This window comes from Tympanuchus pallidicinctus, unplaced genomic scaffold (assembly GCF_026119805.1).
Source record: "Tympanuchus pallidicinctus isolate F22 unplaced genomic scaffold, pur_lepc_1.0 scaffold4, whole genome shotgun sequence".
Lineage (NCBI taxonomy): Eukaryota > Metazoa > Chordata > Aves > Galliformes > Phasianidae > Tympanuchus > Tympanuchus pallidicinctus.
The window spans coordinates 21,429,246-21,489,466 of NW_026294758.1; the positions used below are offsets into that span (position 1 = coordinate 21,429,246).

Below are 60,221 nucleotides of genomic sequence, written 5' to 3' on the forward strand. Positions count from 1 at the left end.
CCAAAGAAAAACTGAAGGAGCCTGATGTTCAAATAAGATATTTAATGACAGTGGGACAGTGCAGAAGCTGTGGGAGAGACCAGATGTTAGTACATTTCACCTGTTTAATTTTCTGTGCAAGTGAAAAACAGTAATTGACTCATTTCCATTTGAATCTTTTGGGAGAAGAAAAGATGGACCTACTTAATGTTCCTTGACATACTGTGCTCCTAACCAAGTGTGAACAAGCAAATGGTGAAGGTCTGCTAGCCACTGGTAGCAGATAAGGTGAAAATGTCCTTGTATGGCCTGGTTTTAACAGGCTAAAGACATCAATTCCTGTGGCAAAACCCATACAGTAATCATTCAGGTTTGTAATTTTTCATTACTCCACGTTGATTTAGTTTGGAGAAGCTTTCAAATCAAACCAATTGGATCGAAACTCTTGAGTGTATGAACAAGTGGGTGAATGAGAGCAAGCAAGCAAGAATAGCACACTTGTGTGCAAAATATCTCAAAGGGCTGTGAGAGCTGCGTGTTGATTTCTATACCTCAGTGGTATTGATAGTATAGTGGTTATAATAGTAATGTCAAATGAAGTACTTCTGTTTCTTCTCCCCTGATGCACTTCTTGTGGTTCATGTAATATGTGGGCTGTTTGCATGGGCAGCACTGGAGCCCTAGGTTGGCACATAACAGGCATTACCTCTGTGTTGTAGGCCATGGCTGAAATCCCACGCTAGCCTCACAGTCAACAACTACTTCCAGTCAAAAATGTGCCCTTAAAAGTAGGATTATCGTACCTCTGCCACAAAACCCTATTCCTGTACAATGAAGTCACTTACAACTTCTAAGTTAGCTCGAAGGGCTTTATTAAGGATCAGTTCCTGCTGTGTTATTGAAGACACTTTGATCTCTTGGATTTTAGCACAGCCTAAATTTAAAATAAGCTGCTATAAGAGAAGCGATCCTTTCATGCTGCAATTGAACTGCATGGATTGAGAAGTTACAGACACAAGGAGGAAAGTAGGAATGGAAGATTAGCTATTGCATTCATCTTCCTGTCTGCCTTGGCAGAGGCCCATGCAATCAGTCAGAGAAACTACAGCTTCAGCAGTATTGAAACAGTGACTTCGCACTTTGCTGGAAGGGGAGAAGAAAGAGATAGGATTCAATTTCCAACATCTTAAAATTTGATCATCTTCAGGGGCCAGTCTTAGGAGACAAAATCTATACTGTCTTATTAATGCTCCCATTCACACTGAGTAATTCTTCTTCCCCTGCTGCAACAGTTTCCCTCACATGTGATTTAAGCTGTATTGCTAGAAATGGTTATTTCTTCTGTGTGTTGTAGAAAGGGAACATTATCAACAACATTCTGGGCAATGGCCACCAATCTGTCCCAGGGAAAACTTTCCAGCCACACCAGCCCTGTCCTGATTCCTTAGCACCAGCCTGCATAGAAGCCTGGACTCATATCAGCATGACTTCTTGTGAAGGATCCAGGGATATAACCTCCCCGGAAAGCTTCACAGACCAAGTGCCCACGGTCATGTTCAGCAACTACTCCCTCCTGAATTTCCACAGCCTCCATAACCTCGGCAAGGACCCAATTCAGGATGGCTCCATCAGCTGAGTGCTGGCACCAGCATTTGCTTCAGCCCCCACCTGGCCCGTTTGGTTCAGCCTGAGAAATCAATCTGAGTATTTCTGTACTGATTTACAAGGTTTCCAACAGCAGAAGTTATTTCCTTTAGTTCCATGGAGACCTGGGCTCAAGAAGAATCAGAGCTTAAAGATTTATTTAATGGTTCAAACAGCCCAAAGGATGAGGCAGTAACACTGTCCTTGCATGATGTTGTTGCTGCATGTAATGATATGGCTGTGTTGATAAGGAGAAGGTTGAACACACTCTGTATATTTACTAAGTCCAGGTACAAACATGAGCTGCTACAGACTTTTATTTCCAAACGCTTTATAGATAAATGCATTTAATGCTTCTCCTGATCAGCTTAGAACGGATAAGCAAACAACTAACACTGACTTTCTGTCAGAGTTATGATTTCTTTTTTAACCCTCAAAAAACTGATTACCTAAAGCCTAAGATACTTAGTACAAGACAAATCTGCCAGTTTTCAACCCAGTGAGGCTTGCAGAGCATTGGGCTGGTGGGGAAATAGGACTGCCTTGCAGTATGTTGATATGACAGCCACAGACCAAGCTGCTTCTGATACTGTCGCTCCACCCCTGGCAAAACTTAACTGCTTAAACCCACCAACCAAATCTTCACCCGTCAGCAAGAGATGCTGCTGGAGTATTATGGAAGAGCAGGAACACACAGTAGTTGCGCTATAGTTTGCATTTTCCAAGAATTTTGCAGATGCTAGTGAATGATGGATCAGACCACTGATTTATGCAATCAAGATAACTTGCCTTCAGCCGAGGGCCATTCTATCAGAATAAGATAAGGAAGGAAAAAAAACTTCATAAAGGCCTCAAAATGACTCAGAGGTGATAAAGGCATTCTTCTGCTGCTCATGCACTGTTCAATACGCAGAACTATGTGGAGACTGCAGGCTAGTGCAGCTTTCACCTTGCCTCCCACTGCTGTCCTTCCTGAGAGAAAGCTTTGGTCAACTACACTGATAACTAGGATACCGCACTCAGTTTTGATAACAAAAGGAGAGGAAGATCTCTTGCATTTCAACTGCAGTCCAAGCATCTTGGACTACCTCCTCTTTCTTCACCAGGTGGAAGAATTAAGCACGTCTGCAGCATCCTCAGTGAGGAACACCAAGTCACAGGTAGGCACCACATAATGACCATCCCAAAGTAACCACTATTGAAGCGCACAGTTTAAGCGCACCCTTTTACTTCATGCTAACTCTCTCAATCACACACTGCCTGTAAGAATGCCATTGCAAGACAGTGATTGTCTAATTTAAAAAAAATATATCAAAAGGAGAACTGTCTCTGTCTCTGCAGTTGCATCATGATCTTCTGTGTCCTCAGATTTTATCTTCCGGAAGTTTCTACCCTGGTGTCCATGGAGATGTCACTATGTGGTATATCCTGATTGTAAGATAGGTGTTAAAGTACATGATAAAATCCCACTAAAGGGCTGTAATAAGGTATGCTTTTTTGTACTAATTTTAATAGGGGAACAAAATTAAAATACTTCAGAATTCCTAGGCTGTAACAGCTTCATATCAGTGTTTATTTGTGTTTACTGTCCTATCCTAGTAAATATTACAGCCAATAAAGGTATGGTGCCAGTTGCCTGTATTCTTTGTCTCACTTTCTGCAAAGCCTGCATATTCTTGACAATCACAGTTAGGCCAGAAAGCAGGAGCTCTTACTTACTTTTTCACTATGGGTACTTCTATGCAGAAAATTTTAAAACGTTAATGTATTAACATGTGCCCGGTGGTTTTACCATCAGCTGTTGCAACACTTGGGCAGACTGATAGCAATATGACAGAATACTGAAAAAAAGCAATGAGCAGCAGAATCTAATGGAGCTCTTCCCTCTATTCTTAAAAGGGAATCTGTTTATGGACTTTTCTCTGACCATAAAATTGAAAGCTGGACACCAGCTGTCCTCACTGTGACCACCTTTCACCACAAAGGGAAGCTGTTCTTCCTAAAAAATACACAACATTTGAGTAGCAGCTCATTAATTCTCTGTCAACCTACGTGACACACGTTTATTTCATGACTTTGACTATTTGACATTCTGGCAATCTTTGATCTTACAGGGCATGATATATCTCTATGTCTTCTGCAGAAGAGCCAACATAAAAATATTCAGTAAAATTGATCAGAAGTGCCCCTGAGTGCTTCCAAGCCATTGTGCTTCCCTCCATTGGCTATGATGGGTGAGGATATCTGCTTCATGAAATGCAGCAATTCAAATCAAATGTATGCAATCTTAATAAGAGGTTTTTTTCTTTTTTTTTTTTTTTAAAAAGTAAAAAAAAAAAGATGTTCACTTAGCTTCCACAGCTTAGTCAAACTAAGTGAACTCAGACAAAATACAATAGTCTTCACATGATTATTCTGAAAGTGGTTTGTAGGTTGTAAGAGTCATTCAGACTGCAGCAGACATAAAGCAGTGTTAAGTAGCTGGCAATTCTAGAGCAGAAGCAGGGAGCATTTGTTGCAGGAGCTGTGGGAAATAGCGTGTCAGAAACATCATTATATAAATCATTCACCTCAATATTTGGAAAAGCAAATATGATAAGGAAAAGTTATGCATGAGGGTAATATGTAATGACAGGATACTATCGATCGCTGCTGATTTCTCTTCTGCACAGGTCGCTGACCTTCTAAACTTCCCCAGCAATGTTGACAGGTAAGATAAAATTTAGTAAAAAGCATCCAAGATCTGACTGAAGCATTGTAAGATTTTTATATGGATTGAATATTTTGTCTCCCTTCCGTGGCAGCAATGCCAGCATTTATTAATTACCACTAAATACTGTTCAGTAATTAAAACAAGGTGATATTTCTGTTCTCTTTTAATAAAATTATTTTCTCTTGATAAGTTTTTTATTTAAAACAAATGTCCCCAGTCAGTTAATTAATGTTAATTTTTCTAGGTTCTGCTCAAAATAGGAATATGCTAACTTTTCAAGTGAAAGTAATTTATAGACTAGGTTATCCTAAGTAAACTTATTTTGTCCTTGGCACAGCAGTGTTGCAATGACAGCCAACACATTAGAGCAAGTCATGTTGACAAGATTGTTCATTTCTTGAGTTCTGTTCACAAAACACCCTTACAACTCTATTACATAAAACAGAAAGGCAATTATCACCAACTTTATTACAGTTCCACAGAGAACAGATGCTACTGGTAGCTGAACTCTCAGTTCAGTAAGCACCTAGTTATTCTAAGGAACAAATCCTGGATCCATCAAGCTTCTTTATAGAATCACAGAATCACTAAGTTTGGAAAAGACCACTAAGATCACCAAGTCCAACTGAGCCTACTCTTCTCCAGACTGAACAATACCAGTTCCTCAGCTGCTCCTCATAAGACTTATGCTCCAGATCCCTCAGCTTCCTTGCCCTAACACTGTATTTCTTTAATGGTGCCGTGAAAGAACTTGCTTCTGAATAAGCCTGGGAGAGCATTTTAGACACTTGTAAAGCTGCTTCTGTGCCTTGGATAAGCATTTACGAAGAAAGTTTGGCTTCTTCCCATAAAATGTCACGTTCGTGTCTAAACTGTTAGAGTTTTTTACCCACTTAATAAGTGAGTTTGGGGATCAGTAAACTTTGTCCAAGTTGTTTGTGTACATTATCTCGCAGCTTACATTGCTGTTCTACATAGTAGCCTTCAGATGGGTCTTTGATGTAGCCAACGGGCTTTTGATATAATCCAAATTTGTTTCTAAAACACAGAAATATTTGTTTCTATAACATACTAATCAGTGGACATTAAAATTAAAAGAGTAATAATGGAACAGTAAAGATAGTTTTCTTGTGTCAAACTGTATTTTAATTTCATTTCCAGTAATTTTAGAAGCTAAAATTGTGCCTGTATTCAAACTATTCTTTTAAGACAGGCTCCCGTGGAGAAGTCGAGATAATCTGGAGAACTGGAGACATTGATGTTGTATCAAGTTACTAATTCACTCTGATTTTAGAAGACCTTACTAGGACGTCTGTATTTGAGGTTTTGTGAAAGCACAAACCATTTAATGTTAAGATATGTTTGTGCACACTTAAAAAGCAGACAAATGGCTAACTTGGACTGTAGTTTATCTCATATCGTTTTTCCTTTAATATTTGATAAGGAGGTGCTAACTTTATTTCATCACTGCTAAGTGTTGTAGCTTGGTGCCTAACTTATTAACAAATATTATATATTTTCTAAGATATTACATATTTTCAGTGATGTACTTCCCCTGGGCATTTTGGACATCTTTTAATATTCTTCGTGAGTGATGGAAATAACTTGAGCTTTGGCTGTGTGAAGAGGCTCAATTTCATTCAGAGTTAATCAGTATCTTTCACCCTAAATGCTTGGTGTAGTTTTGTGGTGGAGTACTGTTAATATTGTATCTATCAAATTTTTATTGTTAGAACTCTGTAGAACTGTGGCATAATCCATTTGCTTTTGTCCTTTTTCCAAGCACAAGGTTTAAGTTTACTTAATTTTATTCTCTTCTTTAAAAAGCAGGTGTGTTTTTAAAGAAAAATCTCAAACCTGATTGCATAAGGAAGTATTTACTTATTTTCTATTAGGACAGAAATTAACAAAAAGAATACTATTTTTAATTTCAGACTTAAAATTATTAATGACTGCATCCTTAGGCACCATACAACAAAATGTGATGTAGAATAACAAATATGTTTCTCTTAAAGTTTACTGCAGTTGTATGGAGACCAGCAGCTTGATCCTGTGACATACTGCTGGGCTGGCCTGAAAACAGGATGAGGCAAATAACACCTGAAAACAATGACAGTTTTACCCATTTCAATGTTAGGCACTTAAACCTAAGATAGAAACAAATGCAGGTGAACCAATTGCTCCTCAGAGTATCTGCCAGTACTCTGTGCAATTGCCTTTTGAAAGATCTTAAGAGCCTAAAATAATATGTGAGATTATAATGATAACATCTTCTTAGTGTGTGCAACTTGTCTTTATCCTCTCAGGTGATACTGTTGTTTGGGAGAGAGGAAGCAGATTCAGTCCTTGCTTCCCAGAGGCACAATGGCCCGAAGGCAGATGGCAAAGATGTGGATACTCTCCGAAGAATCTCTCAGTAGGTTTGGTTAGATGTTGTCAATAAATCGAAAACTGCCAAGGAAAAGGTGGGCTGTGTTATTAGAGCACTAGGTGACAAACTTCTGTGCAGTGAGACTTGTTTCTGATCCAAAGTCTTACTTGAGTTGGGTTAAATTCTTTGCAGGAAAGGAAAGGAAATCTTGCAGATGAAAAGGATAAGGTGCTGAGGGAAAAGCAATGTTTACCTACAGTTTATCTGCCGTTAGGGCACTTAGGGGTTCTTCAGCAGTTGACAGAAGCATACAGCAAGATGTATTGGCAATTTGTTGAAAAAGGTCTTTTAAAGAGAAAGGACTACAAGTTGGTTATTATCAGGCTTGATTTTAGTTTTTTGCATCCATCTCTTGAAAATTTGAATGAGAACTGGTTCTCTGGGAACCAAAAGATCATTAGTTGAATGTCTTGACATTCACTTACATAGCAGGGAGAAACAATTTTCTTCCTGTGGGCAGAGTCTATAGAACAACCTTCTGTGTGCACTTAGACCTCCATTCTGAAAGTACCAATTTCACACTCCTTGCTTTACAGTGCTGAAAGGATGAAAAAGAAAGCAAAAAAAATGAAAAACAGAAACTGAAAGGGACAAAGTCTGAAACTTGAAATGTCAGTGTTGCTGTGATTTTACAAAATTGCAGAGCACTCTAACTGGATGCATGAAGGAAATGGATTATAATGTCAGTAATATAGAGCACAAGATTCCAAGGCACTGGGAGCCAGTGTTTTGTTATAGGTTAATGTATCATTAGACTAACAGATGAAAGGACAGATTTATGTGTGATGCATTACCCTAGCACTCTTCAAGCAAGCAGCTAAACTTTTTTTATCTTGGGTGAGATCACATGGCATATATGTGGTATCCAGGGGGTCAGGCCCAGCCAGCCTGGGCCTGACCAGCTTGACCAACCTCATCTCCTTTTACAACTAGGTGACCAGCCTGGAAGATGAGGGAAAGGAAGTTGATGTAGTCCTCCTAGACTTCAGCAAAGCCTTTGACATGGTCTCTCGCAGTATTCTTCTGTGGAAACTGGCTGCCAATGGCCTGCACAGGTATACCCTTCTTTGAGTAAGGAACTGGCTAGAGGACCATGCCCAGCAGGTATGGAATCAAGTGCACCCTCAGCAAGTTTGCTGGTGACAGCAAGCTGAGCAGGAGGAAGGGATGCCATTCAGAGGGACCTCAACAGGCTTGAAAGGATGGCCTGTGTGAACCTGATGAGGTTCAACACAGCAAAGTGCAAGGTTTTGCACTTGGGCCGGAGGAATCCTAGGCATCCATACAGACTGGAAGGAGTGGTCCTTAGAAGCAGCCCTGTGGAAAAGGACCTAACATGAGCCAGCAGTGTGGTCTTGCAGTTCTAAAAGCAAATGGTATCCTGGGCTCCATCAGAAGAGGGGAGGCCAACAGGGAGGGAGGTGATTGTCCCCCTCTACTCTGCTCTTGTACTCATCTGGAATACTGTGTCCAGGTCTGGAGCTCCCTGTAGAAGAAGGACAGAGAGCTGTTGGAGAGGGTCCAGAGGGGAGCCACGAAGGTGATCAGGGGACTGGAGCACCTCCCCTACAAAGACAGGCTGAGGGAGCTGGGCTTGTTCAGCCTGGAGAAGAGAAGGCTGAGGGATGACCTTGCAGCCTTCCAGGAGGGGAATCAATTCTTTGAAAGGGTAGAAAGGGAGGACAAGGGAAATGGCTTTAAGTTGAGGGAGGGAAGATTGAGGTTGGATGTCAGGGAAAAGTTCTTTACCCAGAGAGTGGTGAGGTGCTGGAAAAGGCCGCCCAGAGAGGTTGTGGAAACGTCATCCCTAAAGGTGTTCAAGGCCAGATTGGATGGGGCTCCGGGCAACCTGGTCTAGTATTAAATGTGGTCGTTGGTGGCCCTGCATGTGGCAGGGGGGGTTGGAGATTCTTGATCCTTGAGGTCCCTTCCAACCCTGGCCATTCTGTGATTGTGTGATTCTGGATAGTGGTTAATGGAGTTAAGTCCAGCTGCTGACCTGTTACAAGTGGTGTCCCCCAGAGGTCAATAATGGGGCCCATCTTGTTTAATATTTTTATTGATGACCTAGATGAGGGGATTGAGTGTACCCTCAGTAAGTTTGCAGATGACACCAAGTTGGGAGGTGGTGTCGATTTTCCTGAGAGTAAGGAGGCCCTTCAGGGTGATCCAGATAAGCTGGATCTCTGGGCCGAGGTGAATGGGATGAGTTTCAACAAGGCCAAGTGCCAGGTCCTGCATTTTGGCCACAACAACCCCATGCAGCGCTACAGGCTTGGGGATGAGTGACTGGATGAGTGTGAAGAGGAAAGGGACCTGGGGATGTTGGTTGGTGATCGGCTGAACATGAGCCAACAGTGTGCCCAGGTGGCCAAGAGGGCCAACGGCATCCTGGCCTGCATTAGAAATGGTGTGGCCAGCAGGAGCTGGGAGGTGATCATCCCTTGTACTCAGCACTGGTGAGGCTGCACCTCGAGTACTGTGTTCAGTTTTGGGCCCTTTACTACAAAAAAGACTTTGAGGCCCTGGAACGTGTCCAGAGAAGGGCAACGAAACTGGTGAGGGGTCTGGAGCACAAACGAGGAGCGGCTGAGGGAGCTGGGATTGTTCAGTCTGGAGAAGAGGAGGCTCAGGGGAGACCTCACTGCACTCTACAACTTCCTGAAGGGAGGTTGTGGTGAGGAGGGGTTTGGCCTCTTCTCCCAGGTGAAAAACAGGATCCGAGGAAATGGCCACAAGTTGTACCAGAGGAGATTTAGGTTGGACATAAAGAAGAACTTTTCTCTCAGAGAGTGGTCAGGCACTGGAATGGCTGCCCAGGGAGGTGGTGGAGTGGCTGTCCCTGGCAGTGTTCAAGAGGCGCCTGGATGAGGAGCTGCGAGATACGGCTTAGTGCCTTGTGGCACCAATGGCAATGGGAGGACAAGGACAGTTGGACTAGATGACTTCATATGTCCTTTCCAACCATGTGATTCTATGACTCTATGATTCTATGATTCTATGGCTCAGCTCTGGCAGCTGCAGGTTCCTGTTGGAGCAGCTGGAGCTGCTCTGCTCTGACACGGGATTCTGCTGGGCTCAGTTCACAGAGGACACCCTTGCAACCCTCATGGTACCAAAATCTTGCTACATAAGCTCAATGCACCATGGAGTGCCTTCTTCCAACTGGGAACATTTTCATGCACTCTTTAGATACCTAGCTTGTGTTAGATTAACTGAAGATTATATCTGCTAAAGGGGAAAGATGTTAGCTATAATCTTGTGTTATTTCACTGAAAACTAAAATTTTTAATTTTTTTTTCCTCATCTTTACAGGCTTTTCACCCTTTTTGTAGAGCAAAAATCATCTGAGCATTTACAGCTGCTTACCACTATATTCTGAAGGACTTTTTTGCATATACCAAGTCTCATCTCCTTGTTAGTCATCAGTGTCTCAATTTTTCTTTTATCTGAATGGGTTTATGTGTGACATCCATTAAGAAAACTACAGGATATAAGGTGCTCAGAAAAAAATAGAAAAGAATATTGTGGGCAACGAGTTTCTAACTTCAGCAAGTCTTTATTTATGCTTCATCAGTAACATACAGAGACTTAAAAGAAGGTGTGAGCTGGGCTTGGCAACATGTAACTGACCGTCTTTATCATATACGAAAAGCAGTCTGAGCATCATGTTAAATCTATGTTAAAAATTATTCCTCTCATTCCACACCCCTCCCCTAACACCAACATTTCTTCTTCAAAAGCTAAATGTGAAGGTCAGGAGTAAAACTGAAACATTCAGCCCATTTCTACTGTGGTAAAAAAGACAAACAAACATAATGCTTCCAGGGGAAACAGAGTGAAGACAAGGTTGAAATTTCCAGTCTGAGGGCTGATGTGCAAGGCTGCCAGCATGGATTATAGTCATGAAAAAGAATGATGCATTTAGTGTCTCGTGATGTAGAACAACCCATCAGTATCATTGTAATAGTATTTATCACTGCTTTTAGGATTATTGGACATCTGAGTTATCTGCTTCTGATTCAGGAATCCTGAAAGAAGAACAAGATTACCTTTAAAAGAAAGAATGCAGACAAATAATAGGGGAAACGATGTCAAACACGGAGTTTGGTTCTTAAATCCAAATTGCTTTTAATAAAAAATAAAGTGCATAGAGAGTTGTGTGAAAGGCACTATTCCTTGTCCTGCTATAATTTTTACTCACATTTATATCTATTCCAATGAGCCCTCAGAGAAAATTAAGAGAATAAGAGACTGAAAATAATTACCACGTTCACATCCCTGATATTTCATAAAAATCTTTTCAGACTTTTAATGGAAAGTGCAGTGTCTTAAAGTATACCCTTTTTCCTCTTTTGAGCACTGTATCTTTGTGTATACAGAACTCTACATCTTTTGATAACATGCATTAACTATCTGGCTGCTGTCTGAACCCTGATCCCCTCTCTCCCAAAGCTGAGTGAGAACCAGGACTTTCCTGGGGAACATTCTCATTACTGTAGTATAGTTCTGCTTTCCCAGTTCACTGAGACATCCTATAAATCAGCTGCAAGTAATTTAGCATATGATTTAAAGACAAATACATTGGCAGATACATCCAGACAAAATGAATTCAGCATCTCCTGAGGCAGCAAGACGACGGAAATTTGGTCTGAGCCTTTGCATACATCCATAGTTTGGTATAAAAGATACGGTACACTTAATCTGAATTTCACTCACCTCTTTTTCTTCTTTCTTCTTTCCATTATGTTCTTTTTACACTCCTGAGGACTCCAGTGGACACCATCAGTAGCCATAAGACACAGCCAAGCAAATTCCCTTGCAACTCTAGTTCATGACTACTCTGTGAAATGAAATGAATGTGGCTGTACAGGAGCAGAAGGAGCTCAGAACCAGGCTATAGACAACTGCATTCTGTTACAATGACAGGTTCTGGTTTTCTGTGTATTGCCTTGGACAAATCACCCCGATTGCCATTTTCACATGCAGCTTCAGGGACAGAGGAACACTGATTCAACTCTGCTTTTGTACACTTAGTAGTTGTGGATAAAGGAGTTGGCAATTGAAATTAAGCCTGCAAAAAAGATGGTGCCCAAAGTTCTACATTCTGATCTGAACTGGCTCATTCACACTGCTTCCTTGGGCTGATCATAACCCACGATAACTCTGGAAAAGTTGGGAAAACTGGCCTTCCTCAACAGCAGAAACCTCCAAGAGATTAAGTTGCTGACCCTCCCTTCAGTGGAAGAAAACAGAGAAAATTCCCACACCAAAATGCATGTTAAATCATCCATTCCTCTGAAAGTAGCAGTTCTCCAGTCCTACCTTCCCTTCACCTACCATCTGCCTTCAGACGTAAGACAAACTATTTTACACAGAGCATAAAACAATGAAACACTGGCCACTGTTGGCTTTGATTAGTTATTTCATTCTTTACTGAAGTTTACATGCTCACAATTAAAACTGGAAAGCACAAGGGGAAAAATAACAGAGTTACTAATACGTCTTTAATCTGAAAACTTGAAAGAAATATTTATTTACAATTTCAATCTTGAGTAGTGTTTAAAAAGAAAAAATAATTCACCTTGCTTGAAGGTGTTCTGTTGATTTATTCATATTCCTATTGCTGCTCTCTTTATAAAAACGGTACTGGAGCCATCACTGGTACTTCTCTGTGTAATTATTTCTGTGAGCAGTAGGAGTAGCACACTTCCATTTAGCACCTGTCAGAATGATTACAAAGAGGCAGGCAGTTCTGTGAATTAAGTCTCATATCTCTATTTGTTGGTTTTGTTTTTTTCAATTCCACACATATCTTTTTAGCCTATTTCTTTCCTTTCTTGAACTACGTCCAAGCACTTCACATAAATGGAATAATCCACAGATGCTGAATATTGAAATGTAAACATACAAATATAATGATTAGTTTCTCAAACTCTGACAAAATCTGTTGTTTTTGTTTATTAAAACAAAAGAGTTTGTTTTGTTTATTAAAACTACCTTACAAAAGGCATTTACAATTTGTCACCTTTGATTCCCATTCCTATCTCACTGATTTTTTTTTTGGCAGCAGCCAGTGCAATGAGGACATGGAAGGCCAGATATTTGCTTAAGGGAATTACTTCTTTCCCCTAGTTTACAAGTGACACTATGTTGCAAAACACAACTAAAATAAGATTTCTTAATGAGACAGGTCTAGCAGAAGTTCTAGAGTCTGTTTTCTTTCCTTACCAAAGCAGAAATGGGTTCAGCTCATATCTAAGACCGTATTAAGGCCCAGGACATGCTTGAGCCCTTCCTGTTGTTTTTTTTTTAATTATTATTTTATTTTTGCTTTAGCATATATAATGAGAAACTCAGCTACTGCTGTGAATATCAGTAAATGACAACCTGCTAAATACTGTGAATCACACAATTTAAAAAACAAACCAATACTGCATTAGTTTTGGTTTGGCATAGCTCTATTTTGGCCGCTGCTTTTGGGTGGAAAGCAGTTTGGAGAGCTGCCAGCAGCACTGCTAAAGCAAACAAGCCATAAAATCTAGCACACGGTGGGGAAGAACAAAATTATTTTGGCAAGAAAAAGCTGTCAGCAACCACACAGCATCCTCACATAAAACTTTAAACATCCCTACATTACTGCATAACACTTTAAAACTCTTTAATACAGTTTAACCTCGTCTATCTTAAATAACTAAAATCAACAGCTGACAGCTTTTTCCATTATTGCTTCTTCCCCACATATTCATTAGTGCTGTCTGACATTCCTTGTTAAGTACGTTCCCCAGAGTGACAAACTTGTCTAGTAGTGTGCATGCTTAATACACTAAGGTAACAAAACTTTTCTTAGGTTTTTCCATGTACTAACAGCCTTTCCAAATTGATTTATAGCTTTTGCCAGCAGTGTTTTATTCATGCTGTGTGGAATGCAGAGTAGCCACGTAGTTAACTTCCCATGAAAACACTAACAGTTGTAGAAAAAACATTTGCTAAGCATAAAAGAGGAATACTGTTGTCTGTCCAAGACTTACAGAAGTAACTTTACTTTTGCTACCAAGCCAGAGTAGTCAATACAAGCATGCAATTTTTTTTACCTCTGCATATGGTGCAAGCCTAATTATTCCACCTTTGGCTCTTTATAGATCCACTATGAAATTCCAGTCAGAGATCCATAGTCAGATGTAACCAAGCAGCATTTCATGCATGCTATTGTTTACTTGTCTTAAAATTACAGTTCTAAAATGTAAGATTTATCAGTGCTGTTATTATTCCCGTAAACAACTCAGAATCCTTTCAAATGGAATTTTTATCTCTCTTTCATTGGTCAGTCATTTACTTCAACAATTCATGTGACCATTAGCTGGATCAGAGTGCGATAGTACCCCAAATCTTCTGCTCACATCTCCAAAAACAGAGGATTCTGCTCATGTCTTCTGTACTGGAAAACAGAAACACAGAATTGCTTAGGTTGGAAAAGGCCTCTAAGATCATCCAACCTCACTATGCCCTCGACCACATCCCCCAGTGCCACATCCACACAGTTCTTGAACACCTCAGGGATGGTGACTCCACCACCTCCCTGGGCAGCCCATGCCACTGTATTACCAGTCTTTCTGAGAAGAAAGCTTCCCTAATATCCAACCTGGACCTTCCCTGGCACAACTTGAGGTCATTACCTCTCATGCTAATATGCATCATGATGAAAGCACAAGGTAAATAGATAACGTAGATGTAATGTACATCAGTGTATAGTTACAATACAGTAAGAACACAATGAGCCTTGAAAACATGCCAAATGTTGCTTTTGTGACCCAGGTTTTCCACACACTCAATCCAACAAGACAGTGAATTTAATGGCTCGTCCATCTGGAGCTCACATTACACATATGCTCAGAAAAAATTATTAAACCTTTCGATTAGAGCCAGAAGACAACCATCACATATAAGGATTCAATGCGTGTTCATGACAGCCTTACAGACGAGAATACTTGCCTGCAGTGTTTGTTTCTTCCTTCAAGTAAAAGGACTTAAATATCTAACCTTGGCTCTGGAGTCAACCAGAATGTCTGAGCAGACCTAGCATGACAACCAGTCAACCAGGTTCACAGCTCTCTTTGCAGAGGCAGAGTTGCCCGAAGAACTTCTGTTTGTTTGGGGGCTTCTATGCTAGCTGACCTGCTAGACTCAGGTCTGTAGAGCCTGGATTCATGAACATCTTAATTGCAAAGATATTTGCATTCATATGTCTGCTCCTCAGTTTGGAAAGGACCACAGATCCATAACAAAGTTCTATCAGAAGCAGACAAATATATAGAGGGCTTTTTGTTCTCAGGTGGGAAATGAAATAGATTTTGCTTACTGCATTGTTTCTAACAGGAAGAAACCCAAGCATATAATACAAAAAAGGCTTACTCAAAAGCAGAGCTCCAAAATAGGTTCTTGCCAGACTGTTCTTGCAGAATGCGCACACTGAACAAAAGAAACACATCAATACCTTCCACAAGCATCTTGAGTTCTTAAAGATACAGACCAAGGCCACCCATCTTGGATATTCACTGTCAGATTTATCTCAGCCTTCAAAGACCTCTTTTCACTTAGAACAAAGGTAAGTGATGAGCTTTTTCTATTTACTTTTATTTATTTAACTGGGTGTAATTGAGGCAGCCTCTGTATGTTGTTGAAGAGCTCTGCCTATGACAGTTCTAGATAATAAGACCACAGCACTATCTTCTGTTATTTACAACAAATTTGTTGCTGACTTTATGGGTGAGCGCTGTGTTCCTCTGAAGAATCCCTTTGTCAGCATAAAGAATGCAGTGTAGAGACCTCCAAGTACAGGAGAGAAAAAGAAGATAAAGAAAAGCAGAAGAGAAAGCAGGTAACAATGCAAGGTGGATAGAGGAAGGCAATGAAAGGGGGTAATTAACTAGCAACAACTGTGCAATTAAAAAAAACACACAGATTTGGGAAAAAAAAAAAAAAGCTTTTTCTGGAGGAAGGTATATATTTATATGACTTAAAGAAAATGAGGTTTGATGCATTATAAAAATCAAGACTTGTTATGCTATATTTTCAAATAATCCTTTCAAATTCATTTGTGAAATGAGGCTTTGATCACTACCAATATGGGAAGAAGACCAAAGCAACAGCAGAATTTTGAAGAGGAAGGAACTGCACAACAGAGCAGCATAGAAAAATAAAAAACAAAGCTAGGGGAAATAAAGAATCCCCCTTTCCTCTGTCTACCATTAAGGAAAGTCTAGAGATTGACTGGTGTCTGGGACAAGCATTATAGGATAAATTTGAAGCCAGAGGTTACAAGGTCAACATCTGCAAAAATATTAGTTTAAGAGGAAAGGAAGAACTTGTGAAGAGGATACTCAAAAGGTAAGGTACCTAGTGCCTTAAATATATAACCATTAAGAAATACAAAGGTTGACAAATTATTAGAATTTCAAATATATTTTTGCAGACAAGTATCAAAACCACTGTGAGGTTTAAATGCCCAGGCACACCATCCAATATGATAACATCTGAAGTACTCTGGAAACAATTGATCTGACTCCCACTGGGATCAGTGGTAAAACAAGTGTTAGAAGATCAACTCCAAAGCATCTCCAGATCATCTAGAGATTTTCTAGTGCCTTGCTTCCCATCTGGAATTTCACCAAGCATAGTCCAAGTATGCTGTTTATGAGGATCAGTGCCAGTTTCCATGCTCATCTGCCCTTACCTGCTTCCTCTGTTTACTTTTGCAATGAAGCCATCAGTCTCTGATACCTGAAGCCCTTTGTCACATGGAAGCTTCAATTTCAGAACTGAAAGGAGCTAGGGAGATAACAGTATCCAGCATTTTGCTGTTCTTACTGGAGGGAAATGTGTGAAGACTCCCATTTGGTGCTGGCAACCTCCTCTGTTACACAAAGAGAGGAAGCTGACAATAGTTGTGTATTCCACCACTTAAGGGGAGAAATGCCTATCTTCTGCCATTTCCCACAGTTTATCCACACAGCCATGATGAATTGATGGGAAGATCAGAGAGAGACAGAATTTAATCTTCCCTGAAAGGATGGTGTGCTTTTGTTCTTATAAGATGTTCTTATAAGATCTCTTCTTATACTAATTAACAGTTTTTTTAAAGACTTTTCTGATCAAGATTTCCCATTCTCCTTCAAAAGCCTGCATTGTCTCTTGTCTGAGGCTTTTGGTGACTGCTCCATGCAAAGCACAAAAATGAACAAACAGGAAAGGGGAGGAGTTACAGTTTTTCTGAACAGACCATCTGGATCACATAACCACCAAACTGCTCATTTAATGAGGCGGGACATATCACACAATTTGTATTTTAACTTTCAGCTGCTGTGACAGTAAATTCCATGTATCTGCATTCCTGATCACAAACTGGTCTTTGCACAGGAGGGAGAATGCTGCTGTAAAAGTTTGTTGCTGAGATACTTGCAGATTTTTCACATATTGCTGTACTGCCAGCTGTCTATTGGATATAAATAGCACTCCCTCCTGTCTTATTTACAAATGCCCAGAAAACCCCCAGTTCTGCTTGATCATTCTTTGACTATGTTCTCATAAAGGGTCAGGTTTAAAACATGCCCAGGATCAACAGTTCAAGTCAAGGGGTGTTGCAATTATTCATTAGCATTATGATTCTCACTGTGAAATATGATGAATCCTAAGGCCAGTGCTAAATGGTCAGTCCATGCCAATTCAATTCAAAGCGATTTCCCTTCAGAAATGAGTCTAGTCACACACAGCACCAGTTAGAATTGCTTTTAGCCTTACTAGTAACTACAGAAAATGAAGGGAAATTATGATTATTTCCTTTCTTTCTTTTATTTTTTTTTTTAAATATATATTTTTATATATATATATATAGTATGCAATGCAATACAGATCATTCTAAAAATACATTCTACAAAATATATATGGAATAGAGAATACATGCATTGCAACCCATCACTTAGAGAAAGCAGCAGACTACAAACACCCTCAGTGAACAAACTTCAGCTCTTCTTAGCCTTTTCCAGCAGTTACTGAACATAGACTGCAGGGAAGCTGAGACTACAATCCAGACAGCCATGTTTCTCAAGAATGCTGTGTTCCTTCTTATTCATCTCAAATATTAAAGGAAATAATCAGCAGTTCTGTGAGAACTCAGTCATCCTTTTTCCAGGTTTAAATGAGTCTATGGTCTTCTGATTGTGAGTCTATGGTCTGCTATCCAAAACATCAGGCACCTAGGGTAGGACATACACATTAATTTGAGTCTCCTCTTCCCAAACCACGCACTCCATTAGCTTTATTTTTTTCTCAGTGAATTTTCATGTTTTTTGGGCAGAAATAGGGAATTAACCTTTGGAGAACTGCCTATTAACCTTTGTCAGCTTTGATATTCCTTTTAGTAACATATGAAGTCAAGGTCTCAAAATACCCATTTGGTTTGAAGCAGATTTATCATCTGACAGTGTAATGAGTAACAGTGCACGTGCAGACCTTCAGCCTTGATTAGCTCTGAAGCTACATTTTGTTTCAGCTTTCTAGAATCTGGCAGCATGTGATAGTGAGTACACTGCAAGAAGAATTAGAGCAGAACTCTTCTGGAATGTGCATCTACTTCTTTTGTATTAATAATGGTGTTACAAGGATGATCTGCTTCTTATTTGGTTTGGGCTTTGCTCATGTATGAAGTACTTCCCAAGCAGGAGAAGTCCTTGTCCTAAAACACTTATATTCCCAATCTAAAAATGCAACAGCGGGTAAATGGAGTAGAACGAGATAAGTTATTTAGGTAAAAGGTGCTCACATTCAGGTAACTCATTGTTTATATTGGTGCACTTGTTACTTAAGAGAGCCTTGTTGTTCAGTGGACTGTCTGCTCTAAAGATATACAATTAATATTAAGTACTGTGCAGGAGAGCAAGGATAGCTTTTTAAAGTGGAATACATAAACCACTTTCAATTACCCTTCCTGTGTCGTTAACAGTCAGTAATTTCTCTTGTAAGCATTGTGGCAAGCATTTATCTCCAGGAAGGGGATGAGAAAGGGGAGATACAAACTTTCTGAGGACAATGTCATGAAGAGTGTCCCACACACAAATAAAAACAAGGGACTGGCCAGGAGACACTCCCTCAAAGAATGCAATGAGGTGTCAATCGTCAAGCAAATAATAGAAGGCGTGCTACAGAAGATAAGTATAAAAAAGGAAAAGTTATGTGAGACTTTAGAAAGAATCTGAATTTTGTGGAGGCAGTTACAGAAGGGTGACAAAGAGTCCTCATTGAGGACTGCTGTGGCCATTGGGAAGAACAAGATTAGAGCAATCCACAGTAAATTGCCTGAAGAAGGACAGAGGACAGGGTGAGAAAGAAAATGAACTGCCACATAGATAACACAGAAGAAGAATTAAAGACATTGTTCTTTGTAGGCAGCACAATTGAGCAAGAAATTACACATGTTGGTTACAAGTCTGACAAGCTGGGCTGAGAACAAGAAAAAAAAAAAGTAAAATTCATATCCAAAGCAAAAGATCAGCTGTCTAGCATTTTATGCTCAAGTTTACTGAGACCATAAAGCCAGAATGTTTACTCATCCAGAAAGGCTTAGAGGGATGGGCTAATGGGAAATGGGTAGAGAGATAAATGCTAAGAAATGACAGACAGGTTTAATTGTGACACGTCGATGATGACAGTAGGGGTCACCTCAAATAAGACCACAGAGGTAAAGAAAAAGGATCGCTAAAGACTCAAAATAGATCACATAAGTGCAGACGTGTTCTTCCCTCTGTTCTGCAGCCCCAGCCATTGCACAAACACCAGTGCACCCTGACAGTGAATCAAGCACCACACACAATCCAACCACAATGGCAGTCACTCAAGAAGACCACCATAGTACCAGTCCTGCCTGCAGCCAAAGTGTTCTTTCAAAGAAAGCACCTTAAATGCTGACAAATATATAGAGTCAAAGGAAAACGAGAAATCACGGTATCTCAGAATCACACAATGGCTGGGGTTGGAAGGGACATCAAGGATCATGAAGCTCCAACCCCCATGCCCCTGCAGGGCCACCAACCTCCACATTTAATATTAGACCAGGCTGCCCAGAGGCCCATCCAATCTGGCCTTGAACACCTCTAGGAATGGGGCATCCACAGCCTCTCTGGGCAGCCTGTGCCAGCACCTCACCACTCTCTCTGTAAAGAACTTCCCCCTGACATCCAACCTAAATCTCCCCTCCCTCAACTTAAAACCATTTGCCTTGTCCTCCTGTTATCTACCCTTTTGAAGTGTTGACTCCCCTCCTGTTTGTAGGCTCCCTTTAGGTACTGAAAGTACCTAAGGGTACAAGCTGCAATTAGGTCACCCCGCAGCCTTCTCTTCTCCATGCTGAACAAGCCCAGCTCCCTCAGCCTGTCTTTGTAGGGGAGGTGCTCCAGTCCCCTGATCATCTTGGTGGCCCTCCTCTGGACCCTCTCCAACAGCTCCATGTCTTTCTTGTACTGAGGGCTCCAGACCTGGACACAGTACACCAGGGCCTCACAAGAGCAGAGTAGAGGGGGACAGTCACCTCCCTGTCCCTGCTGGCCACTCCTCTTCTGATGGAGCCCAGGATACCACTTGCTTTTTGAGCTGCAAGAGCACACTGCTGGCTCATGGTTGGAAGACATTGGGAGGTCTGTAGATGATCCAAAAGGCTTATATCAATATGATATCAAGGAGAAAAATAAATAAAGAAGTAAGAAAAGTGGGAGGAAAAGAGTTGCCTAGAAAAAGCACTTACGATTTTGGTTTAGCATGGAGTGATTTCTCTTAGACTTTGTTGAGACCAACATCAGAAAGTACCAGTTGAGTCTCCTTCCAAGTGAATTAACCAAAATGATATCTCATTTTATTACTGTATTTATAAAAGGAAAAACAAAAACAAAAACAAACCAAAATGCACAAGGTTTCAGACTTCTACATCTTCCCTTACCTCAGGGAAAAGAGGCTATTTAATTATTTTGAACAAGATTTCCTATTTTGTTAACCACATCTTTTGTGGCAAAAGTTTTTCAGCATGAAATGCCTCTGGCTAACAATAGCAAGTGTGTTTAGGAGTGGAGACAGTGTTAAAGGTTTTAGGAGGACAAAAAATCAGACTTATTAAGAAGAAATTTCACACTGCATAAATGGAAAAAAAATGAAGTAATTGACATACCTTAAAATAAACGTCAGCTGTACATCTTCCTGGTCTGAAGGATAGATGACACCAGGCACTCTTTCATTGCAGTTCATTAAGCATGTGAGTTAGGGCTCTGGTTTTTGTCTTCTGCACCAATTTGTAATAGGGGAATTTTAAAAATGAATTTATTAGATAATTATAGTTACTCTAAATTGTTGCACCGTTTGTAAATAGTAAATGTGATTGTAATATATGAGACTGTAATGTACACCAAAAGGAGAAGTTAGTTATTCTTTGTTAGGAAATACATTAAGTAGAACTCCATTCAAATTAACTCATTGTTTAACTACTTGTCATCCATTCACCTCACCTAACAACAGAATCAGGACAGAAACAGCTTGCATTTTCTGGCAGCACTTCAAGCACAGAAAAACAAAGCTTTGCATCACTCCCAGCAAGATCACGGGCAGCAAGATCCAAGGCAGCCCTATTGGATCACTCATCAGGTCTCAAAGAAACCTGATGCACTTCATATTCCCTGATTAATTACTTCCATCTCCGCACATGCAAAAAATTATGAGCCTGCTACCATACCCAAATTAAAATATCATCCACACCATCTCCTCTCATGTTATGAAAAAGATGTCTCCAGACAGAGTGGCATCTTCCCAGGAGACCAACCCAATCAGCACCCAATGCTGCTGTTCCTGAGTTCCTCTGTACCACACCTCAGTGTGCTGTCTTCTAGAAATAAACAGCACACACAACCCTGGGTTGATCTTTCTTAGCGCTTCCCTACTGGATTACTAGAGCTCTATTACTCCTCTGCACTGGCTGTCCAAGGTGTTGGAGTCTCCATCCTTGGACATATTTAAGAAATGTGTGTACATGGCATGAAAGAATGGTTAGCGATGGGACTTAGTAGATTGATGATTGGACTGCTAATCATAGAATCATAGAATCACAAGGTTGGAAATGACCTATAAGATCATCTAGTCCAACTGTCTCCTCATCACCACTGCCACCACAAGCACTAAACCACATCACGCAGCACGTCATCCAGACGCCTCTTGAACACTGCCAGGACGGCGACTCCACCACCTCTTTGGGCAGCCATTCCAGTGCCTGACCACTCTCTGAGAGAAAAAGTTCTTCTTTATGCCTAATAATCTTGAAGGTGTTTCCCAAACTACATAACTCTACGACCTATGATGATTCTATGACTCCATGCCTCTGGCCAGCAGCCAAGTGCCAGGGCCCAATCTGCTGTCTCTGACAACCTGCTCACTGCATGGGCAGAGTGCAGGAAAGAGAAGAGAAAGACTCACAGTCATTGTTCGGCAACAGTGAACCACCGGTGTGCTATCAAAAACCAAAGGACAGCACCACATAGGCTGCAATGAAGATAAGTATCTCTATCATGGCCAGGCCCAGTAAATTAAGGAAAATAAGTTGGATTGAAAGTTAGGTGCTTTCACGGGGTGCTGAATTGGCAGCTACAGATCTGACCTTGCTAAGCCAGCTTCTTGCTACCAATAACGGATGCTTTTCTGTAGATGTAGACAGTAAAGACAGCGGGTTGCCTGTTTTACAAAATAACATTGTTAACTTTCCTGTCTCTGGAATGTGAGACAGCAGACTAGGATGGTAAACCACAAATTATCACAGATGCAGCGGTTTCGTGGACAGAGTTGTAGCCAATGAGATGACCAACTAGAGCCAAGTGTTTTCCGAACTGACCCAGGTCAAAGAAAAATAAGATGACAGCCTTCATCAGAAAAACCATCAAATTAGCACCGAGACATACACATGAGTAAAAGAACTGAGACTTGGGCAGTGGGGTGGGGGGGATGTCAGTCATTCCGGGGACTTATTGTAATAACTCAGCCTTTTCTTGGACATCTAATGCATATGTAAGCAGCTTGTTCTTTAAGTATGTGCCTTTCTTGCCCTCCAGTATGCAGGCTAGGTGGTAATATCCTCTCTTCATCCGGCATGTGCACAGTGTGCTGATTAAACATACCTGCTTTATAACTACTCTGTGGTTATAGTTTGTTTCCGCATGTCACCAGTACTGACAGGAAAATCAGTGTGCTAAGGTAGCTACAATTCCACAGTTAACTGCCTGGCCCTACCCAAATTAGGATTATTTTGTCCACAGAATACTACATACCACAGATAAAAACACCACACTGGATGTGGAACCACGTAGTGACAGTCCATACAAAATTTTCATGGGCAGAGCACCACCATCCTATTTACTCTGGGAGGAGCCTGATTAGTACAAACAAATATCGAAATTCCACTGTTGCCCAGTGAACTCAAAACCCCTCTAACAGTCCTAAACCAAAACTGTTCCTGGGCAAAGGAGGGAACTCCAGGAACACCTATAGGCTTGACAAAGATCACAGATCTGAAATATAACTGTAGGGTCATATGCCTGAATTCTGTTGTTTAGAGTCAGAAGAGTTTAATCCATAGAACTGCCTACAGAAGGTTCTGCAAATTATTGCAACAACCATCTGTGCAGCATACCCTGTATTCATAAGCTTACTTTTTTTACTGCTCAGGACTTTCTGTGAGTGAACAAATACTTGCTCACATAACAGATTCAAATTCAATCATCACCGCATGACTCTGCCCACTCATCCAAATAACTCCTGGCTTTTCAGGCAGATATTCAACCACTTAATCTAACATGAGTGGTTTGTATCAGTACCCAAAACTACATTCAGTTTGGCACAAGTATATGTAGTAGCTTAAGCAGACTGGATGCAGAACAGCTTTCTGTGCCACTCTAAGATGTTGCTTAAATTAGCATCAAGCATACTCACTTTTTCTTTTCCCTTCTTTTTCCTTCTTCTTCTTTTTCTTTTTTAACAATTGCAATTTTCAAAGTTAAACAGAGTTTGGAGGGTTTTTTACCTTCCTAAGCTTGAGGATTCACGTGGATTTGTGAAATTGCATCTTTTGCCTCTTTCTTTTCTGGCTCACATGTGGATTTGTAATGCATTACAGGAATTCTTTACAAAAATAGTTATTTAGCAAGCATTTTATTCAAGAGAATCATATGCTTTAAAGCCAAACAGTAATTGGGATTCTCTGATTAAACAATAAGCAAAATCCTGACAAATCATTTATAATTAACATGTTTAAATTAAATGCTTTAATTATGTACTTGGAATTGGGCAACAGACTAACAGCTAAGTAAAATTCCCAGGCAACTTCAGAACTTGTGTAAGAGTAGCAACATAAGTTCTACCTCATTACATACAAGTATTTTTCCCCTTGATAGCTTATTTCATACTTAATATAATCAATAGACCAAATTAAAGCAGGGGCACAGAATTATTTCAGGCAATGCTATGCATTTCAATACTGTGCTGACTTCCACGCATTAAGTAGCCCCGACTGAATACATTCTCAGGTGAGAATATTAGGGCTCAGCCACTCCAGAAGCAGAGGCAAAGGTGAGAAGAGCTAACCAAAACCAGAGCAGGGACTAAAAGTTCAAGTGATCGAGTCCTCCACTTCTTCTTTCATTCGGGATGTATTTCTAACAAGGTCTTCTTTTGTATAGTTTTGTTTTCAGTACCAATGCTTAGTGTATGTACCCAATACAGCTGTAGAGAGCAGGTGAGGAAAGGATGAGTCTAGACAGCTCTTACCTTTTCTCACTGTGGAACCAAGTAGCCTGGAGACAATGGTGAATGACAGAAATGTTCTTCCTAAGGCTCTTTTAAGCTAAGAAATTCTGCTCATGTAACCATTCAGATGTGCACAATAGACAATAAAACAGTGGCATAATGCATTGGATTGGCTTCTAAAGTTGTGACACTGGCCTGCCTCATGTCACACTATTGAGTGACCTCTCTGTTGAATTCATATGTGGTATTTTCAAAACCTGAAGCTGAGATCTGAAATTTGAAAACTGCTTTTTACACCTGCTTTCTTCTTGGCTAGAAACCTACTATGACTAATGTCCACAAAATCTTCATCTGAGGTACTGGAAGTTCTGCTCCAAATTTTGCTGCTGAACTGTTTAAAGTTTGGGGATATAAATGATTCTCAATAATCACACCACTTCTTAATTCCACTGTTCTCAGAGTCTTTTTAATCAAACCACACAATGCCTGATCTTTACCATTATTAAAATTTTGCAGGATATGAGGATATGAAAATACTTCTTCTGTGACATAAAGTTTTTCAATAGCAAAAAAAAAAAAAAAAAAAAAAAAAAAGAAACTTACCAAAAAGACATTTTCTTCAACTTATTATTCAAATTTCTACCAGGGCTTACATAGAAAGCAATTAGTTTTTAATCTCCATTCAATTTTACAGAATGCCTCCACAGGAGCTTTTAGCACAAAGCTAGGACTCTAGTAAGCACAGTGTGAAGAAGATGAAACACAGCTAATATTATCCTCACAGAGATAGCAGAACAGCAATTCCCACGTGGTTTTGATTAAAAAGCATTATGGTCACAATGTCCAAAAAATTGCTCCTTGGTTTAACATCAGCCTTGGCTGCATGAAAGCAAATTTCCTCATGCAGTCACTTGAAACACAGACAGCAAAATCCAATCCAAAGGGACATAATTACAATGAAAAGGAATAGATACAGTCCTGGAAAACAAAATGAAGAGATTAAAAACTATTTTAATTAAAATATTGCATTAAATGCTATTGCTTTTTATCAGAGCTATTCATAGAGCTGCAGTTTAGAAATCTCCTTCCCCCTCCTCTTTTTTTTTTAATACTTGCTTTAATGTAAATTACCTTTCTGAACATTAGTCAAAATTAGACTGATCTAGCAAAGCCTACTCAAAATTTCAGCTTGTTGCTCTCTTTGACAAGCAGACGTTAAGAAAGCTGAGAAGGGGCCACTTCACTATGAATGAACAATAACATGGTTCACAAGCCATTACTATCAGCAAACAAATGCATTCCCCAAACCCCACTCCCTGAAAACTTTCAAACAGATGGGAGCAGCATGCACTATACCTATCTAAATGCGTTTCAAAAACCCTACAGCCACTTCAGCCATAAAGCAGCTGCTTTGGTGTATCACAAAGCTTTCAAAGCATACTGCTCACACACAGAAAAGTACGAGCCCAGTTCTGGATTTAGCAGAGAAGAATCACTGATATTACTTCAGAAGCGTTTCAGTTACGTGAGTATCACCATTATAGCATCTTTCTAATTGCAACTACTTCCTTTACTCATTCTCTATAAGCCCATGCCGCTTTCTACCCACACAGCCTGTGGAGTAAATCTGCCTTACCACCAAACTTCCCAAGGCCATCTTACCCGATGTGAAAGTGTAGGCGTGTAGTATGTTGAGTCTGAAGTCACTGTACATATCTACACTTTCAATGTCAAAGCTGCAGTCATCTTCAGAAAAACCACTTGCTTCCCATCAGTTTTCCTCTATCTGCCATTTTGGACAACACTCAGTAAGAAACCGCATTTTAATGCTGTTTACATAATAGGCTTAATGATGACTATACAAATTAAATGAAGTTCTTATTCTCTTTGGTTAGACTGTCTCTGATATTATAGCTGGACAGAAAGAAAGATCATAGAGTCATAGAATGGCTTGGGTTGGAAGGAACCTCAAGTATCATCAGGCTTCAACCCCCCTGCCGCATGCAGGGCCATGGACCTCCACATCTAGTACTAGACCAGGCTGCCCAGGGCCCCATCAAACACAGCCTTGAACACCTCCGGGGATAGGGCATCCACAGCCTCTCTGGACAAGATAAGGAAAAAGTCTTTCTTATACAGCAAGCAAAGAAAGTGTAGTTGAGAACAGCTCACTTTAACTCTTATTCTCAGTATCTGATTTGGAAGGGACTTACAAGGATCAATTCCTAGCTCCACAGGGAACCACCCAAACCCTGTGTCTGAGAGCAGTATCCAAATGATCCTTGAACTCTGGCAGCTTGAGGCCGTGTCCACAGCCCTGTGCAGCTTCTTCTATGTCCACCACTTTCTGGTGAAGAACATTTTCCTGATATCCAACCTTATGACTTTAATGAAGAAAAGGATGTTTCCTAAACTACTCTGAGAAGCATAGTATGAAACATGATCATTTTTGGCAATACACTCAAGAACACAGGGAGAAGTGAAAATGCTTTACTTGTCAAGATCCATAAAAATGCATAGCTATTTTCAGACACAAAAACTGGGTTCAATCTCCTTTTGTGGAACAAAAGGGGAAAAACCTAAATCTGTGTGTGTGGAAGAACAGTGTTCCCAGAAGAATAAATTCCATTTGTTCTAGCTGGTTAAAATGAATGGAGATATTATTAAAATTAATATAGACATCTTTTTACGCTGATTCCTTCCAATGCTCATGCCTGAATATAATTCTACTAAAAAAACAAGGAGAAGATAAAAAATGAACCTTAACCTGTATTCATGTATATTACCATCAGTGCCAGGTTAATGATAACATCCATGCATAGAAGTACCAAATGTAAAGATTTCTACGCTGTAGACTCTTCTGGTATCACTTTCTTCCAGTATGTCTTGTTTTCTTTCTTAGTCTCTACCTCCTACACCCTCCTCCTCCCAGTGTATTCTAAGACACTGTGATACAGTGTCAGGCATTTCACCAGTGGAATGAGTGCTGCTGTGGATGGTTGGCTGTGGTATAAAAAATTCAAACTGAGAGACAACCAGCAAGCTGCTCAAGAAAGCATGTTAATAATCAGTACTTACCAGAATGAAATAGGATAAATGACTTACTGCTAGATGGGAACCTGTTACAACATTTATATATCAAATAACATTTACACAGCTGTGGCTCTTCCCTTTCCCGTATGCCTTGCTGGCCCAGCCATGTGACAGCAGATCGGCAGGGCTTCATGTTCCCTGAACATGTATATGGGCTGTGTTGGTGCTGCTGGAGCCTGAACAGCCCCAGGTCCAGGGTCACCATGGGACACTGCCAACAGAGATGGTCCCAAAGGTGGGTATGGTTATGCTTACCCAAGATTTTATAGGCCAAGAGGAATCTCAGTCCACCCCACCCTCCTGGCCGGTCCACAACTACTGCATTTTTGGCATGTGGGACTCCAACTCAGCCATTAAACTGCTACCACCTTCAAAAACCTCCTAAAACATTCCATATTCCTGGGCAGAGCTGTGGGCTGTTACAGTTTGATAGCTCCCCACTGGCTCCAAGAACAGAGAGAGCAAAGAGATTGATGTCTGTCTACACCAAGGACGCACTGTTACCCAAAAGGCTCACTGACAGGCTTACTTGAACAAGTCCTTCAGCAGATTGTGGTTTTCACTAACGAATAAACACTGTTTCCATTCTTACTTAGCGAAAAGCCAGCTGCCTGGAGAGCCATTGAGGAGATCAAGTATACTGCCGTTGCTTTCAGCCTAACCCCAGCCCATGGCCTAAGCTTGCTTGACTTTTCAAACTGCCAAGCAACTTGCATACCTGAGCTATGAGGCTGCCATCTCTTGGCCTCACTTTCTGCATCTAACTGTAAGTGACAAGGTTCCTCATGCTTCAGCTGCCAGGTTTTCAACAGTCTTAACCATGTGGATAACATTATTAGTGATTGCTTTGCCCTGGGCAATGTAAATTTAAGAACAGATTTTCTATATATCAGCATGCTGCAATTCATTTCTAAATACAATCACTGCTGACAGAAGAAAACTAAAACAAATCCCACACAAGAATAAGTGGGCACAGCCAGCAATTAAAGCACTATGGTTGCAGGAGACAGAACTTTTTCAAAGTGACATCCAGCAGCTCAAGTCAATTCATGGCAACTGCAGTTGCTCCCATTTCCCCTGAAATCCTGGTACTGGTTCTTGCTCTTTCCCTTTCAGTGTAGCTCACCTACCAGGAGATAGATACCACTTTGGTGGTGAACCTCCCCATGCCACCTCATCACAGAGACAGCTGAACACCATCCTCAGCCCTAAGATGCAAATTAAGATTTGGGATGTCAGTCATTATTTCTTGACTGTCCCATCTGCTCCAAATTTCAGACAAACGCTGACTAATTGCTTGGTGACTGAAGAGTGGGTATGGAGAAGAATAACCTCATGGATGACTTCTGCGCTGTGGAATATTCAGCAAACACTCAATGGGTTCCTTCCACAGTGGGAGAGGCCTGATCCCAGAAATGACAGCAAGCACCTCTGGCTTCATTTCTTCAGACCAGCTCCTCTAACAAGGCTTCTTCTCATGTACAAGGAGCCAGTGCTTTTCATATAAACATTTCTGCAAGACACATTGGCAGGGGTCACTGGCCTCCGCCTTGGACACAGAAGGTTTTTTTCACCTTCATTGATCACCAGGCCAAAAAGATGGAGGGTCTCCTTCTGGCCAGCTGCATTCTCCAGACAAGATGATGTTTGAAGGCTCCCATCCTCAAGAGGAGAAGAGACAAGCAAAGAGCTTAGAGCTGAGTCTGGCACTTTCCCTGTTCAGATTACTACTGATCTTTAAGACTGGCTTCATCACAGCAAAACAAGCATTTTGTAGGTAAAAGATTAAGGATCAGCCCTATGGTGCTCTTGAGGTACAGTTATCTTCCACCAGTTTCTCCATCAGCTTCCATCCTGTGTACACTCACTCTACAGCCCAGGCAAATAGTCCTCATGTTCACAATAGGGATTGCCTATTTCCCACCTGCAGAAGCCCACCTCTGTTGTGTTGTAAAGACATTGGTCCATCCATGAAGCTTATCTGGATTATTTCTTTCCTGTTTCACAACTTACAAGTACAAACGTCTTGGGAATTGAGAAGTTGTTTGCATTATTCAGTAGTCTCAAGCATAAATTCTCTGTTTGCTATTTCCCCACTGTAATAAAAATTTGTTTCGTTTTTTTAATATGAAGCATGCTGCTGAGGAGACAGAATAGTAAATGAGGGAAAAAAACAGAGGACACTCGTGGAAGTTTATCAGCTTTTCTAAATCTTGCTGGCATAGCCAAGAAGCTATCACAGTGACTGCTGCTGTAGTGCATGATGTTGGTTATGTATGGGGCTCCACCATAGAATCATAGAATCACCAAGGTTGGAAAAGACCTCAGAGATTATCCAGTCCAACCATCCACCCATCAGTATTTCTCACTAAGCCATGTCCCTCACTGCAACATCTAAATGTTTCTTGAACACCTCCAGCAATGCCACTGTACCACTTCTGTGGGCAGCCCTTTACCACGTCTGACCATCTTCTTGGAGAAGTACTTCCTAATGTCCAATCTGGACTTCCCCTGGCACAGCTTGAGGGCATTCCCTCTACTATTACTGCTGGTTACATGGGAGAAGAGGCTGCCTCCCACCTCACCACAACCTCCCTTCAGGTAGTTGCAGAGAGTAATAAGGTCTCCCCTGAGCCTCCTCTTCTCCAGACTGAACAATAGTACTCCTTCAGCTGCCCCTTACAAGGTCGGTGCTGCAGACTCCGCACCAGTTTTGTTGCCCTTCTCTAAACATGCTCCAGGACCTTAGTGTTTTTCTTGTAGTGAGGGGCCCAAAACTGAACATGATACTGGAGCTGCAGCCTCACCAGAGCAAAGTACAGAGGGCTGGTCACTTCTCCACTCCTGCTGGCAATACCATTTCTGATACAAGCCGGGATGCCATTGGCCTTCTTGGCCACCTGGGCACACCGTTGGCTCATGTTCAGCTGAGCGTCAACCAGTACCCCCAGGTTCATTTTCTCTACACTGTCTTCTAGCCACTCTGCCCCAAGTCTGTGGTGTTGCTGGGGATTTTGGCCCAAGTGCAGGACCAAGCACTTGGTCTTGCTGAACTTCATTCCAATGGCCTCAGCCCACTAACTGAGCCTGTCCAGACTCCTCTGAAGGGCATTCCTCCCCTCAGGCCCTGAAGGCCCTACTAAGGCACATGGAAAGTAAAGATGAGGTGAGTGGTGGTAACTAACATGGCTTCACCAAGGGCATGTCATACCTGACACACCTGGTGACCTTTTATGATAAAGTTGCATCAGTGGATAAAGGAAGACCAACTGATGTCATCCACCTGGACTTGTGCAAATCAGCTGACACTGTCCCATATGACATCCGGGTTGTCAAATTGGAGAAAAATGGATTTGATGGATGGACCACTTGCTGGATAAGGAATTGTCTGGATGGTCGCAATCAGAGAGTTGTGGCCAATGTCTCAATGTTCAAATGGAAATCAGTGACAAGTGGTGTTCCTCAGGGATTGCGACTGATGTTAAATTTAACATCTTCGTAAGTGTCACAGAAGTGGGATCAAATGTACCCTTAGCAAGTTTGCAGATGACACCATGCTGAGTGGTGCAGTTTACATGCTAGAGGAAAGAGATGCTATCCAGAGGGACCTGGACATGCTTCAGAAGTGGGTCCTTGCCGATTTCAAGTTCAGCAAGGCCAACTACTAGGTTCTGCGCCTGGGTCAGGGCAATCTCAAGCACAGATACAAGTGAACGGCTTGAGAGCAGCCCTGAGGAGAAGGATTTGAGAGTGTCAGTTGATGAAAGATTCAACATGAGGCAGCAATGTGCATTTGCAGCCCAGAAGGCCAACTATATCCTGGGTTGCATCAAGTGAAGTGTTGTTCGACCCCTCTACTCCGCTCTCATGAGACCCCACCTGGAGTGCCTCCCACGTAAACAGGCTGAGGGAGCTGGGTTTGTTCAGCTTGGAGAAAAGAAGGCTGCAGGGTGACCTCATTGCAGCCTTTCAGTACCTAAAGGGAGCCTACAAACAGGAGGGGAGTCAACACTTCAAAAGGGCAGATAACAGCAGGACAAGGGAGGGGAGGGGAGATTTAGGTTGGATGTCAAGGGGAAATTCTTCACAGAGAGAGAGGTGAGGTGCTGGAACAGCTGCCCAGAGAGTTGTAGTTGCCCCATTCCTAGAAGTGTTCAAGGCCAGATTGGATGGGGCTCTGGGCAGCCTGGTCTAGTATTAAATGGGGAGGTTGATGGCCCTTTCTGTGGCAAGGGGGATTGAAGACTCATGATCCTTGAGGTCCAGAATGGTCCTTGGCCATTCTATGATTCTGCGATTCTGTGAGTGCAGTTCTGAGGCCCCTAACACAAGGACATTGAGCTGGTGGAGCAGGTCCAAAGGAGTGCCATGAAGATGGTCAGAGGGCTGGAGCACCCCCCTACGAGTACAGGCTGAGAGCTGGGACTCTACAGCCTGGAGAAGATTAGACTCCTAGGGGACTTTATAGCGACCTTCCAGTACTGGAAGGAGGTCTATGGGAAAGCAGGGGAGGGAGATTCTATAAGGGCAGGTAGCAGCAGGACAAGGTGAAATGGTTTTAAACTGGAAGTGTGTAGATTTAGACAGACACCAAGAAGATATTCCTTGTTGTGGTGAGACACATTGGAACAGGCTGCCCCATGAGTTGGTGGATATCCCCCTCCCTGGAAGCATTCAGGTCCAGGCTAGATGGGATTTCAAGCAACCTGATCTAGACAGAGATGTCCCTGCCTATAGCAGAGGGTGTTGAAACTAGATAATCTTAAAGGTCTCTTCCAACTCAAACTATTCTGTGATTCTATGAACTTCTGCCAGCTGTTTGTAGAATGCCTCTGTCTCTTTATCCTGGTTATGCAGTCTACAGCAGATCCCCATTAGGGTGCCCACCTTGTTGGCCCTGCCCTTGATCCTTAGCCATAGTCTCAATCTCATTACTCCCAGCCCCAAGCTCAACAACACCACAGTAGACTTTAACATAGAGAGTCACACCACCACCCCTTCTCAAATGAGGCCATCCCATTTGTGGGCTGTGTTGTCTCAAGACATCAACAAAAAGCTGGAGAAGTTGAACAGATAAGTGGGTAAGCTTGGTGGGAGTTTACAAACTATAGTTACTGGAGGAAGACTGGACATTGTGTATGCACTTTTCAACTGGCCAGAAATAGGATGTAAGAAAAAAAAAGTTTACATATGATTTGTTCCTTCCCTTCTTGTTTTTGGAAGATGAAAGCAACAGACCCAGCAACACCATGCCATTTAATCTCCCTGGACATCAAAGGAAATGGGAAACAGTTAATTATTTGAGGCAAAATTCTGGTCCACCAAGGATCTCCCAGTCAAGGAGAATGATGATGGTAAGAGAAGAAACTAACATTTGCAACCTTGACAGAACCTAAACGTGCAGTGAGAATCTTGCAGCACATGTGGTCCAAAATGAACTACCAGCCTCTTGCCCATCACCCTGTATAGTGGGGTTTCACCTGGAAATGACTGCAGGTCCACTACTTCTGTGAGATGTGCAAGCCCGCACTCCACATTAATGATCTGTTTTCATCTTTGTGTCCAACAGAGCTTCTGCTACCTTGAAACAGAAGAACAACAGCATGTTTTCCTACACTGCTGAAAGACTCTGGCGTTATATCCCATGTTTGGCTTTGAAAGGATGGGGTGGTGGTTGAGGTTGGGTGGCTGGAACTGATATTTCCATACCAAACAGAGTCAAGGCCTGCTGCTGGCAGAGGTATATGACAACCTCTCCTTGACAAGAAAAATAGGATTAGGTGTGCATAAGACAGGGCTGCATTTGATTCTGAACTGGAAGAAAACTGGAAGAGGCAGTCACCCCTGTCTATATTATACACCACTAGAACCCACAGCAAAAATAGAAAACCTCCATCCAACTGATAAAGGCTAAGCCACAGTCAAAAGCTATTATAAAATTCATGTTACCATCCATGTCACAAAGTAAAGAGGAAGAAAATCTGCCTAGACTACAGAAGAGAACCTCCACAGCCTGGATGAATAAGGACAATGAGGTAACCTGCTTTTGGCTTCCTTTTTTTTCCCCACAAAAACAGAGCTTATTAAAACTAAAGGAAAATTTCTCTCTGATGGCTATTCCAGCCTCTGTCAGTTATGTGTTTTGGGAAATGGGGCAAGACCTCTGTCCTGTGTATCTTTGAGATAATAATGGTGTATTTTAGAAAATCGTTTGATGTATATTTGAAAAGCACTGTGTGTCAGTTATCTCATTACAAGATTCTCAGCATGGAAAAATCCAGGCCATCTGAAACTATCCCAAATTACAAAGAAAGATCTTGGCATTTGGTTGCTGACACAAGAAATAATTCAGACGTATTATTTAATGGTACCCTGTGGCAAACTTACAGCATTATAAACTGCAGAAAGTGTGGAAGATTTTGTCTCTAGGGACCTGTGCTCGTTTTAATGGTGAAAAGCACTGTGGATAGGGCGACACTATGCTGCAGCACACAATGCAAGAAGCATTTTGTTGTAACAGGTTCCACATTTTTTTTTTCCTCCTGTTAGTGAAAACATTACATTTAATATTTTGTTTGGTTACTTGGGTTCAGTCACTTTTTCCTAAGAAATTCCATCTTTTTTTTTTTTTAAATTATTATTTTAAACAATCTCCATAACTTACAGTTCTCTCTTCTAGCAATTCTCAGATATTTTCAGATCCCTTGCAGAGTGCACTCAAGTTGCTGAACTGGAAAAAAGTTTTTTCTCACCCTTTGTTGCCCAGAAAACTTTCCTCTAGCAGAATCCACCAGAATTGGGTAGTTGATAGAAGATGACACCACAGGACAGGCTGATAGTGGGACTACCATTTTCACAGTAGTGGATTAGTTGTTTTATTATTCAACCATACTCTAAGAGCTGAAGCTGTAATGCATCTCAGTGAATTTCAGCTTGCTGTTCTTAGTGAGTTCTGTGTCTGGATTCTTCCCTCTCTGAAGACTGTATCTGCTAAGCATCCTTGCTTACATTTTTAATAGAGAACATGTGATAGAAAAGAACAGAAATGCAGCACATATGTATGAGTTTATGTTTAGAAGGTTCTATCAAAGAGACCTTAAGTTGACTTTTTTTCAGTGTTTATTACAGACCATTCACCTTAAACAGCTGAGCTTTTGCTTTTCTTATGCTTCTGAAAAATATATTTAACATAGGCATTCTCTGATTACCATACATATTTTCATTACCAGTGACACACTAAAAGAACTGCAGAGCCGTTCACAAAAGGCTGCTGTTGCCAAATGATAAATGGATTTACAGCTGTCTTGTAGAGTGAACAGAAATGTGACTCCTCTCTGTCAGGAAGTATAAAGAATGGATTGAATTACCACAGAACCCTAGCTCATAGGCTCAAGCAGCGTTCCCATAATACAATAAGAGGAAGAAGTTTTCTGCTCACTTGGTTTGTAATGTTGGAGAAATTTGCCATAAGTATCTCTAAGGAGACCAAAAGTGTACTAATTTATGATTTTTTCTTTTTTCTTTTTTTTTTTTTAAAGAACGTAACTGGAAACTAATGGAGAAATCCTTTTATTTTAAGCCAGAAAATTTTAAAATAAGCTCTTTGGGCTTCTTGTGTACCTCTTTATAGTCTGAAATTAATGACACTAGTAGAAATTAATTTGGAGCTAATAAATGTTGCTTTCATTGCAGATCCTGTTTGTTTGGCTCTATTGTACTTCATTCTCTCTCAGTTGTGATGGGGAGTAACTCTAGTACTGAGGAGCTCAAAGCTTGCAATAGAAGACAGAACGTATTTAAGTGCAACATGTTCACCCCATGAGAAAAAAAAACACTCAACTGTTAATGTATGAATAATAGCTTCATCAAATTGTGCTGATTATTCTATAGGTACAATTCTCCTTCATTGAGAATATGCCACCTTTAATCAAGTGTGCTTTTCATTTACAGCACATTTACAGCCTTCTTCTCCGCTTCAAAATGAGCACTTGGGACAGACTTCTATACTTCTTCATGTCTCTTACAGACCTGCAGCTTACACATACTAACAATCTCAAAGCATGTTTCATTTTCTCTGCTGCTATGGAGCAACATTTATTCTATCAATGAAAAGCCACAGTCTAAGAATACAGCAGATGCTCTCTACAGTTGCTACTGAGGCAGCTGGACTGAATGACTAATACAAAACAGAATATGAGTCACCCATTTTTTTTAAGAACATAGGTACAGTAAGTTCTAAGAAAAGGCCAGATAATGAGTACTATTTCTTCATACCATTTATTTTGCACAGTTGTTTCAGAACCCAATTGGAACAACCATATTTTCTTCAATGGTTTCCATCATTATGCATCTCCAGCTTCGTAAGCTGGTCCTCAAACTTTTGAATGTCTACTTGATGCTTCATTAAGAACTTCCCATTCAAATGAAAAACAGGTATGTCATATTTGTATTTATTATACCATGACGAGTTCTCCGGAAGGGTAATATCCACCTCCTGCAAAATAAACTGTGACAGAAAAGAAATATGTCATTACATACTACAGTGGAAAAGTGGCTTATCTTTGCATCAAGATTCTTTTTCAGAAATGAAAGAAGGTTCACTTTATGCTTCTGGATTTATTCTTCTATATTTCAAAAAATTGTCCATTTTATGGCAACAAAATGTATGCAGCCACAGTCCTTAGCTATGCACCTGCAAAGGACTCACTCCAGTTCAGTACTTTTGATCCCCTGTACAGAACCCGTTTCCTTTGAATATTAGCTACAACAAAGTGTCAAGCAGTACAGTGCAATACCTTTCAAACGCTACTATTAACAACTTCTTCCCAGGGCAAAGAAAAAACTGTCCTTAAATACAGTTGAAACATTTGAAGTCCTATTTACCAAAATATTTCCCAAATGTTATCATCACCTGCCCCATAAAAATTGTATACTCCTGTCAGACAGGAAACAGTATTTACAAGTGCAGTGGTTTTAAAAACTTTTGCAATTAAGTGTATGATGGTTTGGTTTGCCAATACTTACTAGAGCTGCTTAGTCTCAAAATGTTTTCTGGATAATGAATTTTATGGAAATCAGTGCTGAAATTGTCTTGAAGAGGTCACCCATGAAAGCATATTGGATGCAAATAAATCCAAGCAATTTTCTTCCTCAAAGAAAGAACCCTCATTTTTTCTCTATTTGAAATGTATACAGTATTGCAATACGTTACCCTTCTCTTATATGGCTCAAGCACTTCTTTTGCTTCATCACAAAGAGGGCAAGGTTTCTAAAGGGGAAAAATGGAGACCATCATAAAGCACAAAGTAAAACACATAAATTAGCTGCACTGTAAAGAACAAAACAGGCAGATGTGATCATTACTGCAAACATCATTTCCCTCCGTCATTTCTCTCACGTCTTAAGGCTTTCTAAATTTTTATCCTTGCAGCATGGACAAAAAGAAATTACTCTTGCTTCACCCACAAAAAGCATACATTCGCTGTTATTTTTCTTACAAATTAACATTTTTCAACTGCTATTCCAAAGGTTTAGAAGGTCACTACGGTTTATAAGGCCATAAACACATCCCTTCTTCCGGCTAGCAGCTGCAGGTAAAACTGCTTCCATCTCCAGTTGGAAACAACTGCCCATAATGCTCTAGTCAGAAGTGGAGCAAGTGAGGGACTCACATGAGTAACTTCTGTTCCACTACAGATCAAGTCACCAGTGTCAGTTCAAATAGCAAGACATAGGCTGACAACGTCTGATAGAAATTAAACATGATACCTCCCAACCTGCACAGCTAGGAGGGCAAAAAACCTCCAGCAGAGTGAACTGGCAAACAGCTCTGACCTGCAACGGGGTTCAAGAAAACCTCTCCTTTCTGAAAATTCCCTAGACTTCCTGTGTAGCTATCAGCTGACTTCTGCTGATAATGTATCATGACTGTCAGAACACCGCTCATGTGAAACAGTGACTCACATGAAGGCACGCTGCTTCAGTATCTGTAGTAGCAGAATTTGGCCTATAACTCACACAGCAAAACAAACAGACGTTCTTCTGTCACGAAACATCACTTACAGCTGGAAAAGACCTACTCCTTCCCACTTAAAAATCTTTCTATGGCTTCTTTAAATACAGAGCTATTTCTTACTTCCCATATGTTAACTCATCTGGATTAAATACTCTACTTTCGATTCAGATCCATCTAAACTGTTTTTCATGCAGGGACATATCCTTATACTCTGAAAACTTACGCAAGATGCTAAACATCAACAGTTCTGGGTTTTTGCTTGCGGCTTTTGGATAGATCAATATATTAGAGACCTAAAAGTGCATTATCAGTGACCAAAAGAAATGCTCCAGAATCCTGCACATCAGTTCTTCACATCACTCCTTCACACTCAGTTCGAAGAGCCAGCCTCTTTGTAGTGTTATTAGGATGTTCTTAATTTTCCTACGTTTGTGGTAAACTTTCTAACAGTCACACAAAAGCATTTAAAAAACTAAGTTGATTTTCAACAAAGAATATATTTTGCTTTCCTGCATGAAAGGCAAGTGTTTGTACTGCATAGTACTAATATGATTGGCACTGGTTTGGAATCAGACAATGAACTGACTCCACTAACAGTTGAATCAGTTTAAATGGTCTACTTACATTATCATACATTTTTCAGTACTTAGCACAATAGTAGGTCTCTGCTGTGAATTTATCCTATTCTGTAATAGGATATATAATATATATTCTGTGATAGGATAAATAGGGCTGCCTGGTTGAGGCTGTCTTACACAATCCCCCATCTGAAAGGTACCTTACTGCAGAAAGTGGGATTCCTACTGCTGACACAGTTAAAATCCCTTCTCAAAGGGACCTGTGCTGTATTATTAGCTGGATCTGTTTGACAGTACACATGCTGGGAGGGAAAGTTTTATTTCTATAGACAACGCTCATTTGTGTGGCATACTCTGCCTGCAGTTTGATACTTATTTTACACTGAAGCTGAAGGAAGCATGCCTATGTTCCTGCCACCACTTCTTTTGTACTAACATAAGCACTCATACAGCTGCATGGTAAAACTAGACATGAAAATTGATTTGACTTACAGTAACACTATTAAAAAAAAAATTTTTTTTTTTTTTTAAACCTGGAGCAGTTGTTGTGTGAATGCCTGTGTTGGCATAAACAAAGCCTCTTAGGGGAAAGACCATTTGGCAATGCTACCATCTACTAGTTTAATGTGGTCACAGAAGCCATAGCTCTCTCCTGCCTTTTCTTCCTCTTTTCTTTTCATTCTTAAAAATTGGAAGGAGGGAGAAATGCAATAATAATAAGTATAAACTAGAAGCAGTCATTAGTTTAAAGCAGTCTGCCTTCTTCTTTGCAACTGACAGTGATACAGGACATGAAAAACATTTTACGTTAAAAACACATTCAGCCAGACAAGGCAGTTTAGAGAGCTACCTGACCTCTGCACCCAGAAAATTTTATTTCATACAGTATTACTGGTTTAAGATTTTGTGACACAATATCATACAAAGGAGCTTCTTCCCAATTATTAATCCAAAGCCAAGCTCATTATTCCCTACCTTATCACATTTGCTTTGTGAATGAATTCATGCTGAATCAGGCAAGGAGAGAAGAAAGCTGTACAGTACTGTCCTTAAAGAATGCATTCCACTAACTAGGAAACAACTGATGAGGACTTTTAATAAAATCTATTCCTCTGTTACACAGTTTAAACACTCTTTTACAGCTAGGAAGGGAATGAACAAAGATTGTTCAGGAAGAGGAAATCATATGAATTTCACCCAAAACCAACAAGTACTGCCATACTGATATCAACATTCTCAGTGCTTTGCATTTAACACTATTCTACCAAAAGCCTCAGAAATTATGTAATGACTAACCATAGTTAACTGCAGCGTGCCATTCTGTCTGAAAGTGAAAAAGACCTCTGCAGATATAGCAGATTCTTAGTAACAATTTGTGGAAGGCAGTAGCTCACAGATGACCATTCTTGCTCATCATACCTGTTTCCTACATGTGGCTAAGAATCCTAACAGCCTACACCCCAAACAAAAGTTTATTTCATTTTATTCCTGTTAGCTTTACAGAGCCCATAAAGCAAAAGAAAGGGTGATAGCAGACTTTTCTTTTTCCTCGTATACTATCAGTACTACTCTGATATATTTTCAGTCTCAAATATAGCAGTGAAATTAAATGAGTGCTTCGAAGAGCCTATTTTGACTGTTTATGTCTGTCTTGAACAGATTAGGTACGAAAACTCATCTTTGATGTCCATTTCCAGGATGAAACACTAGCAGTTAGAGAACAATTTTCTACTAGAAAATGGACCACAGTGTCACTGAGATTGAATAGTCCTGAAATCTCCATTTGTTGCTTTTAACTACTTGCTTGTGAGAGAAAAGTGCTGTAAAGCCAAGAGTAAAAAAACATCCTAAAAGCAAATGACCAAAACTACACAAAAGGTCAAGTCGTTTCATCTAGGATTTGTGTATATTGATGCTTTATTCTGAAAACTACTTTTACCTTGGTGAACAGAGTCAATACTGGCTTATTCGTGCGAGCTGAACAGAGTTGTCTTCCTGGTAGACTGGATGTACTTGCTAGTTGCACTGTTCTGCTTAGAAAACAAAATATCATTGTCCTCCTAAGGCAAAAATAAAACATATGCTTTAATTGTTTTCTGGTATAAGTAACAAAGTTCAATTTAAAGCTTAATGTGGTTCTTCAGTAACAGCTCTAAAATATACAATCAAACCATTTTCCTAGCACTTCTATGTTCACAGATCAACTGCTTTTTAATCAGAAAAACTCTGTGACAGACCAGAAGCAGTTTGAAGTAGCTCAAGAATTGCAGCTCCATTAACAAATATATATTTCCTTGCTGAAATGCCTCTTTTAAATTCTGTATTACTAACACTGACATAAATGTATAACAGTTTCAACTTGGCATACACTAGTAAGAATTATGTGATATTAACCAAAGGCAAAGTGCTATGCTTTGAACCTCAGTAATCTTGCCGCAGTGCTTGACATATTCTACTTAAAATTATTCCATCAAAAGACTAATCTGTACCTAATCAGAATATTAAAATAATGCTTCCTGCAGCAAATAAAATGCTGCAGCTAAGACAATTTAACTTTGTAAAAAGTTAATAAAAGTATAATGAAAGCATGCATATCACCCTGAGTCCTTCCTGCAACAGCAAATTAATTTTTGAATGATGCTGGTATGTTTTTGCTTTCTTTGGGGAAGCTTAAGAAAACTCATAGAAAGTGTTGCTGTTGAAGGGTGGCAAATTGAAGTCATCAAACTACAGGAAAACTAATAACAACAGTGCTTCCTCCCCAGCTTAATCTTAAGGGAATCTCTGAATGACATTCTGGGACTTGGAGGTAAAGAAGAGAAACAAAAGGGAGTCTGCACAGAGAACACCAGCACAGGCAATATTTACTATGAGATTATGCACTGTAGCTATCAAGTCAGTTTACACAAAGTCAAACTGTTCATTTTCCACTCAAGCAGAACTTGCCTATAGTTCTACTGACTGCAGAGGACCACAAACATACCATGAAATAGCACAAGCTTAAACTCAAGTATAAACCAATGGGATAACAGAGAAGAAAAGCAGGACTAAGTTGCAACTGATACTCTTGTTTTAGGATGTGCAGTAAAGAAGAGCCCACTGTATGCGCTGGACTTCCAAGTATTAATATTACATTGCTCTGGTTTATTTTTGGCACAGTGAAGTGTACTACGCCAGCTTGCTCACATGCAAGATAAAAAAGTCAAAAAACAAATAGTTTGCATTCTGGTAAGTTTACTTTTGTTGTCAGCCTAGTAAGGCAAACTTCATTCCTTCAAAACAAGGACAATTGTCCCCATACTATTTTGTGAACAGTAGAATGATTAAAGCCTAGATATACACAGATTTATTCCCCCACTTACACATATGTTGTGTGTAGAATGACTCTGGTTCTCTCCTTTATCCCTACTTTTAGACCCCTCCATCCCAAACTGAGCTTGGACGACACTGACAAAACACCAATTAAACACAAGTGGATATGCAGCTATCAACATAGAGCTTCAGGATCTCACAAGAATAAAGACAAAAGTCCAGCATCTTACTCCCCCATCAATTTCAAATAATCATAAGCAATGCTGTATTTACAGTTCAGGAGCAAATCTTCATTAACCAGTACTATTACTAAAAGAAGAGCCTTGCAGGAGAACACAGACTTTGGCTGGATGTTTTCATAAACAATCTAAGGACTGTATAATCTTGGTTGCCAAATTATTCACCCTCGGAAAATGACACTAAGGCCATGCTGTAATGCCAGCTGCAGAATGACTCAAAGAACTAATTGGATTTATGAAATGAAACCAGTCACAGCCCAGGCTCCAGACGTGCTCTGCTCCTCCAGCACAAAGCAGCCTGAGACACCTTGCCCACAGGGAGGGTGAGATAGTGTCGGACAGTGTCATGTTTCCACAGTACAAAAGATGCAGTTTGACTTCCTATGTTTCAGAAACCTACAGTTGCTGAACAGCATCTGTATGTGGGCAGTGGCCAGAACAGCTGCATTCAAGATGCAATAAAGCAAGGCGCTAGCTAGGAGCAACTGAGCTTTACCGAAGTGTAACCATGGTTCTGCTCTGGCAGAAATATGCACATAAATCAGGGAGGGGTTAATAATCTTCCTTCACGGAAAAAGATTAAGGTTTTGGATAAAACACCAGAGCTGTGGTGGTGCAGGAACCCAGGAGGTTTCTGCTGTTGTGTAGGGTTCAGCATAGCTGCTACTGATCAGAAGATAGTGAAAGGGAATATCTAACTGCTCACCAGGAAAATCTACTGTAGCTGCACAATTCACCTAAGCAGCATTCAGAGGACCATGTGCTCAGCACATGCACACCAACACCACAGCAACATGGGAGGAGCATGCTCCCGGTGCCAGCCCTCACTGAGCTGAGCACAGCTCCTGAGAGGCAGAGACCAGCTTCACAGGTCACTTCCAGCCAGTTTCACCGCTGACAAAAAGCCAGGGAAGTGCCACACAGTGTTCACATCCTGTTCATATCTGTGTTGTACTTGTCTTCTGTCATGAAAAAATTAAACTGCTAAAGCAAATATAAAATCATTCAACATGATTACTCCACGCTTTTCACTCCCCTGCCTCCAAGCTATTATAAAGACCTGTTTGAGAGAGAGAATCAACCCAAAAATGTAAAAAGAAAGGATGCTTGCAAACTTCAAAACCCTGCCTTTCTTATACTACAGTAGTACACAATAATTTAACTCATGATACTTCTGAGTTCAAACTTGGCCCATGCATGGTGTATTTTGCAAAGCCAAATTGAATTAATTTCCTATCCATATTTTGGGATGCTGGAAAAATAAGATGTGAGACTAGAACTAGCCATTATTTGGACAAGACAATTAGCTGTAAAAACTTTAGCTTAGCATCAGTCATTGAAAGAGAAGTATGGCTGACTTTCTCCCTAACTCTGTACTTCAATGACACTATATATTCTGAGTCTCACTCCAAATCACTGACAGATTCTTGCATTGTGTTCCTGGTTGTTTTATACACAAAATTACCTATGTATCTGGATAAGATTATGCACTGCATACTGTTTTCTTTCTATGAATGTGTATGTAGACCTGAAAATGAAATTGCTATGACCAGACAGGCATTTGTCTGTATACACTGCACAGTGATGCACTACTTCATTCTGGAACCTTAGCATGTGTTTGATCAGTCATGACTGCTTGGACCAATCAAACCTTTTTCTGTATGGTAATATATCAGCACCAAGAAAACTACTAAATTTGCCTAAAATGGATCCCAGTCCTAAATACCTCCTAGCTGTTTTTCTTAAAGAAACTCTGTTAATTTCTGTTCTGCTGACTTGACTCCCCATTAATTCCTCACTCTAGTGTGACAAAGAAATAGGAAAGAGAAACAGATGTCAGGTGAAATCCCCAGTGACCGGAAAAAAAGGAAACACCACTCCCATTTTTGAGAAAAGGTGAAATGAAGATCTGGGAAACAGCAGCTTGGATTTTTTCTTTGGGATGATGACAGAACAGATCCTCCTGGGAGATATATTAAGGCAGATGGAAGATGGGGATCTCAGACAACCACTACGACTTCACAAAGGGAGACAACGTCCCATCAATCTGGTGGCCTTCTACAATGGAATGATGGCTTCAGCAGAAATTTAGATTAGATCTTAGGAGGAAAGTCTTTCCTCAGAGGGCAGTGAGGCCCTGGCACAGCTGCCCAGAAAAGCTGTGGTGCCCCATCCCTGGAGGCACTGAAGGCCTGGCTGGATGGGGCCCTGGGCAGCTGAGCTGGGATGGGCAGCCCTGCCCACGGCACGGCCTGGGGCTGGGTGGGCACTGAGGTCCCCTCCAACCCAAACCATTCTGTGATGCAGATGCAGACTGAAGGCCCAAGTCAGCGGAGGCTTACCATATTTTTTCTATGCCTCCTGATTCAAATGCTGGTATGGTAAGCCAGGAAAAGAGAACTACTGGCAGTGGGTTTCGGTTTGCTAATGATCAGGATGACGCGGCACGACAAAACACGGTGACACCGCAAGGCAGCAAGGACCGCACGAGCTGGGCCAGGCGGCCCCGTACCGACCGCCTCCATTTGCAAACCTTTCCCGGGCGCAACACGTTTTCCCACTACCGCCCGCCACCAGGAAGCCCCGCTCCTCCCGAGCCTTCCCAAATGTGTCTACAGACTGAAAGAGAAAGGCGTCCAGCGAGCTAACTACCGCGGCCTGCCCCGCTCACAGCCTGCGCTGCGGGCAACACAGCAGCCGCACGCAGGGCTGCCCCGCAACACCAAGCCTCCCGCCGCCCTCCCTCAGCCCCCGTCGCGCTCACCCCGTGCGGGCCGGGGCTGCGGACTCCCACCTTGCAGAAGCCGGGGGACGGCCCAGCTCCGCGCTGCGCCCGAGGAGGACGCGCGGCCTCGGCCTGTGCGGCGCCCCTCCGCCGCCCTCTGCTGGCGGCCCCGCGGGAAGGTACGTTTCCTCTGAAGGTGAACTCGGTCTGAGCGAGTAAAGGGCACTGGGTCTAGCCTCCCTTTTTCCCAGTGGTACATTGAATGTTAGGGAAAACGTCCCGTTCCCTGTGACTCAAACAGAAGCCATGTAGATAAAAAGGAATGTTAAAAATGTGATATGTTGCTTTTTTTTTTTTTTTTTTAAATCTTTGAATATTGAATGTAGGCATTGACTATACTCATAACTGAGTGGAAAACGAGGAAAAAGAGTCAAACACAGAGATTCTTCCTAAAAACAGTACTCCTCACTATTAACATGTAGCACTTGAAGCACTCTATTAACTTGAAGCACTACATGGTATGTTTGCTAGCCACACTGGTGGAATGTATGAAGCTGGAGTGTTTTGGAATATATGAATAAATCCAAATGAGATTGGAAATGAGCTCAAAATAACACAGAGAGTTGCAGTAAGAGTAGAAAAGTTGCTGATCTAAGGAAGATATCAATCTTACAGTCCCACAAGGAAGGATCTTTCTCTGCTGAGATTAATTGGTGCATTCTCGTCTGAAATTATGAGCCATTTTGATTTTGTCCTTTCCATTTTTTCCGGATTTTTTTCCAAGTAATTTTCCAGATTATATGGCTTAAAGAGAGGGCTTCGGGATCTTTTGAAATTCATCTGTGTACAGAAATTTGCAGTTTTAGTTCTCAAGTGTGTTGATTTTCCTTTCTCCAGAAAAGTGTTATAAATAATAAGCAGCAAGTGTTTGCTGCTGGGAAACAAGGACTGTGGGCTCATGTTCTTTCTGTTGCTGTATTTCTTTCCGTGCCTTGCTTGTGCTTTTGTAGTTATTCCAGGGAGTGGGAGACAAATTTTCTGCAGGTACAATCTGAAGTTTCCCCTGCATGCCTGTGCACTGTGAGGCATATCACTCTGCAGCGGGAAGGCTGCCAGGAGAGTTGCCTTACCCGGCCACCATGACATACCTAATTAATGAGCAGAGTAAACAAATGTGCCTGCTGAGGATTAATCAGCTCCCAGTGACTCGTTTTCAGACACTATCTTAATCCCTTCAGTTGAACAGGAGTATAATGCTGGCAGCTGTTCATTTTTGTGCCGGGATCAGAAAACCCAGTGTCAGCTTTGGGTGTTCTGCTTTGCTATAAGACAGGCTTTTCGAGTTTGCCACAAAGCTCTCCCTTGGCTCTTCCCAAGTAGTCCTGCCTTTGTCTGCGCCCAGCTCATGTCTCATGGAGCAGAACTGTGCCTTCAGTGCTTATTTAGGAAACCTTAAGTCATGGATGGAGTGGAAAGGGCTGGACTTTTTAATACTGGGAAGGGATGGAAGGAAGACTCTTTGCGTAGAGGATACTTTCGGCAGAACCTAGTGGAAAAGCAGGGGTAAATAAAGAGGAAAATGTGTTCCTGGTTTCACAGGTATCAGACTGATTTTATCCTTCTCACTCCAAAAAGGAGGTAGCCTACTTCGGGGTCTGTGTACAGGATTTAAGAACCTGAAGGAGGTGGAATCACAGTCCCCTGACTGATTAGTTTATTCAAACAGAATTGCTGCTGAAGCGAATTAGTTCTCCAGTGAGGTCCTTTCATTACCTATGGAGCTTGTCATATTTCCCAAATCAGTTATTACATCACTAACTGACCTTGCTGAGGTGAATGTTTGGAACAGCATTCATTTGATTCTATGCGCTGTTTTCAAGACAAAAATGTTTTTCAACAGCTTTCAGTCTTGCACTGCTTCTTGTATTCATTTCTTCTGTGTTTAGGCATATCTGGCGAGGGCTGGTTTCAAACTTAATCTGGGCTATTCTTATTCTGGGATAAAGGTATGAAAAAAGAAAAAAGGTCAATTCCCTATACTACATCTTGTGTAAAGAGATACTAAGATTAGGGTGCTGTGATTGACCGGTTTTGCTTTGGCAGATTTCTGCTACATTCTTGTGGGTAGCTCAGTACAAAGTGACTTTTGATTTTAATATGTTGGTTATGTGATAAATCCTCCTTTATGTTTGTAGCTATTTGAGCAGCAAAATATTACAGATGAGGAAGGATTTAACACCACAGAATGTGAGTCACTACTGCTCTGCTTAGGAATATGATGAGTTGCTGTGCAGCTTACTATGAAGTATGTTCTGAGACCTTGAAGTAGTGGAACCTCATCCTGTTTTTCATTCTAGAGCATAAAATGTCTTTAGACCTTAAGGGCAGCTGTGACTCAGTGGTTAAATATGCTGCGCCAGTGTCCTGCTGTGGTGGACAAAGCTCTTCTGACTTATGTATTTGTTTGATCATTTACTAAATCTCTTTAAAAAATGTCTGGAATTATTTTCATGATTTCTGTCTAAAAAGAACTCATACTGTAATGGATTGCTATACCTATGGCCTTCAATTAGGTATGTGTCCAGATTTCTATATTTATTTCTCAAGTATTTTGATTTTATCTTTGCTACTCCATACGTTTGACAATATGCTTTTCATTACCTTTGCATGTTTTGTCTGTATTTGCATCATTCCTCTCATCAAACAAGGTAGTTAACAAGTGTAGTGTTTGTGGAGGGGATTTAGGAATTACTTTGACTTCAAAGTTTATCTTATATATAAATCTTGGGCCATTTTTGCTTTGCAAGTAGTGTACAATGAGCACTCAATTATCAAACCTGAAAATCGTCAAAGATTAAAAGTAAAAACAATAGCAGCTAAAACATAGTTTTTTTTATATGGAAAACTCCACCCATAAACATTTTTAAGGCTGAGGCACACTCTGTTGAAACTTATGCCATTGTGGAAAAGAAAGAATATAATTTTTCCTTCTCTGTGATCTCCTACACTCTCACTACAAGGTTTCTAGTACTTTAGATGCCGTTGTCCAAGTTTTCCCAAAGCTTTCTCCTGAAAATGGCAACTCTTGTGCTTGCATGGCACTCTGGGACTGTGTCAGCCCTGCTTGCCACAGCATAGGCAAGGCACTGACACCTGCTAGCACTGTACTCCTGTTCTTATACGTCATGAGAACGTATGTTCTCTGTCTGTTTTGCTCCCTTATTTGGGAGGACATTATTATCTTTGTGATGCCATGCTCAGATCTGTGAGACACCTACACCGGTTTAAACTCTGAAGGCTTGACAGATTCAAATATTACAAAAAGTAACAGACTGAAAGAACAACCATATTGTCACAGATTGATTAACTTAAAATGAAGATTAGAAGAACATCAAGAAAATATTTGGTTGTAAGATTAGAGCAAATTCTTGCAATAAGGTATAACTGCAAGAAATGACACATATCTTAGCATCAGGAAAAGTAGCTTGAGAAATATATTCAAAAAACACAATGTGGCTTTTAAAGTATGAAAATCAGTTATAGAAAGTTTTAATTTGCTTTAATGACCTATGTAAGGGAAGGTTAGAGGTCTACTTGCATATGAGCTTCCACTACCTGCTAATCCAGTAATCATCTGAACATTAAGTATAGTGACAGATAAAATAAATTTTGCCTATTAGTGGTTGGGACAGCACTTAGAATTTATCTTCACATCTAATAATCCCTATTGGAGCAGTGCTGTGATGACTGCTGTGAGTTTACTGAGCATCACCAGGACACCTGTTTACAGACCATGCCACAGCCCATTGGAAATCAATGTGACTCTTTTAATCCTTTTCACAGAGCTTTGGGTCAGCCATTCATTTGCTTATAGTACTGCAAAAAAATGCAGCTTTCGTTTGGAATGCTAAGAAGATTCCAACATGTTTGTTTTTGACAAGTTTTTTCCTTCGCTTCACATCTCCTTCACTCAAATATCAGTGGGTAGTATTTATAAGAAGTTCTTTTATGAAATCTAGTATATACACTAGCTTTGTCTTCAATTAATTGTGAGGCTGCTGTGATAAATGGATGTTGTAAATGTCACATTGTTCTCATCTCCAAGATTACACAGCTGATAAGTGGGGAGTGAAATAATATTTGTAATTTTGGCCCACGTGTCCACAGCAAATTATGTAATGGTCTCAGCAGTCATTTTTCTAACTAAAAAGCCACACTATTTCCTTGACTACACATAAATGACATCTGAACAAGTAGCAGTGGCATTAAGTGAACATTTGGCTTTTCTCTTATACATTCCTCTCTTTTTCCTTAAAAATGTCTTCCCATGTTTTCTGTGTATTGATCTGCTAAAGACAAAGAGCTTCTCCTTGTATTATATTACAACACTTCACTTTCATAAATGAATAAATATTTTTGGTTTAAAATAAAATGAGAAAAAAAGGCTAAATGAGGCTCTGGAATCCCTCTTCCAGATGTCACATGAACAAGGAAAGGCAGTTTATTTCTCAGCCTAGTGATGCACTTTGAAATGATGTATTAACTGATGATGTACTGTTATAAAATATGATGCACTTATTTACTGTCTCATGATAGAAGACCTTAAAGGAAATGTATTTTTTCCCAATACCACATCATCATTATCATCTCTTTTTCCAGTTCACACAAAATTTTGTCAACATTGTGTGAAGGCTGGTTATTGCTGCTATTTCCAATCCATTGCTTCAAAATCAAGCACAAGGAAATCATATCCCTGTCTTAAATGTTGTAAAACATTAAAATTCTCTCCTATTTTTAATGTAAACTGAGTTGAAAAGTAAATCAATGTAGTTACAGGTGAAATTATAGTTATTTTAATATTGATTATAAATGATACATACTATAAAGTGCTTTTATTCACCTCATTATTTTTTTCTTCTCCTGAGATATTTTACTTCTCAGTATACTCTTTCTTTCTTTGCCACGTGGTAACTATCCCTCTACTGGCATAATCTATACTGTAACCCGTTATCTCTGATGCCATGGATTTTTTGGACAAGCATTTTGTGTCATATAATGACTGCAGTAACACTGTGTTTTGTGTTAATTTGAAAATAATTTAGCACTGGTAAGGCTCACCACTTATCTGATATGTGCTTTATTTTAATCATTGCATAATCCCATTTAGCTTCTCACTGTGTAATAAAAGCTACATATACAAGCTACGGTACTAAGGAGTCATGCAGCTGTCAGAGAAGCCTTAGAATCTTGCTCCTTAGGAGGGAATGGAAGCACTTTTCATTTTCCTCTTTTTGAGGCTGAACAAGCTTGCAACCATCTCCTTCCTGTGCCTTCCACTGTTTGATGTCTGGATGCATCACTCAGCTCTATCTGTGCTGCTGAGATATGGCTCATGACATGCCAGCCCTGCATGTTGCCTCCCTCCATGCAAAGCTATCAGGTCACAGCCATACTATTGACTACATGCGGGCCTCATTAACATCGTAATTGTGGTCTTTGTTTTCATGTGAAGGAGTGGTAATAAAACTTTTTTAATCATGGTGATTCAACTGCAGAAGAGATTTCCATAACTGGGTATGTTTTTTTATTTATGCAAAAAAGTTTTCCTTTCAGTAGGAAGGAAATTTAAATTTAATTTGAAGATAAAGATGGAAAAGATTTGTCTTCAAATCCATGCGCAACTTGTCTTCTCAGTAGAAGTATTTGAAGGGATAGAAATGGTTAAATGCTGGGTGTACTATTTGCTTCTTAAGTTATTTCCTAAAATGATGGCCTTCATCATTGTTTGCTAAACCCTTCACCTGGGCCTTCCTTTGTAAAATCTGTGATTTCCACTCCACCTGCCATAGTTTGCCAAGGCTGCAGTGATCCATGATCCTCACTGCAAACATCTAGGGGACCAATAATGCACTGTTCAAGCAGAGGAGACTAGAAAGGAGGAATTTGTCTTCTAGGTCAATGGATGTATCTGTCTTTGGGGCTATCTGCACAGCAATAGTTTCTGTGCTCTGAATTGCCCAGACAATCATTAAACACATCATATGGTTCTTGTGGAGTCTTTTGTAGCAGAATTACCATGAGTTCAGCCTGTGCTTCTTTCTTCCATGACTTTGGCAACAGCTGTATGGATAGACTTATTTGTGTTTAAAGAATTTGAACTGCCAAGATGAAAAGGCCAGTATTTTTTCACTGTTCAATGTAATGTAACCTAGCTGAACATGGTGTTACTGTGATTTCTTCACAGATGAGGGTCTCTGATTCTCTATATAAAACTAGCTATCAAATATGTGTTGCGTTGTACAATCTTTATTAGCTAGACAACTAATGAACTTGAATGATAGCAGCAAAATTCAGTTCTGTTATACTGCAAGGACCACTGAATGGATCTGCTGTCAAACTGGACTCAAAGCTAATCGTGGTTTCCCAAAATACTGTGCAGCACTGCCTCTGGTACTGCAAACAGACACATGATGGGCTAATTTGCTGCTTTGGGTGCTGCTGTAATTACGATCACATTGCAGACAATGTGTATGACATCAGTGGTGGCGATACTTCATTATTGTTACTGTCATGAAGCTTTTCATCATGTTTTGCAAACAGACCTAGGATTTTAATAAAATAATTGGAAATGACAATGGTTCTATTTCAGCAGCATTTCCCAATTAAAGCAGTTGTATGATAATGCGTAGATGTTATCAGATATGTTTGTTTGTTTTCTTCTCCATAATCTACTCAGATATATCAACCCTATAGCCTTTCTTTATGAGTTGATTCCACAGTATTTCTTTGACTCCATTTGGTATTTTCTTTGAGCAATTAGGTGCAAGTGGAGACTCTAAAACTTGAAAGCAGAGCACACATGTACACAAACTAGACATCTTATCCTTTCTATCCAAAAGTAAGTATTTCCACCCACACCCCTACTCCCCTTGTAATGTAGCTGTTAGTTCTGCGGAAGTAAACCAGAACATTAATCTCCCTCTTGGTTTTCCACTTACCTTTTCTTCCTCTCTCTCTTGTGGGAGACCATTGCAATGATTGTTATGCAGGCTTGCAACTGGGCGAACTCTTCAACTCAGGCTTCACCACTGGTGGTCACTTCGCTGACCTGTCTCTGTTTGGTTGTACAGCATCTGTGGTCCGTGATCTTTCCTAATTATCTTGCCTAATTATTGACTAGGATCACAGCCCATTATTTGTGTTGCTACAAAAGTCTGTCTTCATCCCCAAGAAAAGTAACGATGTCTTACCTCCTTTGTATCTCTTCTCAGTGTAAATCTCTTCTTACTTCAGTGTAAATAAAATTTTATCCTTTTTCTGTCATCATATAATCTCTCTGGTTTCATTCAACCCATGATTCTCGTTTCTCTGCCAAATCAAATACAAATTAATTCTCCTTATTTATACAGCCATTAAACTTCAGCTGACACATCTGATTTTTAATCTAGTGTAACATTTTGATATGTATTCTGGCATTCACTTTCCTGTGATCATGGCCTCCTTGATCATACTGATTGGACACATTTCTCTGACTGCACTGACCTTCTTGATGTTCATGAGGATATCTCATGTGACAAGAAATCAACAATCATTGTTAGTTACTAAAATTTAAAAATAAATGTTAATCATGAATTTGAAGAAAATTGTCCATGTTGCAATGAAGAATTCCTGTATTCCAAAGAGAAATCACACATTTCCAATGATGATTTCTCAGAAGTAGTGAGAAAAGAGTCAGAAAATCAGACCCTCTTAAAACTGTGTCATACTGGATATAATTAGGAGTTATTTGTGGTTTTTGTTGTTGTTGTTGTTAGTCCTCTTATTGTTTTCACTTTACTTGCTATAAGGAGATAACTATCTGGTAAGGATCACCATGTAAGATATTTAAAATTTGAAATTATGAGTCTAAAGGCTGAAAAAGCTTGCCAATATAAGGCCAAATAATAAAGTTACTGAATATTGTACTGTAAGTACTAAGAAAATTTAATAGTAAATCTATATTCCATCCTTTTTTAGTGACATCTTGAACCTGATTGCCAGTACAGTTATCACTCCGGTTCTGTGACATTACATTTTTGCAGTTAAACTTGTACTAGTATGAGGGCTTCTTTGAAAGTAATGGTACCTGTTTGATTATTTTGGCTCAAGACATCAGAGATTATAATTCCTTTAACAAGGTGTCTGCAAATTTCCTTAAAAAACAAACGAGTCAGTAATTTGTGTTGATCAAAGGGAGCTGCTCCCTGCCAAGACCACTTCATTTTAAACATTTTTAAAACTGATTTAAATCCAGACCAATTTGTCTTGACAAAAAGCACTCAAAAGAATAGAAAGAAAAACTAAAACAGCTTAAGTTTATGTAGTTCACAGATGCAGAAAGACAAGACAAGACTGTCAGAAGGCATTTGAGGCTGAAGGATGAGACAGATATTAAATTAAGGAGAAGTCTGTATGTGTCGTCCCAATGAGTACAGTGCCATGGTCTTGAGAGATCTTCCCCAGAATATTGAGAGGCTGCCTGAACATGATACAAAGTAGTTACCATGGATTAATGTGTGTGATCAGAATTATGTATGGTGATGAATGAAAAGAAGAAAAGAGCAGCCTGGAAATTGCCCGGGTCTCTCTTTATATTGTACACCACTCCTCTGTTGCTTCACTTATTCTGACTTTTGCTTTGACTTTTAAATGGTTTTAATTGGACCATTCCTCAAGGATTTTTTTCTTTTTCCTAAATGCATTTCTTATTATGATTTACAGCATTTTCTCTTGTGCCTGCAATAAGAAGCAGAAAAATGCTGGTTATTTGATGGTGAGAAGAGCGGCACCTTGTGGCATCTTGCTTGACTTTTTTTGCTTGTCTATTTCAAGTCCCACAGTAATACCTGGTACATGCTTTTTATTATTAAATACACATTAAAATATCTCATGAAATTGGATTTCCTTTTAGCAACTTGGACTCTCTGTGTATGAGATAGAGTGCATTCGAGGGAAAGAATATTACTCTAACTTAGACAAGTTATTTAAAAGCATTATGTTTCACAGACTGATGTGAAACATGACAAAGGATGCAGTTGTTTATGCACTTGCTCTACTGCCTTGCTTATTCTGTGTAAGCCAGTCCTAAAATCATTATAGCTTCTTTCACAGCTGATACAATGACATGATAGTCTTAGTAATCACTCAAGAGATTGGTATTGGTGTAGAAATGGAAACATTGTCATGAATAGCTACACATTTTTCAGTGCTTAAGGGGGTTCAAACAACAGAAGTAGTGAGTTTTGTTCCAGAAACCAATAAAAACCTATAAATCCAGGTATTAATCACGCAATATGAACAATAAGACATACTTCTTCATCAGTAAAGTATACCTAAACCACGCAGAGAAGTCTTAGGGATGATGTCTGGATTAAGTTTGAATGCGATTTTGTTTATATGTATGGAAGTAGGGATTAATAAGGGTATATTGCTCAAAACCAGACTAGCCTCTGAAACACTTATTAGTATCTAATAGTTGTATTTACATATTGGGGATGCTGTAGGTGCTTTTTTTCATATGTCACTTCCCTTAAGCACCTGGTAATTATTTCTGAGCAGTACCCCTATTAGGTTGCTGTAGCAGAAAGAGAACATGCGTTCTTTGTTCCCAAACCACACAGAACAGTGTATCCAGCCTTGCTCTGCATTTCTGAGAGGGTGATGGCAGAAATGTTTCACCTGTGCATTTGGACATCGCTTCAGGATGAGCTGCTTGGGTGCATCGAGTACGGGCTGTTTCTGCCCAGGGCCAAAGCCAGCCCTTGAGGCACGAGGAACTCCAGCACGAACTGCTGGTCTGTGCCGTTGTTCTGAAGCCCCCAGAAGCACTGGTCATCCCAATGGACTTGGAGGTTTGGAATTCCGAGCTCCAAGGCCAATGCAGGAGCTCTGCAGTGCCGTCATGCATGAAAATGTGTCCATGTTACGACACGGCATCTCCCAAACAGCAGTGACCAGAGCTAGCTCACATGCAGCCAACCTCACAACCGCTCCTACAGATGGCACATCAAAGAACTTAATGAAGAAGCGATGAACATACGCAAAGTGAACGAGAAATACAGGCCTCTTCCTCAAGGGTCTGAACTCCAGTCGCTGCGCAAATAGCAGTCGAATAAGCTGAGGCATTTCAACTGGGATGATGGGAACAGAGCGTGATTACAGTGGCACCATTCCTACCACAGCGATTAAGTCTCTGTCTGCATTTCCCAAGGAAAATACTATGCAGGTCTCATTATTAATGTAACAGTACTGAGCTCATAAAACTGATTTGGAAGAGTATGTGCTTCTGCCCTTTTTCACTTCCACAGGTGTATTACTTTGTGAAATGTCTACTGATTGGGAACAAAGGAAAACTAGTTGAATTACGAACAGTGTGCTCACACAGATCACTGTAACAAGAAATCCAACTCAATAGTACAATTAATCCATGTCTTTTGAAACGTTTCAGAAAAAGTATTTCTTAAATGCTGATGAGGACTCTATTGCTGGATCAACCAACACTTTTTCAATGTATATTCCATAATAATCTTGAATACTTACCTAATGCAAATACACAGCCATCTACAAATTCAATAATGTCTGATATTATGAAAGGTTCAAAGGAATAGATGTAGGCATGACACACCTTCTGACTGCTGGGCATGCTGTTAGCTGCATGGACCAAAATTCTCTTCCCACTTAACATGTGATGGAAGAAAATGCTATTTCTAAGAATCCCACAGAATAATAAGATCCATTCAATCTCAAAACAGCATTTTTTTTGCTGAACAGTAGCTGTCCTGGAACCCAGTGTTAAGGCTGGCATGAAAGCAGAGGAGTGTTTGAAAGGAAATTTCAGCATTATAAGTGATTTCCCAGCTGGTGGGAACACAGATGAAAATGTTATAAATGCGCCCACTTTGAAATACCCAAGTGTGTGGAAGACAGAGCCAACCACAGCTGAGCCATTTCCTTCTGCATGGGGCAGGGAACACCCACCACTTCCATGTCCTGCTCTCCTGAGAAGAGCAGCAACAGTGGGCAGAAGGTGATGGCATCGCTCACAGGCAGATCATTCATGTATGTGAACCCAACATGCCACAGGGCACTTCGGCTCTTCCCTTCCTGCCCTCTTCCACTTCAGTGGACCGAAGAGGCTCTCACGTATTTGTGTTCATGCCTAACATCCTCTCTGACCACGTATGTTCTTCAGCTCCTTTCAGAGAAAGGAAAACAAAACCTCTCTTCATCAGGACATACGTTTTTAAGGAAAACACAGCCCCGATGAAATACCCAAGAAAAATAAACCACAGTAACCACCACTTGAACTGAGCACAACCAAAGCAAATAATTGAAAAGCTCTCTTTCCCGTGAAGTTACACTAAAAACCGCCAAAGCTTTGCTGCTTGTGAGACAAAAGCCAGTAAAGGAGGACATGAAATGAACCTCAAAAATGTACATAACTTGACACGGTTAATACCAAATCAAATAAAAAGAAGAAAAGGAGAAAAAACAAAAGCCACACCAAGGCTCCCAAACCAGTCCTTTGTAGAAAGCAGCATTTTTTCTAATAATATTTCTGAAGTGTCAAGACTGAGGTCCACATAAAGTTAGGTCAGATCTCTTTGCTCACAGATCATACGAAAATGTGACACTCCCAGTGCCAGGGTCACATTCTCTGCTCAGACAATACTTTCAAAATGAGCCCGATGAGAAAAAAACACTCTTGACTCCTTCAGTCCTTCATCCCTTTTCATATCAACTGCATCAGTCAATATGATAAAAACATAGAAGGGAAGCAACTGCTTAATTTTGCTGCTCAGTGAACCACTCAGGTTTTCCTAATACTTCACCTTCCCCTACCAATTACAAGGTAATTACTTCCAATTTCCTACTGTTGGGGTATTTTCTGTGTTCTTCTCCACATCACTCAGAAATCTCATCTCCCAGAGTAGCACAGTCACCAGCAAATTTCACAAATGCACAGACTCCGCTGTATGCTGTTGTAGTTATCAAAGAGCTATGCATTCAGACACAGAACGCCATCAACCCCAAACAAGCCTGCAAGAAGGAAAGCTGATTGCTAGAGCAACCAAGGAGAAGTATTTTCAGGTATGATTCTTATAAAAAGCGAGATTTGCTAAAAGGCCAGAGGAGGTACACTCCAGAGCATGGGCCACATAAGCTGTCAAAAGATGACAGCACTATCATTGACATAAGGAACAACAAATATTATGAAATGGTTAATTATGAAGAAAAGAAAAAAATGAAAGCCAGCAAAATATTTCAAGCATTTCCCTAGTATACCATGCTTTTTCCACAGTGGAGAGTGTCATCATGTCAATCTGAGCCTTGCTGGCTTGGAAGAGGAGGCCCTGGTCTGGCTGCTGTGGCTCTCTCTACAACATACACACAGAATCACACAGAATTGTAGGGGTTGGAAGGGACCTCCAGAGATCATCGAGTCCAACCCCCTGGAGATATTTGTGCACCAATGGACTGACACTGATGAGTGCCAGCACAGTGGGCTGGCCCACCACCTCTTAGGCCTGCTAGAGTCCTACACTGCTATGTGCAGGGTCACCAACCACCAGAGCAGGCTGCCCAGAGCCACATCCAGCCTGGCCTTGAATGCCTCCAGGGATGGGGCATCCACAGCCTCCTTGGGCAGCCTGTTCCAGTGTGTCATCACCTTCTGGGTGAAAAACTTCCTCCTAATATCTAACCTAAACTTCTCCTGTCTCAGTTTAAAACCCCTTGTCCTATCACTATCCACCCTTGAGAACAGCTGTTCCCCCTCCTGTTTATAAGCTCCATTCAAGCACTGGAAGGCCACAATGAGGTCTCCCTGGAGCCTTCTCTTCTCCAAGCTAACCAATCCCATACCCTCAACCTTTCTTCATGGGAGAGGTGCTCCAGCCCTCTGATCATCTTAGTGCCCTCCTCTGGACCCACTCCAAGAGCTCCATGCCCTTCCTGTACTGGGGGCCCTAGGCCTGGATGCAGTGCTGCAGATGGGGCCTCACAAGAGCCAAGGGGGACAATCACCTCCCTCTCCCTGCTGACCTCCCCTTTTTTAATGCAGCCCAGAACACAGTTGGCCTTCTGGGCTGCAAGCACACACTGTTGGCTCATATCCAGCTTCTCATCCACCAGGACCCCCTTCTCCGCAGTGCTGCTCTCAAGGAGATCTTCCCCCAGGTTGTTGATGAAGATGTTGAAGAGCACTGATCCCAAGACCGACTCCTGAGAGACACTGCTTGTGACCAGCCTCCACACTGACACAGAACCATGGATCACAATGCTTTGGCTGTGTCCAGCCACCCAATTCCTAATCCATTGAACGGCCCATCCTTCAAATCCATACCTCTCCAATTTAGAGAGAAGGACGTGGTGAATCAGTAACAGTTTAACAGTTTAAGTTTCGTTAAAAAGTAAGTATCCTGCAGTACTGAAGATCACAGGATTATAGAATCAAAGACTGGTTTGTGTTGGAAGATTCTTAAAGCCTACTCAGTTCCAACCTGTGCCATGGGCAGGGCTGCCCCCCACCAGCTCAGCTGCCCAGGGCCCATCCAATCTGGCTTTGAGCGCCATCAGGGAAGGGGCACCACAGCTTCTCTGGGCAGCTGTGTCAGGGCCTCATTGCCCTCTGAGTAAAGGATTTATTCCTACAGCCATTCTAAATCCCCCGTTTTAGTTTTTTCCTGCACTCAGAACACAAATTATGTCTTTGTTGCTTTTTCACAGGAAGACTTTGTACTTCCATGTGTGCTTCTGGCCAGCAATCTGGAGTCAGGGCCACTGACTCAGAACGCTTCTGAGTGTGCAGCACAGAATTGCTTTCACCTCACACCATCCATCACTGTCTGAAAGCTAAGAATCTAATCCAAGTCATCCAAGCCAGGTGGTCAGCTGCGATGGTCAAACAGACTCAGAGGCCAGTTCACCTCACCTCAAAGCAGGTGTCTTACCACAGCTAAATTTAATTGTACTTTGTGTTATCAGCTGAACCTAACACAACTTTTAGCAAGAACTGCATTGTGGTATAACATTTGATCCTCTACAGATTCATGATTTTGATAGCGATCTTGAACTGACAAATCAGTTTAAACATAAGCTGTGAACAATGTTATAATCTTTGTCTTATTAAGGAGGTCAGGTTCAGATGTTGGAAATGAAAACACGATATTGCTCTACATTTGTAATGGGTGAAAGTAATGTTCCAAATGATTATAAAGTGGTGCAGGCTTTTAGACTAAGAGGAGGAAACAGGCTTGTTAAGTAAATAATGCTGGCTGTGACCCTGATTTATGTTGCCCATCTCTAAAATTCTTATCCTGATTAAATGGCACAGTTATTGGCTTCAGGCCATTGAAGATTTTGGTTCAAAGTGATACAAAACCAAAGACACAAGGAGAGAGAGAAGGAGAAGCAGTTATCTGGTAGAACATCACCACATCACTTGCTGCTGAGTTTGTTCATTTTCTACTTGGGATGTACATCTCCATGAAAAGCATGCTAAAGAGGAAGCTGTCTTCAAAAGAGCATTTAGGGCCATATTCTTACAGCACAGTTCCTCATTCTTCTGACACTTCCCTTAAAGAAAATGAGACAGTTCACAGAAGAATGTGGTTCAAATTGCAAAAGAGGATGAGGAATATAAAGCTCTTTTCTTACTATTTTGTATGTATTCATTAGAGGTGAACAGATGATGAAAGAAAACCTCTTCAGCTTGTGAGAGGTGTCAAGAAGTAATACAGAAGCAGCGTAATGTTTTTCTGGCTGAAGTCAGAGAATGAATATGTAAAGATATATTTTTTCTGACACCACAACAGCAGGGAACAGCACTGTACAACTAAATTACGGACTTACAATTACTTGGAGAAATTGTGGTGTTTTTAAACACTAACTGGTCCTAAGGCACATGCACTGATAAGAAGCAAGTGGATATAATGAAGTTAAACAAGCAACAACCACAGAAAGGAGACCGATGACCTCCCTCCGTTAGTGAGATCATTTTCCTTGGCAGATAATTCCCACCCCCCTTTTTTTTTTTTTTTTTTTTTTTTCCGGTTTGTCTTAAAAAGTCTGCACAGAATCTGCGTAATTAATTTGAATCCACTTGAAAATAAACTTGTTAAAAAGAAAAATGCTCACTGCTCACATTTTTTTCATTTTTTAAACGATTGACAGGAGATCTGAGCAACACTACCTCTAGTTCCTGATAGAGGGAACACAGATATGCGGGAGGCGAACGTCTGGGTTATGGATATTTTATTTTCGTTCCTGCAAGCTGCAGATAGGAGCAGATCGCTCCGTGCCGGCTGTCCCTGTGCGCGCAGAGCGGAGCCCCGCGGCATCCCGCAGGGGTCGCTGCTCCTCGGGAAATGCGCGCAGCCCGGAGTTCAGCAGCCGCGCCCGCTGCACCCAAACCTTCTTCTTGGCCTCGGCGCCCAGCCGTGGGCAGTGGCAGCCTTCGCCGCTTATCCCGGGCGGGCCTCCTCGTGCATCAGCTAATTGGGCAGGTCCTGAGCTAATCGACCGTCCTGACTATGTAAGATTCCTTTTTTACGTTGAAAGCGTACCAGCGTTTGTTTGTCCTACAGAAGCCGCGCAAGGAGAAGGCTGGGGGAGAAGGGGAGGGAAAGAGAG

At 40.8% G+C, this 60,221-nt stretch overlaps 1 protein-coding gene across 2 annotated transcripts; it reads right to left on the reverse strand.

Moving 5' to 3' along the window:
* Positions 1 to 35,938: 35,938 nt before the first annotated feature.
* CUNH5orf63 (chromosome unknown C5orf63 homolog) lies at positions 35,939 to 44,717 on the reverse strand. Of its 2 annotated transcripts, none has more exons than XM_052701095.1 (4): positions 44,619 to 44,717; positions 40,213 to 40,333; positions 36,892 to 36,948; positions 35,939 to 36,186 (listed from the first exon to the last, which is right to left on the reverse strand). In XM_052701095.1, exons 2-4 carry the CDS (start codon positions 40,324 to 40,326, stop codon positions 36,007 to 36,009), a joined length of 351 nt encoding a protein of 116 aa, XP_052557055.1. In that variant the 5' UTR covers positions 40,327 to 40,333; positions 44,619 to 44,717; the 3' UTR covers positions 35,939 to 36,006. The 2 variants fall into 2 exon arrangements, with proteins under 2 accessions (XP_052557055.1, XP_052557057.1); XM_052701097.1 differs by having other exon boundaries at positions 44,589 to 44,696.
* Between the last annotated feature and the right edge of the window lie 15,504 nt (positions 44,718 to 60,221).

What these genes read in the sequence shown, in the direction of transcription:
- CUNH5orf63 (XM_052701095.1), bottom strand. Translation starts at nt 40,326, where the DNA reads ATGATATTTTGTTTTCTAAGCAGAACAGTGCAACTAGCAAGTACATCC. An exon ending in TATTGACTCTGTTCACCAAG is followed by an intron (nt 36,949 to 40,212) that starts GTAAAAGTAGTT and finishes TTTCCCCTTTAG; the next exon opens with AAACCTTGCCCTCTTTGTGA. An exon ending in TTGAGCCATATAAGAGAAGG is followed by an intron (nt 36,187 to 36,891) that starts GTAACGTATTGC and finishes TTTCTGTCACAG; the next exon opens with TTTATTTTGCAGGAGGTGGA.